The sequence below is a fragment of the Cyprinus carpio genome, chromosome B11 (assembly GCF_018340385.1).
Source record: "Cyprinus carpio isolate SPL01 chromosome B11, ASM1834038v1, whole genome shotgun sequence".
Classification (NCBI taxonomy): Eukaryota; Metazoa; Chordata; class Actinopteri; order Cypriniformes; family Cyprinidae; genus Cyprinus; species Cyprinus carpio.
In genome coordinates, this window is record NC_056607.1 from 22480426 (window position 1) to 22541373 (window position 60948).

Genomic DNA, 60948 nt, shown 5'->3' on the forward strand with positions numbered 1-60948 from the left:
CTGTTCAATGTGATGAGCTTGTAACTGCAATATCAAAAGTGGGAAGTACTGTAATAATTGTCCAGTAGCACGTGAAAGCAGCATTAACAGCTGACTGCAAGATTCTGTGTTTGTCACATTCAACGAGGAAAATGGAACAAGGTAAGGTTCAGTTTGGTAAGATGATAAATATCTTTTACTTTTGATAAATACAAATACATTCTTTATCGTAAACACAATAGAATAGGCCTGCTGGACAATTATTCTTCAGAACCACTGCAACTTTGAGTATGTCACACGCATGTCCAAAATGACAGAAAAACAAAAATCTGAGTTTAATCATATTTCAAACCACATAGAATGGTTTGCCAGTTTTTTGCTTGTACTATTTATTTGTTACATAAACATAGTTATTTTAGATAGTATTTTAGTTAGTAAATTTAGATTTTTAGATTTAAGGAAGTTGTAGTTTGATTTTCCAATGTCCTCATGTTTCATTTCTGACAGAAATAAGAGCTGTTGTTCTGGGGTGGCAGAAATCTGACAAAGCCTCAGTGATAAACAGCATTTTAGGTGATAAAGTTGAGCCGGATAAATACTTCGTCAAATCTGTGAGGAAAGATGGTGAAGTGAATGGAAGGAAGATATCTCTGATTAATACTCCATGTTGGTGGGAGAATTATGATTTGCGAGACTTACCAGAGGTTGTTAAACAAGAGCTGGTTTGCAGTGTTTTCATGTGTCCACCAGGACCTCACGTCTTTCTGCTGGTCATTAATCTCAGTTTGCCTTTTACTGAAGAAAACAGACTCACCATCGAGAAGCACCTTAGTCTCTTCGGTGAGAAAATCTGGAGACACACCATAGTGTTGCTTACACAAACAGATTCAGTGAGGAGCGCAGATCTTCAACGGATCATACAGAGATGTGGTGAAAGATATCATGTCTTTGATTTTGAAAATAAAAGTGTTGGAGTCAAAGATCTACTTGAGAAGATCGATAATGTTGTGGCAGCAAACAATGCAAATCATTTTGAAACACATGATGATGTGCTGCTTGATATTCAGAGAAAGAGGGATGAAAATGAAAGAAGAGCAAAAGCCAGACAAGAAACAGTTCAGGAAAAAAGAGACCTACTGAAAGAAATAAGTAAGTCATACAGAAATGTTTATACCAGTCAAAAGTTTGGACTGGATTTATGTTAATTCGTGAATATTCAGAGATGTTGTTTTGAAAGTGAAACTCAAATCTAAGAGTGTGTCACGTTTTGATAACCTGCTGTCGGTGAGTCTAGTCGGTTCATGCCACGTCAAGTCTGTTCTAGTCAAGTCTGTGTATCTTGTTTGGATTATTGTTTTGATTTTGGATTACACCTTTGTAAATAAACTGCACTTGGGTTCATCTACACTCGCCTTCAGTGGACTGATTGTTACAGAATACACGAAACAGACTTGACGTGGCATGAACAGACTAGACTCACCGACAGCAGGCTACAACATTACGTTAATACACGACAAAGCAAAATGGCAAAAACATGACTACTTATACAAACAATGAGGGTCCCATGACAAGAACAAACCAATGAGAACATGACACATACACAAAGCAGAGATACACGAGGACAAGGGAAGCATGACATAAACAGCAAAATCAAACAATAACAAAATAAAAGACATGAACATGAAACAAAACAGACATTACAGCTGGTGGAAGTATTTCTCATGTAAAGTCAACCCAGAATATGCACGGGCTTCAATCCTGGAGAGTGTAGGTCAGTCACGACATATGCATCTCCCTCACGCCATGATCTTGGTGGTTCCTATTGATACTTCATTCAAGAATGAACTGAAAAGAATCATTACAGAGTACATGGTCACTTTTGGAGAAGATGTCTGGAAACACACCATAGTTCTGTTCATGTGGGGCGACAGATTTCCAGACATCTCCATCGAGCAGCACATTGACAGTGAAGGTGACGCTCTTCAGTGGCTGATTCAGAAATGCAGGAACAGATATCACGTCTTTGACAACACAAACAAGAATAACCGAGATCAAGTCACAGAGCTGCTCCAGAAGATTAATGAGATGGTGGCAGAAAACAGTCTGTTCTCCCTCAACCCTCAATGTGCTGCAGAAGAAAACATTCATGATGCTGACCTTTATGAAGTCACCTTTATTTATATAGCGCTTTAAACAAAAAACATTGCGGCAAAGCAACTGAACAACATTAATTAGGAAAACAGTGTGTCAATAATGCAAAATGACAGTTAAAGGCAGTTCATCACTGAATTCAGTGATGTCATCATCTCAGTTCAGTTTAAATAGTATCTGTGCAATCATTTGCAAATTAAGTCAACGATATCGCTTTAAATGAAGTGACCTCAACTAAGCAAGCCAGAGGCAACAGTGGCAAGGAACCAAAACTCCATCGGTGACAGAATGGAGAAAAAACCTTGGGAGAAACCAGGCTCAGTTGGGGGGCCAGTTCTCCTCTGACCAGATGAAAACAGCACTTCAATTCTAGGTTGCAGCAAAGTCAGACTGGCAGAAGAATCATCTGTTTCCTGTGGTCTTGATGATGAAATAAGTCTGGATGCTGACCGTGTGCTGCAGTTACTACAGCAGGAGCTTAACAACAGGTTTAAGGAGATCAAAAGTCGACTAAAACACTTAGGGATGGATTTCACTGGATGTACAGAGAACAGAAGTCACTGTAGCATTTCAGACCCTCCAAATTGTAAGTTTGCACCCTCCAAGCACCCTCATTACAGCTTATTACACAGTGTCAGTTTGATTTTTGCACTTTTTTAGGGCTAGATTTAAATTTAGCTATTAAATTACTTTTCATAGGACATCTTTAAATGTTAATGTCTTAGGATGTATTTGAGCACCCTGTGCCCTCTTCTCTTTTTCAGTCTCAGCTGATAAGAAACTCAAGGAAAAGATGAGGTGAGAAGGAAGCAGATGAGAAGTAACTTTAATGGATGTGTTCTTGAACAATCAGAATCCTGATGCATCATTGAGTGAGTTATTTAGCTTTTTAATAATGCATGTTTCCTTGATCCGGATTTTCATTGCTTAAAGGACATTTTTTCTTATATGGCATAAAATAAAACTAATTTATTTTCTTGCCAGAGATCACATTTATTTTCTACCCCTCACATTTTCATATTCACAGATTTACATGAGAAGGTGTTAGGGTGGCTTCAGAGATGTGATGAATACAGCTCAATTGGATATGGAACAAGCTCCAACATCAGCAATCTAGAAGATCCAGAGCCCAGAGACAAGACATAAAAAGCAGTTTACAGAATAAAGCTGTCTTTAAACATGTTTTATGTGCGTACACTTTATAACAAATACAAACTCAGCACCCATTTCGCTGATCTACAGTATAAACACTGTTCCACTGCTTTAAGACATGATTCAGATTTGGTGTACTGTTACTGCAAAACTCTACATACAAATCCCTAAATTTCTAAGTGCTTACACCATGTGTCAACAGTGTTTTCTGGCGCGCCCAATAACAAAGAAAACGTCAGCAGCGTCATACGTCAACAGTCACAGCAGTCGGACTCACAACAATCCCGGAAGAGAAGACAATGCTGAATAAAGTCGCAATTTTTGTTATTTTTGGACCAAAATGTACTTGAGTGTTTCTCTCCTGACGGTCTCCCGTGGCTGCTCTTCACCCCACGGCTGGGTCCTGCAAGCCGGGGGAGAGGGAAGTGTTTTAACTTATTCCTGTGTGGATGAGAGAATGAATGGCGTGGGTGTGTGAAGGGCGATCGGTATAAGAGGGGGGGAGTTGGGGAGTATAGGAACGGAGTAACACGCCTTAATGATGTGTGCAGTGTAGCCTGATGTGATGTTTTCAACAGGGGTCACCATTGTATTAATCTATTGCATTTGAAGATTCACGGTGTGTGTAGATGAATTGACGTGGGGATTGCGTGTTGTCCCGTGCCTTTTTCTTCTGTCCTCATACTCGCACCTGTGCCTTTTTTTAGAAGCATTATTAATTCCAATTGTAATAAAGGAAGTGTTTTCTTTGGTACAACGACTGTGGAGTTTTATTTTGACGGACATAGATTTAAATAAGGTTCGTTACCGTAGCCTACACTCTCAGAAAAAATGGCACAAAAGCTGTCACTGGGGCGTTACCTTTTCAAAAGGTACACTTTTGTAGCTTTTAGATACTAATATGTACACTTTAGGTACTATTATGTGCCTTTAATGAACCAATCTGAACTCTTTTGGTACAAAGGTGTGCCTTTTGAAAAGGTACCGCCCCAGTGACAGCTTTTAGCGATCTGTTGGCTACATTGTTCCACAGTTAGATTGCGACAAGGGACTGTAACCAGTGTTTGAAAATTAGTGAGTGCTTTAGGATTATACTATAATAACCCCTACAAATACAACTCATTATATACACTAAACACTTTAATAGAGACAGACATGTGGATGTTTGTGAAAGATGTTTTTTTTTTCTGTTTTAGAGGGATGAACATTGTTAAATTATACCATATTTATTGCATCAAAATTACTTCAGGTTGGATAATTTTATCAGTTGATTATTATTCATGCTACAATGCATATTACTGTTATGGTTTCATTAATAACCATTGGTTTATAAATTTTAACTTTGTCTAGTGCCCTTATTTATGTTTTTAACATGATTTAGTGAAAATGTAACTATTATACAGAATGAAATAGCATGGAATTTTCTTGGCTCATGTTTGCATTTCATTCTGTAACTTATTGTTCTACAGATCTGTGTACTAGTCTTAATGGATGGTAAACATTCTTGCAAACTGTCTAAACTGAATTAAACATGCAGACACTTATATGAGGAGTTTTAAACAGCAAATGAGTAATTCAGAGAAATTTTATTTTTGAACATGAAAAAATTACAAATGACCTTGTATAATGTATAATAATTCTGTGTATTTATAACTCGATAACAATACTAATTCTGCAATAAAACTGGTTAAAGATTATTATTAATAATAATAATAGGTCTCTGTGATTACATGACTGAACATGATGCTTCTGAACCCAGAACAGATACACTGACTTTTGGACCAATTGTGAATCCAGTTCCTAGGAATTTGGCCTCCACCCCATCCACACCAATAGATGCACCCGTGTCAAGTCCAAGCCCCACTTTCACACCAACTGGACCAGCTTTAGCTGATGCACTGGCGATTTCAGCTCGAGCAACTGCTCCGAGTTTAACCAAACTGGCTTCAGCAGTATCTGAGGCGTTTGGGCCTTTGGCTTCTGCCTCAAATACACTGGCTTCAGCACGAGCTCGTCCAACTCCTGCTTCTGCATGGTATCCAGCCTTGGGAATCCTCTTTCCTGGTTTGTTTTCAAATCATGTTGAATGAATTCATTGTTTGGTATTACAGCTGATTGTTTTGGTTATTGCCTGCCGGTCGTATGTGTCAATTATGCTTAAGATTTCGCTTGAAGCATTAGCTGATGTATCTTGCGCTTTTGACATTTTTATGGGAGCCTCATCGATTTCATTTATGTCAGCGTTCTCTTCATCTGCAAATGAAACAGATGAGCTTCAATGCATTGCAAATAGACATGGATTTTTAGAGAAAAATCAAGCTTTATATACATGTATGCAATATTGCGCTGAACATGAAAACATTGTAAATGTGACGAGTTTTAGTGAACCTTGCAAGCTAACATTTCTGTATTTGGTGTGATTCAGTCTGAGATTTGGTTTGCCTTCATCTTCGTAGTGTGATAGTGATAATATATTTTACATTATTAAATTAAAAATATATTATTTATTAAGACACATATTTCAGATTTTTTGAAAATAAGACAGCTACCACCTATTTCTTTAACCTTCAGCATTTGGGAATATTCAGAAACACATATAGGCTACTGTATAACAAACTACATTGAGAAAATTATGAAGAACATAAATACTGTATGTATTTTAATTAAATTAAAAAAAAAATATAATATATAAATTAAGTTAAAAGTCTGTGTTAGTAATGTAGACCAACTTTTACAATACACTTACCAGTTTCGTCATCTCCATGGTGGAAATTTTTGGTAGAGGGGATAGCATAGTCTCCATCTGAAAATAAAACAAATGAGCTTTAATGCAGTGCAAATAGACAAATTTTTTTTTTTGTGTAGAAAAACAACAAGCTTTATATTAAAATGCACTTACCATTTCCACCATGTCCATGGTGGCTCAACTGTAGCTCTTTGGACATCTTGAATCAAGTTTTGGTGAAGTGTCGCTGTGTCTCGGTCAGTACCGCTGCTCCATATATATACTGTATAGGGCTGCAACTGAAAGTAAAAGCCAAAAAACAAGAAGTCCTGCGGTAGGTTTAATTAGAGCCCAAGTCCTTGATCACTTTCTATGCCATATGGAGCCTATTGTCACTTAAAAGAAATGTACAATTAGAAGTGGTGTATGATGAACACTTGAACTATGACTTGTATTATTTGTTCCTGTGATTTATTAAAGCTGAAGCCCTAGAGGAATCACATCATATCTTGTCTGAAAAATATAATCTAGTTTGATCATCCCATAAGACCCTGACAATAAATACAACACAAACACACTCTTTAAAATTAAGATTCTTTATTTGCATCAGTGGTTCCATGAAGAAAATTTTATTCCAACATCCATAAAGCCGCATGCAATCTTAAAAAAGTGTTTGCAGAAGTCTTTCTTCTGCAAAGAGGATTTCCTGCAAAATCTTGAAAAGGCCAGTTCATCTCGAAACTTCAGCGTTTGCTCTGATTCCCAGACTCAAGGTGTGAGTGTTTAGTCTCTCCGTGTCATTAGAGGATTTCTGGAATATTACCAGTAAATTACAGTTTTAATCAGTCCTGACAATTTTCTGGGATGAGAAGTTGTAAAATTACCAGTAAATGAAAATTCTGAAGCTACGTTTTTGTTGTTAAGAACTTGCTCATGCTGGTGAGCAGCTTAATTTAGAGAACTTTTAAAAACCCTTTTAAAAAGACACTTTTTCCGCTATAAAGACCCTTTTGTGGAATCGAAAATTTCCATGTCCATGTTCTTTAGATATTTAAAAGGTTCTTTAACTTTTTCCCTAATATGGACAAAGCATCCAGTCAGCGCTGTAGCTAAGCTGAATAAAAAATGTGAAGACAATACATGCATATTTACGACAATATACAGTTTATGTCTGTTTTTCAAGTCATCTCCAGGTAATAAATAAAGGATCTGATTAATGCAGTGCTAACTGACACAGCATTTATTACAGTGGTCTATGGAATCAATAAAATATATTTTCTGCCCTATTCTGTCATAAAAATAAAAAAAACAAGTGGTATTGACAAATCTTAAAATTGCCATTAAGAAAAAATATTACAGAATACAAATTATTGGTAATTGTCTATCAGTCTGACTTCTTAGCCAATTTCTGTCCCCTCACTTCTGAAATTATGAATATGCCCCTGTTAGCATGTATGTTTGCAGAAGTGTGCATATAAAATATGAAACTGAAAGGGGCACAATTCATCATCATATATTGAAACTTCAGCATTTGCTCTGATTCCCAGACTCAGTGTGTGGGTGTTAAGTCTGTCTGTGTCATTAGGGCATTTCTGGAATATTGCCAGTAAATTACAGTTTTAATCAGTCCTTGCAGTGTTCTGGGATGAGAAGTTGTAACTTTAGCATTTTGGTGCTACGGCATATAAACATCCATTTATCTGTGCAGGCCATCAATGCGAAAAAGCCTAGGACATCTCCCAGAAAAGATTCCAATTGTTAACTAAGAGCAGTTTCTGTTCTTTACACCATGACAATAACCATTCGGTTAAAGCAAAAAGTCTACCGAACCTTTCGTGTCCTCGTCGATATGTGGGAAGCGGTCCTGACACGATGATCGTTGTCGCGGGTGATGTGATGCGCACCATCTCAATCAGGCTCCTGAAGTCCCTCTTCAGTGTCTCCGTCTGCCACAGCTTGGTGTCATTAACCCTGGAGTTTAGCATGACAGCGCTGATGTGCTCGTTGCCCTACAGGATCGCGGGTATCTGCACAGAAACATCGAGAACACAAGCACCAGGGAAACAGTGAGTGTACACTTTACCTTCGGCTAACGTAGCACGGACGTACCGGACGATGGAGTCTCCGACAATCAAAGCATCACATTCTGTCTTGCAGAGGGGAGCGAAGTGGTTCTGGGTGGAGATCTCAAAGACCGGAGGCGGTGTAGGGGGAGAGGTCAGCGCACGGGGCCTGGATTGCATCTTCTGCTGCGGGTGCACCCAGGGTCCGTGGTGTCTCGGCGCCGGAGTGAAGGACATCTGGGAAGATCGCATTCTGGGTGCATGGGGCCTGTGCAGAGAAACACATAGAGTAGAGGTGGTGGGAGTGTTAGTATAACACTGTATACTAACCTCAGACTTGTGAGCATCAGCCCGGGATGTTTCCAGTGCGGCTCTCCACTCTCTCAGCAGGGCCTGCTTCTCCACTAGGTCACCGATCTGCTTCTCCATGGCCTACAGCTCAAGCACCGAATGCAACTCGAACATGTCCTCACCTACACTAGACACACATCCTCCATTAAAGCAATTAACAGTGAGTAAAACAATGTTAATGTGTGTGAACAGAGTATTAGCAATGTAAGCGAGATCAGCTGCAACCACGCTGGCGATGCTAATGGGCTATAAACTAATAGCGGACTTGGGAAATCAAAATAAAACCAGTGATAACAATGCGCTTTGTTTATGTTGAAGAATATGATAAGGGATATATATTTACACGTTATTGAAACGGAAATGATGGTGTATAAAATTGATTTTAAGGTAAAAAATAGACGATATAGAATTCACTTGACGGAGCTCAAACTCAAAACACATGGGAGCAGCAAACAGGAATTGTAGAAACTCAAAACTCACAACTCAATAACTCACAATGGCCGTTCCACCCCTCCCACATAAACGTTGAAATGTTGAAGTGCCCAAACCAGAGCCAACACCTCTTTTTCAATAACCGAATAGTTAAACTGACAGACAGAAATTTCCCTGAAAAGAAACATACTGAAAAGAAAAGACCCAATTAGGTCACCGTGGCCCTAGCGAACTCACACTTTGCTAGGTTCACGGTAAGCCCAGCCTCCTTCAAGTGCTGAAAAAACTGAATTCGGGACAGATGTTCCTCCCGTGAATTACTATACACTACCAGATCATCCAAGTAAACTGCCCACCCTTCAAGGCCAGCTACCACACAATTCATTGCCAGCTGCTGGAATGTGGCCGGTGCATTTCGTAATCCTGAACTCATGACACTGAAAACTTAAAATGAAGGCATGATTATTTCATATGTACCATTGTCCTCTTTTGCACTAAGAAATAAGTCACCTGACAATTCTCTCCCAAGTGAGAAGTCTCCCATTGTTGTCAGAATTAAGTCTGAGAATGATTCATTGGTTGTATAACACTTCTTTAAAAGCGTTTGTTCAATATACTTAACTGTTGATCAAAAATTGCCTTAAACATATGCTAGAATTTTTTGCTAGTTTTATTTAGTAAGTTTCAGGAGGGTGTACTCAGGAGCGCTGCTATGGTTTCTGGGCCCCCTGATTGGCATATTGACTCGCGGCCCCCCAGCATTCGTGTTCCAGAGTTGGGGTTTCCCTCTCAGTAAAAATTGTATTCCGGGCCCCCTCTTCCACGTCGGGCCCTTGGAATCGTTCTTATCTTTGCCCTTGTTAAGGCACCCCTGGGTGTACTCATTTTTGCAACAAAACATTTTATCACTTTGATAAGAAAATCTTATTTTCCTGAATAATTTTGACATGCTTCTTTGGTAATTGATCAAGCAGACTTGCTAGAACATTATCGTCCAATTCTTCATATTCAAGAATTGTATCATTCTTCATAAAATAGGACAAGAAAAAAATGTTGTTAGAGCCATTTTTTCCAACTTAGGGGTTTACAGAAGCTTAAATCTTTTTATCTTTTAATGACCTAGAAACAGTCATTCATGCCTTCATTTCAACGAGGCTTGATTATTATAATGCCCTATATGCCGGACAAAGCCTTTTCTATCTTAGCCCCAAAGCAATGGAACTTGCTACTTCAGTCTGTTAGATGGTCTGCTTCATTACCTGCACTCAAATAATCCTTGAAAACATTTATTTTTTCACAGGCCTATTTATAACTCGGCTGTGTTAGTCTTGATGAGTTTAAGTCTTAATTATAATCATTATCTTGTCTATGGATTAATATGTCTGTTCTAACAGCCAGTAAACAAAAATCAGCACACTGCCACTACTCCTCTCAAAAATGTACAATGTTTTGACCCTAAGGTTTTTGTCAGGCAAAAAACTGTGATTGTGAAGCGTTTCAAGCACCTGCCCAAAGTTTTTGGATGTGCGCACATTACTGTTACGAACTTTAAAAGGTCTAGGTCATGTACCGCAACATTTATATATTAACGTACTGCTGAAGGTGGACTATGGTGGAAGAACACATGACAGACAAACTTTCTTTGTTTTCCATTTGAAACCATTGTACTTCATATGATTGTGATCTTTTTTATTGTTTACTGTGAAGTATCTTGTTCAGCATTCATGTTGTTTAATTAAAGGTACTATATAAATAAGAATGACCTTGAACTGACAAAGTAAAAAAAAAAAAAAATATATATATATATATATATATATATATATATATATATATATATATATATATATATATATATATATATATATATATATATATATATTTAATTTTGGCCATCTAACATTACAGACATCGCAGTTTTTTTCTCTGGCCACATCTGGACTATGGCATGTTCACACAGGTGATCAGAGACCCTGTGCATCTTTCTTCTGCTGTTTTTCAGAGTCACTAGAAAGGTCTCTTTAATATCCTAAGTTACTATAACTCAGGATATTAAACCTTTTGACCTTATCTGCCTCCCGTCTGTAAACTGTTAGTGTCTTAAGGACTGGTGTTTATAGTTCAATAATTGTTAATGGTTTATTGAACAAGTATGAATTTTTTAAAAACCTTTTTTAATAAAGGCATTGTTGTCAGCAAGCCAAATAAGTTTAAACATAATTTCCTAAAGATTATATGGGCAAACAAACTCGTTAAACATATTTAATTGCTCATATCTTAATTAAAGATGTGTCATAATAGCAACGCTAGGAATGCAAATTTAATGATTTTACTCAGTTAACCTATAGATTTCAATGAAAGCATAAATGTCTGAAATGTACATCAAATTGAGTATAAGCAATAGAATAATTATTTAATAATAACATTAAATACAATAAGGATTCAATTAAAACATAATGACACTATTAACATGCCACTCTGAACCTTCTGTGCCAATTCTGGGCAGCCCATCTCACCCCAATAGCATTTTTTTTTTGCTTTAAAATAAAACATTTTACTCCATAAATGTAAAAACACTGATGTGCTCACAAATCCTTCATTAACAAACAGACACACTTAAACCAATGTCATATTTATATATTTTCGAGAGACACAAATTCTTATCAGTTAACCTCAAAACTGTTTCGATGCCTAAATCTCCATTCTAAATCGATGACAAATGTTGATTTATTCAATTTTTGTTTTCATGGTTCAATTGTAAAATGCCATAAATATTCACAGATAATTAATACCTGTCTGATTACATGACACTTCTGAACCCAGAAAACAAACACTGTTTTTTTGACCAATAAAGACTTAGGTTCCAAGGAATTTGACCTCCAGATACAACTGTGTCGACTCCAAGCCCCTATACACCAACTGGACTGGCTTTTGCTGACACACTGGAGATTTCAGTTCGAGTCATTGCTCCAACTCCAACCACACTGGCTTCAGCACCAGCTGAGTTTTTTGGGTCTTTGGCTTGTATTGTTTGTTATGTCCTGTTATTTAAAGAAACCCTTGAGCATGACATTTTATTCTGTTTGTTACAGGGTCCAAAAATACTCTTCTTTGAAAGCCTCTGTTGATGCTAAGCTGACTCTTATTTTATTGGGAAAAATAAAACTTACTAGACATACACTGTTAAAAGTACATCTGTGGTTCCTTGAAGAAAACAGTTTTTTTTAAATGTTCTTCACAATAAAAAGTTATTTTAAGAAATTTTTTTCTCACTAAAAAACAGTTCTTTTAAGAAGGTTCTTTGGAGAACCAAAATAATTTTCTTTTATGGCATCACTGTGAAAGGTCCATTTGGAAATTTTATTTTTAAGAGTGCAGTGCTGTGTGTGTGCAGAAGTCCGCTTATGAATTTCACATGCTCTTCCTTATTTGGTAGAAATTTATTTTACATTACATTTTACATGACTTTACATTTACTTGCATTTCTTTTATCAGGGTGTAGACTTTATCAACTTCAACTTGAATATTTTTTGTACAGAATGTGAAAGTGAAACAGGTCATCCTCTTATTGAAACTTAAAGGGCTCATGACATGGATTTTTTTTTATTATTTTAATATGTTTCTTGAGGTTTACTTACAATGTTAATAAAGTTTTTTTGCACAAAAAAACAACAAATAAATATGTGGAAACATGAATATTTTCAACCCTCATTCTGACCCTCTCTCTAAAATGACCTGTTTTAAGGAGCTGGTCCTTTAAGGCTTGCCAGTAACCGGCCACTGTTATGATTGTTATGATTAAATTGAACTTCATTGCATAGGAAACAGTATCAGTGCCCACTACTATTGCATGTTAGTGTTTTTATAACATAATAAAAAATAAAACAGTAATTTCCAGACAAAGCATTATGAAATCATTTACTTACATTTTGTGATGCAAACTGGAGTCAACTGTAGTACCTCTTTATCTTTCACATTTACATTTAGTCATTTTGCAGACTCTTTTATCCAAAGATTGGTGGATACATAAAGCGATTTTTCTTAAAGAGGCAAACAGACACAGGAAGTGCTTGTAATACCAAGTTTTAGACATTGTTCAAATAAGTACAAGCTAGAAAGAGAAGGAATAAATAAAGAGAGAGACAGTTATTTATTTAATTTTTTTATGATGAAGTAAAGTAGCTTCGAAAGAGAAGAGTTTTAAGCTGTCGCTTTAAAATTGTCAGGGATTCTGCATTCCGAATACGGGTGGGAAGATCATTCCACCAGCCAGGAATGGTGAATGAGAATGTTCTGGAAAGTGATTTTGAGACTCTCTGTGACGGTACCATGAGGCGTCGCTCACTAGCGGATCTCAGACTTCTGGAGGGGATGTAGATTCGTTGTAGTGAGAGGAAGTAGCCGGGTGCTGAGCCTGTGGCTGTTCTATATGCAAGAATCAATGCCTTGAAATTGATACAAGCCGCAACCGGTAGCCAGTGCAAGGAAATAAAGAGAGGTGTAATGTGGGCATGCTCTGTTAGAAAGGGCCTGATCTTTCTGATGTTGTGCAGTGCAAACCTGCAAGATCGAGCAGTCTTTGCAATGTGGTCTTTGAAGGTCAGCTGGTCATCAAAGCTTACACCAAGATTTCTGACCAAAGTAGATGGGAAAATTGTAGAAGAACCTAGCTGGATGGAGAAATCAACAAATATTTCTTTGTGAACTCTCCATGACACTGTGCCTCGTTTACAAATCAAAAAACTCCAATCAAACCTCTGATATGATCCGGAATGCCATTAAAAAGAAACTATCCACTTGTTCCTTATGCTGGGATCCTTCTGATATCAATACAAAGACAGTAACCAGCTGTTTAAACCAAACGAGTCTAAGCGAACGTTCTTTCACTTCATTTGTCCTATTGACGACAGACTTAAGCATGTCGACTGTGTCAGAAAGTGAATGAGCATCTGTATACCGTATCCTATGGAGTCCTGCACATGACATGCAAGAAAAAATAAATAAATCACACAATTTACTAATTCGTTCCCTTGACGTACTAAAACGTGCACATGAATACTATTTCGTACCCTCAATTTGCTAATTAGTTTCCTCGATTTATAAACCGTGTGCACGATTTAGCAAATTGAGGGAATGAATTAGTAAACTGTGTGCACAATTTATAAATCGAGGGTATATCGTGCACACGATTTCGCCAACTATTTTTTTTCCTGCATGCCATGTGCGGGGCTCTGTAGTATACAGTGTAGACAAGATAGTGGCAGTGATTGTAATTTCTATTTGTTTTTGATGCAACACAACAGTCGCTTTCAGCGTAATCAAGTTTCAGCCGTTAAGCAAGCAGGTGAATGCCAGTGGGCGGGGCCTATGGTGAGAAGATGACTATTCGTCGATGTCTTGCTCTGGAGGCAGCGTTTATGCAAATGTTTGTGCCCAGGTGACATCATCTTGCGTCTCGGATCCAAATGAGCCATTTTTGGAGCTTGAGGAGGACATTTTAAGTTCTGAAACCTGCAGGATGTTTTAACGATACAAAGACCTCTTATACGCTGAAAGATCAAGGCAAATTTGATTTCCCATGTTATGACCTCTTTAATAATTATTTGAGGAATATATGTTAATATTTCTAATTAATAATTGGTATTTTTGTATGATATCTAAAAACTGTATCACTTTATATTATAATTTCATGAAAATGTAAAGTAACTTGAATGATTGAACAGTTAGGTTTAGTTTCAGGTTCATTTTTATGGACCTATAGTTTGTTTGTTCCTGTTTCCTTTGTTCCCGTTCCCAGTTGGTTTCCTTGGTTGCTCATTATCACCACTTTAGTCTTGTTTAATTGTTAACATTTTCCCTCTGCATTAGCATTAGCATTCCATTTCTTTTATTTATTTTTATTAAGTTGATCTCCTGCATCACAACCCACCTCTCCTCTTCTTACCTCGACCCCACCGGAAAGGTTTAGTCCAGGTCAGCAAACAGTAAAATGAAATATATCCGCAAGTACGAGTCCTCCCACATACAGTAATTGTCTAATATGCTTATTTATGTATTTTTTACTACTAATGTCCACCTCATTTAAGCCGAGTTCAGACTGCATGATTTTCAAAGTAGTCGGGTCACTGTTCTTTTCACACTGCATGACTATCTTGATCAGCATTCAGTCGCTGCTGTGTTCACACTGCATGATGGATCGGCGACAGAAGGTTTCACACTTGCATGACTTTACAATAGGAAGAATCGCAGACAACTCTGTCTGGCATGCAAACTACGTTTCACAACCAAACACACATGAGATCTGACAAGGAAACAACGCGATATCACCCATGCAAGACCAGAGTTCTCACGTGAGACTGGGATTATTATTAAAAATTGTAGCCCGCAAGAAGCTTGCAATACGAATTGCCTGTGCGCTGATTTGCAGCAAAAACAAGAAAAAGAAAAGAAGCCATGCTTGCTGATATTGTGGTCTATAACTCCTCCCCGGACTCCCCGCTGCTGATTGATTTTGATTTTGAATCACTGACAGGTCCAGATATTTAGCATGCCAAATATCTCACGGGCGTCGGCGACTAGTTGGTGATTCTCTCAGATCGCGTCTTTGCTCATTCATACTGCGTGATTGTCACTCGCGTGAACGAGCACCAATTTGCCTGTGATTTCGGGCATTTGTCTGCGATTTCTCAAAACCTGTCGGCGAGCCAAAAACTGGGCTAAAATCGTGCAGTCTGAACTCGGCTTTAGATGAACTGGTTCAGTTCTGTAGATAGTAAGAGACTGCATATGGCTTCTCATTAGCATTAGTAAACATATGAGAAACAGTTATATATATGATATATGCATGTGTGAACCAAGCACTTGAACGAAGGGGTGAAATGAAAGATTTTATGGATTCTCATGGTATGTTAAAAGGTGATGAAAACTAGTTAATCACTTTATATGTTTTAGACATGTAAAACTTCCACATTTCACATCATTATTGATTGCTTTATCAAGAACTGTTCACGGAAAGGTTCTTTGGGAAACCCAAAATTGTTTTTATATGGCATCTCTGTGAGAAACCCTGTTTGAATGCTTTATTTTCAAGAATGTACACTGTGTGTGTGGGCAGAAGGAAGCTCACTGCTCTTAATGGCTAAGAAGAGCTTAAGGGTTTTCTGCACAAAATATGAAAGTAAAAGGGCCATAGTTCATCCTCATATGCTGAAACTTCAGTGTTTGCATTAAATGCCAGTCTCAGTGTGTGGGTGTTTATTCTTTCTGTGTCATTAGGAGATTTCTGGAATCTAACCAGTAAATTACAGATGGTTCTTTGTGGAACCATCAATGCCAATAAATAACCTTAATTTTTAAGAGTGAATGTGTATGTTGGATTTTTATTTTATTTTATTTATTTTTTTGCCCGTATTGTCTCAAACTATGCTTTTTCGGACACTGCAACAAATAGAATGATGTCATGCTCTATAGGGCTTATTGCAACAAATAATACAAGTCATACCAAATACAGAACTTAGAGTTTGCAAGGTTAAGTAAAACTAACTTGTCAAATTTACAAGCTTCTTAGGTTTAGTGTAAAATTGTATATATTTATCTAAAGCTATCTAAACCTCATAATTGTTCATTTGTTTTATTTGCAGATGAAGAATGTGATGTACCTTACACAAAAAAAGCAAAGAAAGGGAAAACAACATGGTGCTACATTAATTGTTACTGTATACTGTAAAATGCAAGTGTAATGTGCTACTGTAAGTGTAAAAATGCTACTGTAATATGAAGCATTACAGTAAGCATACAGTTAGTTTCATCGTTGTTCTTTCATTATAAGAAATTGTTACAGTGTATTGTGCTGTGTTGTCTGCATGCTTTACAATTAAAGATTGGTTTATCTAATGCTTTACATTCCCCTACATTTGTGAAATTCAAGATTCAGATGCACAATTCTTCAATTCAGGACAGGACACATTTACAAAAAAAAGTCTAATGGAAAGAAATTTTTTGTAGAAAATCTACTTGTATTATGATAACTAGTTGAACCATTTTAGAACACATGTAAAAAAATATACTTTGGGCTTTATGCAGTAAACAAATGCCTGGTTGTTGTTTTTTTTTTTTTTTTTTGGGGGGGGTGGGGGGGGGGGGGGGGGGGGGGGGGGGGGGGGGGGTTAGACTATTCAACAAAGAACCAGAATTTACAACTAGTTCAAAAGAATGAGAAATTGCTTTTGTGATGTGCACAAGTAACTAGATGACGTGGAGGTGAGAATTTCAGCTGTGATCTGAGTAATGCACCAAAGCGACAGAGGAAATCTTATGTTATAGCATTGAAATTTCCAAAGCATTATGTCATTTCCAAAGTAACTGGTTCAGCGAATTTCTTTATTCACTAGTTATGAATGGCCTTCTTGCCAGAACCCATCTGCATATCTTTTAAAAATTCATGGAAAGACAAACACACACATGCATAACCAAATACAAATATTTATTCTTAAAAGAAAACAAAAGTCTGAACAATTGTCGAATTATAAATCGTAAAATAAATTATTGTTTTAGCATTATAAAAGCATAATTCTGTGTATTTGTAGATCAACAACAATAAAGTTTTAAAAAATTGATTATTTTTTAGATTTTTGTTTCATGGTTCGGTGATAAAATGTTATATATGAATATTTAAAGGTAGTGAATACCTGTCTGATTACACGACTGAACATGACACTTCTGAACCCAGAACAGATACACTGTTTTTTGGACCAACTGAGAATCCAGTTCCCAGGAATTTTGCTTCCACCCCACCCACACCAACAGATGCACCCGTGTCAAGTCCAAGTCCCACTTTTTTAGACCAACTGGACCGGCTTTAGCTGATGCACTGGCGATTTCAGCCCGAGCAATTGCTCTGACTCCAATCACACTGACTTCTACACTAGCTGAGGCGTTTGGGCCTTTGGCTTCAGCCTCAAATACACTGTATCCAGCACAAGCTCGTCCAACTCCTGCTTCTGCATAGACTTAGGAATCCTCTTTCCTGGTTTGTCTTCAGGACTTACTGTAAATGTTGCCATATTTGTCAGGTCCAGGATAGGTTATATTTTGTTTTTTAGACATTTTGGTGGAAAACAGTTCTCAGCAGGTCTTTGGTGGAGTGCCGCGATGAAGTTCTGTCTCGGTCTGTACCACCACTCCTTATATACACAGAATAAGACACCAACTCAAAAATAAAGTGCAGTGGGTTTTGCCCTTGATCACTTTGAATTCACTGTGAAGTCCCTTAAAAAATGCACAGAACGAGATGTTACATTAAACATAAACCATAAACCAAATTGATATCATATCCTGTTTGTTACAGTGTCCAAAATTACAAATCTACTTTGAGTGTACCTTAAGACCCTGCTGATGCAAATCTGACACTGATTTTACACAAAGAAACACACACACACACACACACACACACACACACACTGTTAAAAGTATGGATTTTTATTTATTTATTTTTTTTTTTTAGATATTTAAAACGTTCTTCTCAGAAAAGTGTTCTTTTAAGAACTTTTCACAGTCAGGTTCTGTGTGCAACCAGCAAGGTTTCTTCAATGGAATCATATGAAAGGTCCATTTGAAACTTTAATTTTTAAGAGTGCAGTGCTGTGTGTGTGCAGAAGTGTGCTTATGAATCACACATGCTCTTCCTCATTTGGTATCTTATCTTATCTTATCTTTTTACTTTGCTTTTTATTTTACATGCATTTCGCTGATACTTTTAGCAGAGAATAGACTTGATCAAATGCACACAATGTGAAAGTGAAAGTGCCACAGTCCATCCTCATATTGAAACTCCAGCATTGTGTTTTTCTCAGTGTGGTTTTAGTGGCTTTTATACTTGCCACTAAACTACAGTTTTAATTTTCTGTTATGAGAAACTGTAAAATTAACAGTAAAGTGCTATTCTGATGCTGAGCCTCCTTAATTTCCCGATCAGTGGAGCACAAGCAGTGTTTAAACAATCTATACTGGCTCGGACACCAAGACAGATTATCAGGACTTGTTTTTACCACTAAAAAGAATTATTTACAACCCTGTTCATCCTACTGTGGACTTTCCTAAAACAGTGTGTCTGTGTCTAAGCATGTCAAACACTGTTATAAAGGGTGAAGCACTCTCTGATCACTCCTGCATTTCTTTCATATATGTCCTATCACTGAAACCAGATATGCCACAGTCAAAAAGCTGTACATAAATGAGAAAATTCTGTTTATGAATGCTATCGCAATGACACCAAGCCCACATGCAGCCTCTGTTGATGTTCTCTTTGACAACTTTAATTTTAAAATCAATACTATACACATTAATAATACAGAGCAGTTAGTTTTACTCAGTCTTGCAGACTGTTAGTTCTGTATTTGGTGTGATATAGACTGAGATCTTTTCCCTCTAATTGTGCAAAATACCTCTTTAAAGAAAGAAAAGTGATATCTTCCACATTTCATGGTATGTTAGTAATATTTTTACCTAGTGTTGTCAGTCAAAAAAAAAATTGACTAATTAATCACACGTTTTTGTAATTAATTATAATTAAATGCACCTAACATTAAACTTATATATATATATATATATATATATATATATATATATATATATATATACACACACATTAATATATTGTATTGTAATATTTTCACAATGAATCTGTAAATTAATATAGAAGCAAAAAAATGAAGGTTTGATGTTTTGATAGACCTGGTTTTGCATGACTCCTATTCCAAGTCGTCTTATAGCCTATTTCCTGAAGCAGATTAAAAATAACATGGCTTGGCAAATGATATGTTCGTATGTTACTGTATTGTCAATGGAAGGTTAAATGTGGGTTTTGTCAGACATTTTTGGGTGTCAGTAGCCTAGTTTATAAGTCTCAGTAGGTGTTTGATGGAGGATGTCTCGGGTGGAGCTGCTCGGTCAGTAGCCTACCGATGCTCCTTATATAGCAGGACACAAAGTGAAAGTGAAAGAGAAAAGTGAGAAGACATGCAATGTCACTGTCACTTAAAGAAATTAACAAACGGAAGTGGTACTAACAATACAAAGAACACATAACATAAACGGTGCCTTGTATTACATAAACTATTCGTTTTATCATTTGTTATTCATTGATGCAGAAGCCCCGAACAGAAGTGTCTGAAAAAATACAAATCTATTTTTACCCTCCCTTAAGAACGCAAAGCAAAGATGACACCGATTTTACAGAAAAAAAAAAAAAAATATATATATATATATATATATAATTATAATTCACACACACTTGTTGATAAATTAATATTGTCTAATGAAACTCAATCCGAGCAGCCGAGTCCTTAGACATCTTCAAGAAACGACTAAAAACACCTGTCCCATCTTTATTTGACCCTCTAACTCTAGTACTTTCTATTCTATTTTAATTCTAATTTATCTATTTATCTTATTTTATTTAAAAAAGAAAAGAAAAACACTAGCTTTTTTATAATACCGTGTTATACTGCGTTAGGCTAACAGAGACTTGTCATTTGCACTTACATATTGTCACTCTTTTGTTAGTTTAGATTGCTTCTATTGTCCTTATTTGTAAGTTGCTTTGGACAAAAGTGTCTGCTAAATAATTAAATGTAAATATAATTACTTTTAATGATGAAGCTCAATATAGCCTATAGCCTAGTCAATTTTATTCTTTTTAGAGCATTAGTGATTGAAACCGGAGGATACTGTTTCAGATTCATGACCGATAAAGATGTTTCTTTATAGCCCATATTACTGATTATTATCTCACTCAAGGGGTTTTCAAAGAAGGAGCTGCAGTCAGTCCTGCCACTCCCTATCTACGTAAACTAGGGCATCAACTGAAAGTGAAACAGAAAAGAGAAAATATCTGCAGTGTGTTAATGGCAAGCTGATTTAACATTTAATCCTTAAAATGAACTAGTATATATTTTCATGCTACTAGTATTTCAAGGCCTATAATCCATTACTTATTCAGGATCAGAATCAGAAAGAGCTTTATTGCCAAGTATGCTTGCACATACAAGGAATTTGTTTTAGTGATATAAGCTTCCAAGACAACAACAGCAAAAATTCAGGCTACTAGTTCTTATTCCTTTCAGGTACAAGTACTTATTAGATATCATTTCTTATTCATTATATAGTGCTTAATTCAATATTGATAACCTAATTAGAATAACAGCTGAAGACATGAAATGAAAAAGATTAGACGAACAGGCCAAATGTGTCAAATTGACAAAGGGCCCAGTAAAAGAAAAGGAAATAAGTTTAGATGACTGTACTTTAGAATATTGTTGATTGCTTTTAATGGAAATACATGGAAGTAATTTCCAAAGCATTATGGCATTACCAAGCAATTGGTTTATTTGATTTTAAGATTTGAAATTTCTCCATCAATAGTAATGAATGACCTCCTTCAGATTGAATCGCTTGAACCCACATATGCATGTCTTTTGTAAATTCATAGAAAGACAAACACAGCTTCTTTCTTATATAATTTTTTTTCAGTGTCAATTGTATAAATGTAAAAGGACTGATGCAGATATTAAAAGTCTACAGAAAGTCCTCTGAACACATTATAACCTGCTTCATTATACACCTGCTTCAAGACCACGAACATTGTCCCCCTTCCCAAAAAGAGCCCCCCGACCTGCCTGAACGACTACAGGCCAGTAGCACTCACTCCGATCATTATGAAGTGTTTTGAGAGAGTGGTGCTGACCCACATTCAGAGCAGTATGCCAGACTGGACCCACTGCAGTACGCATATCGGACCAACAGGTCCACCTCAGACACCATTGCTGCTGCCCTCCATATTTCCCTTTCTCACCTGGAAGATAAGGACACTTACACATGACTGTGTAGCCTCCCACAAGGACAACATCATTCTAAAGTTCGCTGATGACACTGCGGTGAGAGGACGGATCACTGGTGGGGATGAAGCGGCCTACAGGAGGGAGGTGGCCAGTCTTGTGACAAGGTGTGAGGACAACAATCTTACCCTCAACACGGACAAGACAAAGGAGATGATAGTGGACTTGAGGAAAAATAGAAGAACTCACCAGCCACTGTTTATATGAGCGCTTGAAGTGAAGAGGGTGAGCATCTTTAAATACCTGGTGGTCCTTATCAGCGAGGACCTCACCTGGACACTCAACACCACCCCGCTGGTTAAGAAAGCACAACAGTGGCTGTACTTCCTGAGGAGGCTGAGGAAGTTTGGTATGTCACCTAAGATCCTCCACAATTTCTACAGCTGTGTAGTTGAGAGTGTCTTGACCAGCTGCATCACTGCGTGGTATGGCAGCACTACTGTAAGGGACCGCAAACGTCTGCAGAGAGTTGTGAAGACTGCTGAGTAGATCATCAGGACTCCACTGCCCTCTCAGCAGGCCATTTACCATCGCAGAGTCCACAGAATTGCTGCATCCATCATTAATGACCCCACCCCACTCCAACACAGACTGTTCACACTCCTACCCTCAGGACGGAGGTATAGCAGTGTAAATTGCAGGACTTCCAGATTAAAGAATTCCTTCTTCCTCTCAGCTATTAGACTCTTAAACAGGTAGCTAGCTAGTGGACTTATTATCTTTCTCAGAGAACAATCGGTTCAAATTGTTTAATCTCATTGAACATTTGTAATGTTATTGCTGTTATTACTACCATTGTATATCTGTTAATATTACTCATCTAGCCTCATCTCAACTTGCATCTGTACATGTTACTGCTGCTATTGTTATCATGTAGTTGTACTCAATTTGCACGTTACTGCACTATTGTTTTTTGGACATAAGTTATTACTGTACATTCGCATATATAGATATCATATACATAGTCTTTTTTTCTATTTTTCACATTCTATATTCCTGCTCTATCCTTGCATATATGGATATACATAGTTTATATGATACATAGTCTACATTATACATATTCTATACTTCTATTTTCATAGTCTGTATTTCTATTACTGCAGCATAGTTTTTATTATTATGTTTCTTACATTGTATGTGTGTATAGTTTGTATAGTGTATAGTTTGTGTATGTGTGTGTATAGTTTTGCACTGTCTTGGCATTCATTGTGGACAGCAAAGTAAGAATTTCATTGCCCAGGGAAATTTGTTTTCCTCACTGGGTATATGACAATAAATGCCTTGAATCCTTGAATTATAACAGTTACACTGAGAATCACAGTACTGAAGAGAAAAGCAATAAATATTTGATTCAAGTTTATTGTATAGCACTTTTCACAATACATATTGAAAGCAGCAGTGTTACAGGTACTGAAGGAAGGAAGTTATCAGCCTCAAGTTTAGTTGACATCATGCATTCAGTTAAGCAGACAGATAAAATATGCTCATAATGATTGTAATATAAGGATAATATTTGACCATTTAGTATGTTGATCCAAAGTTAACGTCATCTCTTAAGTCTTCGTAATTGTTGCCGTTGCCTGAAATCTTTGCAAAGGTTGGATCCAAACCGGAGTTTCACATAGTTAAACATACCTGCATAAGCAAATACAAATATTACTTCTTAAATGAAATAAACATCTCAGCATTTGTAGAATTATACAGTCTTAAATAAAACATTATGTTTTCATATAGTTAAAGTATCATTTTGTGTACTTATAGCTCAACAGCAATACTAATTCTGCATTAAAAGCATTTTCTGTTTTTGACTTAATGGTTTGATAGTAAAATGTTACATATACATTTATTTAAAGGTGATTAATACCTGTGTGATCACATGACTGAACATGATGCTTCATTGCCTAGAACAGATACACTGGTTTTTTTACCAATTGTGAATCCAGTTCCCAAGAATTTGGCTTCTACCCCATCCAGACCAACAGATGCACCCGTGTCAAATCCTAGTCCCACTTTTAGACCAACTGGACCAGCTTTAGCTGATGCACTGGCAATTTCAGCCCGAGCCATTGCTCCAGCTCCAGTCCCACTGACTTCTGCACCAGCTGAGGCGTTTGGACCTTTGGCTTCTGCCTCAAATACACTGTATTCAGCACGAGCTCGTCCGACTCCTGCTTTTGCATAAACTCCAGTTTTGGGAATAATCTTTCCATTTTCATCATATGATCCAGCTGTAGCATATTTGGCTGCTGTGTAGGCACTTGCTGGTCTGTCAATCATGTCAGATATGTCCGGTGGATTGACTATATCTTCATGACCTGAAAAACAACACACTTTATATAAATGAAAACCATTTTACTCTAAACATTAGAACACTGTTTATGTGACAATTAGTTTTACTCAACCTTGCAAACTATAATTTCTGTATTTGTAGTGATTTATTCTGAGTTTTACTTTGCCTAACACAATCTTCTACACAACATAGCTCTAATTATACAAAAGGCCTAAAAGAAAAAACATTTGCATCTTCATAATATGTTAGTAATAATATGCATTATAGTGCTGTCAGTCGATTTAAAATAACTAATTATTCCTTTTTTTTTTAATTAACTGTGATTAAACACATAATAAAGTTTTTTATATTGTAGGCTAATACATATTTTAACAATGAATCTCTAAATTAATTCTTTTAATTTAGCCTAATTGTTTAAAGTCTGTGTGAACTAGAAGTGAAACGAAATCTTGATTAGAGGGCGGTGTTTTATTTTAGTGCGTCTCTCACTCGCAGCAAACTAATGGTTGGAGGGGTGTGGTTAAGGATTTTCTGTCCAAGCCATCAAATGGACATCATCAGAGAAGGAATGCCATTCAAGAGCGGGAGCACATTTTCAGGTTCTGATTAAAGATTACCACAACCAATTTTTCTTTCTTTCTGTGGATTAACTTGAGCGCTAACAAATTAATTAGTGTCAATTTTGATTTCATATATGAATGAAGTTTCACTGATACCAATGCTGCTACAGATGTCTCTATTAAATTGATTTTTTTTTTTCAATTTCTGTGAATGAATAATGAGAAATTATAGACATTTTTAACTCATAATTAAAATAGCTCTCTCTCTAGCCAAAGTATGCCAGGAAAAAACAGATGCTGCATTAATTACATTTTTAGGCTAAATATTTTTAATGAATTTAACTTAATCAGAGACATAAAAGAGTTATTTTTAACAGCCCTAACAATGTTTTTGTGATAATTTATTTAAAAATACAAAACATGCCCCCAACAAGGGTCCCCCCAGTCAGTCAATCAGAAAATGAAACGTTTAGAAACAATACACAAATAGAATACATAAATAACAAAATGTTTTTTAAAATGTTATTAAATATAGACTATTAAAATGCACTTACCATTATCACATTGTCCATGGTAGGCTATTTGTTGGTTTTTGTCAGACATTTTTGGGTGTTGGTTAAAAATTTTAGGAGGTGTTTGATGGAGAGTCTCGGGTGGAGCTGTGTCTCGGTCAGTACCGATGCTCCTTATATAGCAGGACAAACTGAAAGTGAAAGCGTTTGTTGATGCAAAGATGATACTGATTTTACTGAAAAAATAAAAGCAATTCGCACACACTTGTTAATGAATGAAAATGCTCTAATTACTTCTAATCATGAAACTCATAGCTATATAGCCTTCAATATTATGCTTTTTAGAATGTTGGTGATTTTGGTGAAATATATACAATATAATCAAATTATATTTGCTTTTCTGTGTTGCTTGCCAATTTATTTTATTAGAATACACTACTTATGAATTTCAGTCAATGAATAAAGATTGCCAGGTGCAGAAGTGCTGAATTTAAACTTGTTAATTGTAACTAATGTTAGACTGGAAGATGAAGATGAAGAGTTTTTTAATATTTTTTCTGAGTATTATTAATGTAGTAGGTTTTTGGCTCAGCAAAATAACCGGCATTACTGCACCATTATAGACAGCACTCTTAAAAACGCTGGGTTGAGCCTGTTGGGTCATTATGTTGGGTTAATTTTTCCCTTTGTATCCTCTAGTTTCACATCACTTAAGTGATGTAAAACCGGAGGATAGAAACATAGTATTTCAGATTCATGTCTGATAAAGATGTTGGGAAATGGATTGGTACACCTGATATATTATTGAATCTAACTCGGGTCCTTCAAAGAAGGAGCTGCGTCTGGTCAGTCCTGCCACTCCCTATCTACGCAGACTAGGTCATCAACTGAAGGCAAGGCAAGTTTATTTATATAGCACAATCCATACACGATGGTAATTCAAAGTGCTTTACTTAAAAAGGAAGTAAAATAAAAATCACAACAATAAAACAGAGAACTTAAAAACATTTTAAATGATTTAGAAATTGATTTAAAATGAATTTAAAACAGTTACAAATAGAAAATGATTATACATAAAATACAGTGCAATCAGTTCGGACGTAGCACAGTGCTCATTCACTAAATGCACAGCTAAACAAATTAGTTTTGAGTCTGCACTTAAATGTGGCTAATGTTTTAGCACATCTGTTCTCTTCTGGAAGCTGGTTCCAACTGCAGGTGGCATAATAACTAAAAGCAGATTCCCCTTGTTTTGTGTGTATTTCTAATTAACTCGATCCTAATTATTTGAGTGGTCTGTTAGGTTTATATTCAGTGAGCATATCTGTATGTATGAATGTATTTCAGTCCTAGGCCACTGATTGATTTATAAACAAGTAAAAGTACTTTAAAATCAATCCTGAATATAACTGGAAGCCAGTGTAAGGACCCGAGGACTGGTGTGATATGCTCAGATTTTCTGGTTCTAGTCAGAATCCTGGCAGCAGCGTTCTGGATGAGCTGCACCTGTCTAATGGTCTTTTTGGGAAGGCCGGTGAGGAGACCATTACAATAGTCCACCCTGCTGGTGATAAAGGCATGGAGAAGTTTCCCCAAGTCTTGAGATGATATTATGCTGATTTAGTTACTGCTTTGACACTGAAAGTGAAACAGAAAAGTGAAAATAGCTGCAGTGCGTTTATGGCAAGCTGTTTTAACATTTAATCCTTAAAATGTACAAGTATATTTTCATGATACTAGTATACTACTTAATTACTACTAGAATACTAGTATTCCATTAGGTAGGCTACTACTACTTATTCTTTGATTACTAGTGCTTATTTTTCAGGTGCTAGTGCATTTAAGATACTAGAACTTATTACATAGTAGTTCTTGTTCTTTAGACACTAGTACTTCAACAGTGACTGGTAGACTTTTTTCATAATTTTGGCAATAGGTGAACTGTTAAATGAGTGATTTTGAGATGAGTCACAGAGAATTTGACTCATGTTTGAAATGTATTACTGAACTTAAATTTAAGTTTAATTTGGAACAGCTTAAGCCATTGATCAAGCCATTGATAGAAGTCTAGTTTGACTGTCTTGCCAAAAAATCCAACACACACACTTTCAAAAATTAAGCTTCTTTATTTGCATCTATGGTTCCGTGAAGAACCTTTTACATTCAATTCTTTATAGTGGAAAAATGTCCTTTAGATATTTAAAGTGTTCTTAACACAGGGTCTACAATGGGCACGAGCTGGGTAACGTGACAAAAGACAATAAAACTTGTAAGTGATTTAATAAGTGATTTTCTACACTGGAAACTGTGAAAATTTCTCCAAATTTGTTCAAATGAAGAAACAAACTATATTACATCTTGGAGGGCCCGAATCCACCTATATGCATATCTTTTGCAAATTCATGGAAAGACAAACACAGCTGCTTGCTTATAGAATGTTTGCAAAAAAAAAGAACACTGCATACGTTTTTTTTTTCTTTTTTCAGTGTATTGTATAAATAGAAAGGTTCTGTGAACACATTATATCAGTTATAAACTGAGAATGACAGTACTGACAAAAAAAGCAATAAATATTTGATTTAAGTTTATTTGTAAAGATGTTTTCACAATACATATTATTTAAAAGCAGCGTTGCAGATAATTATTGTTTCAGTGTTACAGTTGGTAAGTATTCTGTTATCAGCCACAGATGAGAGTAATATGTGCATAATATACATATAATGTTATGTGGTAGGTAACATCATATATTCAGTTAAGCAGATACAATAAGCATGTTAGACAACAATTACAACTTGTGCTCATAATGATTACAGTAGAAGGATAATATCTGACAGTTCTGTACGTCGATCTAAAGTTGTCGTCATCTGAAGTCTTCACAAAGATTGGATCCAAACTGGAGTTGGCGTAATCTCATTAAAAACACCTGCATAACCAAATACAAATATTTATTCTTAAATGAAAACAAGAGTCTCAACAATTATTAAATCTAAAATATAACTATATGTTATTGTAATATTGTTAAAATGCAACTCTGTGTATTTATAACTCAACAACAGTTCTGCTTTAAATTCGAGAACGTTTAAAAAATTTTTTTTTTTTACTTTTTCTGTTTCTGTGTTTGTCTTTGTTGTTCGTTAGTAATACATACCTGCATGATTACATGACTGAACATGACACTTCTGAACCCAGAAAAGATACACTGGTTTTTGGACCAACTGAGATTCCAGTTCCCAGTATTTTGGCTTCCAACCCATCCACACCAACAGACACACCCGTGTCGACTCCAAGTCCCAATTTTGCACTAACTGGACCGGCTCTAGCTGATGCACTGGCAAGTTCAGCCCGAGCCATTGCTCTGACTCCAACCACACTGGCTTCAGCACCAGCTAAGGCGTTTGGGCCTTTGGCTTCAGCCTCAAATACACTGTATTCAGCACAAGCTCGTCCAACTCCTGCTTCTGCATAGACACCAGCCTTGGGAATCCTCTTTCCTGCATATGTTCCACTTCGAGCATAGGTGCCTTCTGCTATGGCATCTGCTGGTCTGTCAAATGTGTCAATCATATCAATGGTGTCGCGTACTGACACATTAGCTGATGCAAGGCGGACAGTTGGCTTTGTTGTAGTATCCCTTTTGACTTTCCATGGCTTGTGTATTGCCTTTTTAATGTCACTTAAATCATCTACACTGTCATTATCTTCTTCATGCAGCCATGTGGTATGAATCATATCAGATTCTTCATCTGAAAATAAATTAGTTTCAGTGCAGTGCATGGACAGACATTTAGAAAAATAACAATATGAATTTACATCGTCATAGCTGCCATTTTACATCGAACTTTAGAACAACGTGAAGGTGGAAATATTTTTACTCAAGCTTGAAAGCTGTTATTTCTGAATTTGGATTTGTTTGCTTACACAATCCTCTACACAAGGAGGCTCTGATTATTCAAAGGCAAAAGTCATCTTGCATCTTCACAATTGATTATGCTTGTGTCTCTTGGAGTTGTCCAGAAGACATTTTTCGTTGAGTTTGAGCTATTCTCTGTCTGACTGGTGGGATTGTGTAGTGAGTGTGGCTAAACTATCGCACCAAGCAAAGGTAAAAATAAAGTATACTTGAATGCTCTAAAAAATAAATACAAGCAACTACATTTGTAGTACATTTGAATTTGTAGTACACATTTGAAATGTATTTAATGTATAAATGTGGGTGACACATTATAAATACATTTTGTATATATTTATTGTATATTATTCTTATATTTTAAATAATTCATAAGTCTGTTTTCTATGTATGGTGACTATATTTAAAAGTGTATGAAAGGTGGGTTCAAGTGTACTACAAGTGGTAACTAAATATTTTTTTTAATAGAGAGATAGTATGTTAAAAGCACATTGCTCTAACAGAATTCTAACTTTCAGTTTCAATTAACTAGAAATGTGTCTTTCACTTCCACTCAGTTTGTGTATATAGTGCATATTTAGGATAGCAATGCAATACATAATATCATATTTATTAATATTAGTAATATAACTATATCTGTAGTCAATATTAGTTAATTAGGAAGGGGAAAATCCTGTCCATATCCAGATAGGAAATAAAATAATAAAAGCACTGATGTGCATTTACTGAAGTGTATTCAGGAACTGTGAATAAGTCAATAACTGTGAATAAAGTGTGATTAATATGTACATACAGTACTAGTCAAAAGTTTGGACACATTACTGTTTTGAATATATATATATATATATATATATATATATATATATATATATATATATATATATATATATATATATATATATATATATATATATATATATATATATATATATATATATATATATATATATATATATATATATTAAATAAGTATCTTCTGCTTATCAAGGCTGCATTTATTTGATAAAAATGGAAATAGAAAACAGAAATAGAAAAGTAAAAAAAGGATCCATTTAAAATAGAAATCTTTTAAACAATACCATTCAAAAGTTGTAATTCAGTGGGTCTGTATTTTTTTATTCTCTTTATTTTTAAGAAATTAATACTTCTATTTATAAAGATGTGTTAAATTGATAAAAAAAACTGATAGTAAAGACTACTTCTATTTTGAATAAATGAATGAATAAATTTTAGTTAGTCATCAAAAAAATCCTGTATCACAGGTTATAAAATAAATATTAAGCAGCACAACTATTTCTAACATCGATAAAAAAGCATGAATGATTTCTGAAGGATCATGTGACACTGAAGACACAGTGAAATGATGCTGAAAATTCAGCTTTGATCACAGAAATAGATATGTTAAAGTACGTTAAAAATAGAAACCCTTATTTTAAATCGTCACAATATTATAGTTCTTTCTGTATTTCTGATCAAATAATGCAGACTTGATGATCATAAGTGACTTTAAAATTAAATGATGTACTGTTTAAATGAAAAGGTTAGGAATCATATTTGATTCGTATGCTTTTTATTGGGAGCGGGGGACTAACATGAACTTTGCCTAGAGCCTCCAAATGTCTCTGATTGTATGAATAGAACAGGACTGATGCAAAGTCTCCAGAAAGTCCTATAAACACATTATAACAGTTATAAGAGAAAAGCAATAAACATTTGATTCCGTTCAGGTTTATTTCACGATACATATTGTGTCTAAGCAGCTTTACAGAAATTGTTTGTTTCAATGTTACATTAGTATTGTTATAAGCCAAAAAGTAATGGCCATATGGCAGTAATACACATGCTTTTGACTGAATTTCAACTTTCATGATGGCTGTTGTTGTTTATTAAATATTATTAGTCAACAAATAATATTTTTATATAAATAATAGTACTAGCCTAATTATAATAGTAGCCTGTTTAGTATTCAGAAGCGATCTGTTGGCTACATTGTTCCACAGTCAGATGGCGACAAGAGACTGTAACCAGGGTTTGAAAATGAGTGAGGTCTTTAGAATTATACTATAATAATCCCTACAAATACAACTCATTATATACCCTACACACCTTAATAGAGAAAGACATGTAGGTCTTTGTGAAGGATGTTTTTTTCTGTTTTAGAGGGATGAACATTGTTAAATTATACCATATTTATTGCATCAAAATTTGTTACTACTATACAGAATAAGTAAAAACAGCATAGACTTTTTCATTGTTCATTTTGTTCTGTAATACATTGTTCTACAGATCTGTGTACTAGTGTTAAATGCTGTTTTTGATAGCATTAATAATAAAAACATGATTATATATATATATATATATATTTATTTATATATATATATATATATATATATACATATATATTTTATTTTATTTTTTTATTTTTTTTTGCATTTTTTGCATTTTTTTTTTGCATTTTTTGCATTTTTCTAACCGAATGTGGTATCCTGTCCATGGGCTTTTTTGATTACTGTCAGTTTAAGTGCCAGATATTGCTATGTAAACAAATTGAAAAATAAATAAAAAAAATAAACCGAAATTAGTTTAAATCTCTTTTAAAAAAAACTAAATAAAAAAAAATTATATAAGATGAAGACGTCACTAACCCTAAACTATCTATAATATATACACTACCGTTCAAAAGTTTGGGATCAGTAAGACTTGTTTTTTAAAGAAGTCACTTCTGCTCATCAAGGCTGCATTTATTTGATCAGAAATACAGAAAAAAACCCTGTGATCTTGCAAAATGTTATTACAAAATAAAATAATGGTTTCTATTTTAATATCCTTTAAAATATAATTTATTTCTGTGATGCAAAGCCGAATTTCCATCAGTCATTACTCCAGTATAAAGTGTCACTTGATCCTTGATTTATTATTAGAATTATCAATGTTGAAAACATTTGTGCTGCCAAGTATTTTTTGGGATACTGCGATTACTTTTTTCAGGATTCTTTGATGAATAAGAAGTTAAAAAGAACAGCATTTATTCAAAATATAAATCTTTTCTAACAATATAAATCTTTGCTATCACTTCTTATCAATTTAACACATCCTTGCTACATCCATCTTAAAAAAAAAGAAAGAATAAAAATGTACTGACCCCCAAACTTTTGAATGGTAGTGTATATTGTTAGAAAAGATTTCTATTTTAAATAAATGCTCTTCTTTTTAACTTTTTATTCATCAAAGAATCCTGAAAAAAAGTATCACAGGTTCCAAAAAAAATACAAATATAAAGCAGCACAACAGTTTCCAGCACTGATAATAAATCAGCATATCAGAATGATTTCTGAAGATCATGTGACACTGAAAGTGACAAAAAAAGTGAAAGTGAAAGTGACGTGACATACAGCCAAGTATGGTGACCCATACTCGGAATTCATGGTCTGCATTTAACCCATCCAAAGTGCACACACACAGCAGTGAACACACACCCGGAGCAGTGGGCAGCCGTTTATGCTGCGGCGCCCGGGGAGCAGTTGGGGGTTCCGTGCCTTGCTCAAGGGCACCTCAGTCGTAGTATTGAGGGTGGAGAGAGCACTTTACATGCACTCCCCCCACCTACAATTCCTGCTGGCCCGAGACTCAAACTCACAACCTTTGGATTGGGAGTCCGACTCTCTAACCATTAGGCCACGACTTCCCCTGAAGACTGGAGTAATGATGCTGAAAATTCAGCTTTGCATCACAGAAATAAATTATATTTTAATGTATATTAAAATAGAAAAAAGTTATTTTACAACATAACAATATTTGACAATATTACATATTTTCCCTATATTTTTGATCAAATAAATGCAGCCTTGATGAGCAGAAGAAACTCCTGTAAAAAACATAAAAAATCATTCTGATCCCAAACTTTTGACCGGTTGTGTGTGTGTATATATATATATATATATATATATATATATATATATATATATATATATATATATATATATATATATATATAAAAAGGGGCTGAGGGTATATATATATATATATAGCGGAGAGAAGAAGGCTGGAGAAAAAGAATATACAAAAATATATATATATGTATTGTGACAATTTTTGGATAGCACTTTGTTAGATCAGATCTCTAAATCAGATCCAGCCCTGGATGCCAGATCCTGTCAAAAAATATAAATTCTGTCTGGTATTCAAACAGCTTGTTAACATAAAGTTTTGTCTGTTGTCAATATTTGTGTGGAAGCTGTATAATATTTCAGAATTCTTTGATGAACAGAAAGTTCAAAAGAATGGCATTTATTTTAAACAGATGTACTGAATAAGAAATCTTTGGGCCTTTTGCGAGAACTTGTGACCCTGAGAGGGTCACTACAAATAAGGGGAAGACGAGTGCATTTGCATTGAAAAACATTTAAACTTTATTTAACCATCAAGCCTAAAATGAATCATTCTTTATTTCCATCTTGAGCCAGGAAGACCGGAGAGTTGACACGGGACCCAACCAAGAGCAGAGACCTTTCAAGAGCAAAGAGAAGTTTTATAGAGAAAAAACCCCCTGCGCGCCGGTGTTCCCAATCACGCAGCAATCATCCGGACACCTGCAGAGACACAGAAACAACACACACCCCCAAACGAGTAGCAACCAAAAAGTGTCGTCACACCCTCCCCCTTAAAATAAAACCCAGGGAGTTACTAAGTTTACTCTACATGTAGAATGTATGCAATCATATTCTCAACATTATTCTAACACTGTACTAGAACACATCACCTCAGCCACAGCACCATCACTTCTCAGCAACCCGGTCCCTGGGAGCAGAAGCAATCACAGACACAACAATAAGGCAGAAAAAATAATTCACATCAAACTTTAAGACAAGTGCGCGAGACAGGGCCCCTTTATGTGCCGGATCTCCAAATTATAAAGTTGTAAAAATAATGACCAGCGCATTAACTGTTGGTTAGGATTCTAAAAGTTGTCAAAAAAGTCAGGTGGTTATGATCAGAATAACTCACAACGGATGTTCCACCCCCTTCCACATAAACGTAGAAATGTTGAAGCGCCCAAACCAGAGCCAATGCCTCTTTTTCAATAACTGAATAGTTCGACTGATAAGACAGAAATTTAGTTGATTTTATGCAAGTATGCACATTTACACTGATGGATCTAAAGACCCCAGGACTTACAGTAGTAGGAATATATATTCCAGATTTTTTAAATATCTAAATTGTTAATATATGCTGTTGAAATGGCTGCTATTAGAATGTGACAAACATGGTTAGAGGAAGAAAAACCAAACAGAGTAGTGCTATGCTCTGGCTCTGACTCTATTTTAACATATTTGACTACTCAGTAATCTTCTAGAGAAGATCTGATGTGTGAAATATTAATATTATTATGGCGTATGCAAAGAAACGGAGTGGTAGTTGGATTCTGCTGGGTGCAAAAAAAAAATGCTTTAAAAAGAGAAGTAACAGATTTTAATGTTCCTTTAAGTAAAGGTGAAATTAAAACTATTTAAAAAAAAAAAAAAAAAAAAAAAAAAAAATATATATATATATATATATATATATATATATATATATATATATATATATATATATATATATATATATTAAAGACTAACAGGAAACATGGAATACAGATAATAAGGGAAGGCATTTATATAATATAAAAAAATGGTAAACACTAAAAGAAGTGTAAGTGGTAGAAAAAGAAAGGAGAGGTTATAATAACTAAAATAATAAAGAATATAATAACTGGAATACTTGAGACTGGTCTATGTGGGAGTTGTGGGGAGAAAGAAACAGTGGAGCATGTAATATATAATTGTACAAGGTATGATGAAGAAAGAAATTAATATCTTTTTTTTAAAAGGTAAGGTAAATGAGTTTGTATGAGTTTAATAGAGATAGAGTTGGATACAGGATATTAATAAAATACATATATACTACTAGGTTAAGTGAAAGGATTTAAATATAGACTGCGATTATATGGGTGTATACGTGTGTGAGAATAGAAAAAGCAAAAACAAGGAAGAAACTGATTATAAATAAACAATGACTGCATGACAGCAACAGTAGGTGGCGATATGCACACAGGATGTAACGCGCCAAAAAACGGAAGAAGAAGAAGAAGAAGAAGAAGAAGAAGAAGAAAGACGTGACGTCACCTGTCTTTATCCAGCTGCAGCGCGAGCTAACGCTGTGGTGATGAATTGGGATTAGCACACGATGGGATTCCAGCGATATTTCAGCCAGTGATCCCGTACAGACTCCCCGGTGTGTGTGAAGATGTGTGATCTGAGCTCAGCGCTCATTAGAGAGGGCTGGTGAGTCGCTGCGGAGCGCTAACTGGGTTTAGCGTGCGGCTGATGCTAACTCGTGTTTACATTCGTCTACTCGCTCAGATTTAATAGCGATTTTACTTCTATCCTGTATTTATGCGTGTTTATAAGATCCTGTAACAACGTACAGTTTATATCACTTCATTAGATCATTTCTATGTCTGTTTGGCATGTTTATGTGCTGTTAGCACGATAATCAGCATATTTAGCATTAGCTGCTAGTCTTTTATCAGTAATTCTAATATATATATGAGTCATGTATGATAGTTAATGAATCGCCTGCTGAAGTTTCTCAGTGCTTCCCTTTAACTCAGTCAGTCTGGACTGTCATGACAAGTTTCACAAGCTCCATTAAACTTCCACAGAACAGTAAACATACAGCCTTTCAAGAGTTTAAGAGTTGAGGTTTATTTATGTGTTCAGAGCTTGACTTCATTTCCTTGAGGTCTCAGACTTTACTGTGCATGTTGGGAGTTATATTGAAGTACTGTGGTGTATACATGCAACTCCAAAGTGCTTGAAAGCATATATGTGCTATTAATAAACTGGGGAAATATGGATTATATATGACTTATAGTGTTAACCTGTTAACTGTCACCCTGTCCCGTATACGGGTCACCTACGTTTACCTAATCATGACAAACTATATATCGTTGGAAAGGTCTAAGACTCCTAAATAGATATTTTACCAATGTTTTTTTGTTAAAAATTATGTAGAAAAAGTAATAGATTAATTTATGACAAGAGTGCACCCTCAAAAATCAACATCATAACAGGAGTTCTGACCTTGACAAAAAAAAAAAAAAAGTCGTCTTCATTGTCTTTTTCTCTTTCATACTTTAGAAATCATCTGAAATTATATATCAACTGAAAACTTACAATCTCAAAATTCATCCTTTGAAACCCATTTTTAAATCAGACATTGCATTACCACGAAAATGGTACATCAATATCATGTTATAAAATGTTTTTGTTCATGAATTATAATAATTTTAGTTTGGAAACTGCACTTTTAAGTCTAAGTTCAAAAATGTGAGTGACGGTTAAAGGTGTTTAGAGAGGGGATTTTTATCTTTTTATCAGTCCATAAAAAAATAAATACTGTCAAAAGACAGAAAAAAAAAATAGGAACATTTTTTTAACAGAAATAAGGTGAATGATAAATCAACAAACCCTTCTGTCAGAAACTTCAGACTGTAGATAGTAATAAAACTAATTTGGTGAATGTAAGAATCTCACAGCCTTTAAAGATATGCATTGTAATTTAAATCTGCAGATTCAAAAAGAAACATTTTAATAAAACATTTTAAAACACACACACAGTGCTTTTACCTTCACTGAAAGTGCTAAAATAAAAAATAAATTCGGAGCCATGGCAAAGTATAAATTAAAACAATGTAAAAAAATAAATAAATAAAAATAATATATATATATATATATATATATATATATATATATATATATATATATATATATATATATATATATATATATATATATATATATATATATATATATGAAAGTAGTAAATAATATACTACTATATATATATAGTAGTAACTGAGTAAATTGGATTGAAAAAAAGTGAACAAATAATACATCTAATAATATAGAACTAAAAATAATACTAATAGAACTAATAATGTAATTTAATAGCAACTAAGTATTTTCGAAATAATACTTGGCCATATGTATAATAATAATTTTCCACTGTATATTACTTTGTTTCTCAGATGAATATATATATATATATATATATATATATATATATATATATATATATATAGATATATATATATATATATATATATATATATATATATATAGATGCTTTTTAAATTTTTGGATGGTGATCCCTCCCAGATTTGGGGTAATTATAAAACCCTGACTGAAATCAGACGCTTCTCTACACAGGTACCTTACAGATGAAGGAATAGAGGAGTGTAAGAGTTCAACAGAGAAGGAGAAAACATCACCGACTGACATCATCCAAGTAGCACTAAACGCAAGTGCTTTAAGAAGTTACCTTGTTCCCTTTTATATTTACTCATGTAGTATTTTTTTGTCAATTTGTGATCATGTATATTTTGGTTTCGGCTCTTCATAGAAGCCGCCACACCTTGAGAAAGCGTACAGAAATAATACTATGATATAATTCGCATTACAGAGTGATCTGAGACCAATCGGAAAGAGCTTCCTGCCAACGGACATCAACAGTGGACGGATAGAAAAGGTATGTTGGTGTATTAAAATAACTGGCTTGATTTATGTCCATCATTAGAAACTGGATGGGATTCGGTTTAAGCTTAAATCTAACATAATGCATAATTACAATATAAATAGACTACATGCACCTGCTAATGCTGCCCACAGGATGGCGCTGTTATTAAAGAGAACATTAGGAGAACATAAATGAAGATAGATAGAATATCAGCAGAGGTTAAAGAGCATTTTGTTTGGACAAAAAGACATGACATTACTGCAGAATAATGACTGCTTTCTGGTTTCTCTGCAACACTAGTTTAAAATGTAAATGTTTATGAGCTTGATGCATTACTTTGGTTTTTAGCTGAGTGTTTTATCTGTTTGATGGTTCTCCTGCAGTTGGAGGGCCCGTGTGTCCTTCAGTTGCTGAAGATTCGTAATGTCGCCGCTCCTAAAGATCACGAGGAGTCGCAGGCGGCGCCCAGGATGCTGCGTCTGCAGATGACAGATGGTCAGACGGCGTGCACCGGCCTCGAGTACAAACATCTGTCCAAAATCAGGTACAGCTCATGCAGATATCTTTCCACCTTTTCATTATACATGCACTACCTGCAAGTAGAGATTTGTTAATCAGCATCCACTCGTAGTGAGTGAGAACTTATGTCCTTAGGAAGCCTTGTATAATTAGACTAACTGAAGGTCAGGTCCACTTCACACATTTCTTGTTCTTGGTGTGGGATGCTAAATGCAGCAAGATGCTGCTGCTTTAATAAAAGAAGAGAATCATGCTGAAGTCTGATGTGCTGAAAGAATTTCTGAGAAGTTCTCTTCCATTTAAAACTCATTTATTCTCTTGCATTAAAAGTATTAAAGCAACACGTAAAATTGAAAAAAAAAAAGTCTAATTAGTTCACTAATTAGTAGGTGAGTAATCAGGGTTGTAGTTGATTTAACAAGGGCGGGAATGACATTTTATTGGCCATGTTTTGCATGTAATACTTCATACTACATGTACACTTCTATTCAGAAGTTTTTAATTGTTGTTGAAATCATCTCTTTTGCTCACCAAGGCTATATTTATTTAATCAAAAATACAGAAAAAAATGTGAAGTATTATTACATTTTAAAATAGCTTTTTTATGTTAATATGTTTAAATGTAACTTATTTCTGTGATCAAAGCTGAATTTTCAGCATCATTACTCCAGTCTTCAGCGTCACATGATCTTTCAGAAATCACTCCAATATAATGATTTGATGCTGAATAAATCAGTGGTGAAATCAGTTTTGGTGCTTCATTTTTTTTCTGCTTCATTCATTCATTTCATTTTTCACAATTCTTTGATGGAGTTGAAAAGAACAGCATTTATTTGAAATAGAAACCTTTTGTAACATTATAAATGATGATTTATTTCATGCACCTTTACTGAAAAAAGTATTAATTTCTTTAATAGTATTGACTCCAAACTTAGCGCCTGTTATTATTTAATAGTATGTGAAATAGTATGCAACATGCAGCGTTAAATAATCAAACAGTAGTATGCTGCAGTGTTGTTACATGATTTTATTATGTTGCATGTTTAATTTAGCAAGTGGTGTCCATTCATCTCGTGAATAAATACAGTAATTTAGCATTTTTAATCTAATGATGTGTAAAAGTCTCTTTTGGCAGAAAAGAAAGAGAAGATAAAAATGATGTTTCTTAAGTTCCATTCGAGTTTCAAGCTCAAGAGCATTGCATTGTGGGATACAGTATTTCATAGTGAACATTTTGGCAAATGCATGTGGGTTTTCCATGTATTCAGTAAGTATGCTTACTATGCACACTACATACTTCAGAACTAGAATGAGTGATGTGGAATCTGTGCCCGCAGAGTTCTGTAGAAAGTTCCTGTTTGTTTATTAGATATTTGGGCTAGTTTGTTCAGGTTTATTGCTGTCAAACATTACATTAAAGCGTAAACGTAAAGATTTGGCAAGTGACGGCAATTTTATACTTCCCTCACTCACTTTTGTAAACGAGTGGCTGTAAAATCAAGTACCTCAGACATTTAATTGAAGCATGTCTAATTGCACCGTATGATTTAATGAAGTAATGTCTCGGCCCGTCAGACACAGTGAAGTGGCCCATAATGAGGCCAAAACCCCGGTATTTGATTAAACGCAGCTCTTTATGTGATAAAGAGGTCCTGTAATTGCCTTGAGCCGTTATAAAGACGTTTTGATGTAGTGGGGAGCTGCATAAAAAGGTTTTTCACTATGAATTGATGTTCACGGCACTACAGAGTCATTCAGGGTCGTGGTATTGCGCTGCTTCTGAGGTTACTTCAGGCTCATTTTCTCATCCCAAAACATCAGTGTCATTTCGAAATGCGGAAAATAGTGTCTTTGCGCAAGTTCAGATTCAGGTTGCATGCCAAGAATGTGTCTCTCTTGTTACATTGAATTATGCATCACTATAATTACATTTTTTTTTTCTTGTCAAGCGCTTAAAACATCTGAAGGTACAAATGCATTACAAGTCACATCCCTAGCTTTAACACTTAATGTGAGGAGTTTGTTCAAATTATTAACCCTAATATGAGCAAAAATTACCATGATGCTTAAAGGAATAGTTCATACAAAAATGTAAAAATGCTAAATATTTATTCACCCTAAGATGATCCAAGATGTAGATGAGTTTTTCTTTGGAGAAATGTAGCACTGCATCAGTGTCTCAGCAATGGATGCTCTGCAGTGAATGGGTGCCGTCAGAATGAGAGTCCAAACAGCTGATAAAAACACCACAATAATCCACACCACTCCAGTCCATCAGTTAACATCTTGTGAGGCCAAATCTGCGTGTTTGTAAGAAACAAATCCATTGTTAAGATGTTTTTTAACCTAAAAGCATTGCTTCTGGCCAAAATATGAGTCCATAATAACGCTTCCTCCAATGCGAATTCCATCTTCTGTTGTCTCTCACATCAAAATCCAGCCACATATTTGTTTAGATCTGTGCAGACCTTTTAACTGAAGAAAGTAATGTTATAAATAGAGGACTTGCATTTTAGCTGGTTTGAAGTTAAAAAATTATCTTGATGGATTTGTTTCTTACAAACATGCAGCTTTTTTTAAGGCATTAACTGATGGACTGGAGTGGTGTGGATTATTGTGATGTTTTTATCAGCTGTTTGGACTCTCATTCGGATGGCACCCATTCACTGCAGAGCATCCATTGATGAGCAAGTGGTGGAATGCTATATTTCTCGAAATATGATGAAGAAACAAACACAACTACAACTTGGATGTCCTGAGGGTGAATAAATTTTCAGCTAATTTTCACTGTTAGGTGAGCTGTTCCTGTGGTGTAAGATTTAATTTGAAACCGTTACAAAAAAACTGCAACTAACACATCGAGTTAAACCTGACATTTTCAAGTAGCAAAAAACTGAAATAGTATTTTCTTGTAAAACATACTCCAGTTATACTTTACAGTCTTGTTTATACCCAAAAACACTCTCAGTCCAGGAAACGTGACACTGTGTAATCTTGTAAAGCCTCTTCAGACTCAAACAACCTTTTCTGCCCTTTTCTTGTACTCCCCTTCCTTTAACCCCAGTTTCAGACCTTCTGATTGCCTCAAACCTCACCAATCCCGTGTCTCCATTACCGCTCTGGCTGGGCATCAGGCGTTGTGATGGCCGTCGGCCAGCAGCTACAGGTGGAGACTGTGTTGTGAGCCGTTTGAAGAACAGAGCTCTCTTTATTCGTCTGTCCCTCGGCTCACTCTCTCTCTACATCCATCCCTGTTGCTAACGTGCAGAATGAAACTCTCCACTGTTCGTTTGAACCCAAAGCTTCCTTTATTCAACCACTGAACGGACATGCATTATTTTAAAGTCTCTGTGAAGGCTTTGCACACTTATGAATTGTAGTTTGATTTGGTTGTTTTTACAGTTCAATTCGGTGTCTGTTTTAAATGATTTCACCTGTCATTATTTCACAAAACAAGATTCCAGTTTCAAATAAAAGCTGTTCTTTTTAACTTTGTTCATCAAAGAATTCTGAAAAACAATATGCATCAGTTTCCACAAAAATACTAACAAGAACAACTGTTTTCAACACTGATAATAATCAGAAATGTTTCTTGAGCAGCAAATCAGCATATTAGAATGATTTCTGAAGACCATGTGACACTGAAGACTGGAGTAATGATGCTGAAAATACAGCTTTGCATCACAGGAATTATTATATTTAAAAAAAATATTCAAAAAAAAAAAGTTACTTTACATTTTAATATTTTTACTGTAGTTTTGATCAAATAAATCCAGCCTTGGTAAGCTTAAGAGACTCAAACATTTTAAAACCTTATCGACCCTAAACTTTTCAGTGTTTCATTCAGTTCATTTAAAAAGTAGTGCATGCAAATGAAACCAAAGCTTTCTTATTCATTCACAGAATTACAAGCACAAAAAAGGGCATACATTATTTCAACGTGTGTATATAAACAGTAGTTTACAATTCCGTTTAGATTCACTCATTTCAAATAATTATTTCACCTTCAAATGGTAGTGAGATTGTTTGAAAGAACAGAAGCATTGCACTGGAACAAACAGTGTATTTTCTGACGTCTCCAGAGAGTTCGTATCGGATCCTGCCTCCCTTTGAGCTTTGAGCCGATGAAGCGGTCAGGAAAGTCTGTAATTGCGCTGGTCACGTCACACATTGAGTGCTGTCAGACTCCCCGGGCTCTTCTAATGAGAGGAGCAGGGAAAGTTCGACTTGTGTTCTTGAGGGCGAGTTTATCTGGCGTGTAGGAGAGCGGGGAGGTGTGCGTGTGATGTATTTTTAGCAGGAGCTTCTTCTGCAGTGCAGAGCGGTGCATTAACATTTGATCAGGGTGCAGGCGAGGGGACACATTTGAGGAAATAAGCCTGCATTTTGGAAAATTCACTGCTCCACTTCTGTCCTTGGGGTATTAGAGTGTTTGTGAGGGAAAATAGTTTCTTCCTCTCTCTCAAGCTATCCCTTCTCCCCCTTTAATCTTTAATTAAAGTCAAACAGCCAGTTCTTAATCCCAATTTACAGCAAATGCCCTACACTAACTAAAGCTGGAACACATCGGAGAGAAAAAACCTGATTGACATCCAGGAAATAGAAGTAAGTAAAGCAGAGAAGAGCAATTATGAATTTTAAATTCTCTCACTCCTTTATTTTTTTTGGAAAGTCATCGCAGATGCCAAATAAGGAAAACTGACCTATTTTGGGGGCGAATCTGAGGAAAACTCTCTCAAGAAATCCCTGGGTCACACAAAAATTCAGAAATTATATTTTCATAATATTTTAAGAATATTAAGACTTTGACATTGTTACAATTAAACTCCAATTTTTTTGTTAAAAAAATAAATCAGCATATTGGAATGATTTCTGATGGATTATGTGACACTGAAGACTGGAGTGATGATGCTAAAAAATTCAGCTTTACATCAGAGAAATAAATTAAATTTTAAAATATATTCAAGTAGAAAACAGTTATTTTAAATCATAATAATATTTCATAATATTCCTGATTTTGCTCTATTTTTGAAATGCAGCCTTGGTGAGAAGAAGAGGAAAAGATAAAAAGCCCTTCTGAATCCAAAGTTTCAGTGTTTCAGTCAGTATATTTAAAAGAAAGCAAGTGATTTAACACTTTAATTTGATTTCTGCTCCACTTTCAGTCTGAACACTCCTCCTGGAACCAAAGTGAAGCTCCTGGGGGCCGTTCAGGTTAAAAATGGCCTCCTGCTATTGGACGATTCCAAGATCACGGTTCTCGGAGGCGAAGTGGATCACATGATCGAGAAGTGGGAGTTTCAGAGGGTGAGGTGCTCGTTTTCTCTCAAGCTTCATTATGAATATTTTCAGATAATATTTATGATGTAGTTGTACATGACTGATAGTAGATGACTGTACATGCAAACTGGATTTGTTTTTATTGCTCTTATTAAATAGAGATTCAATCTACACATCACCACCCACATTTATAAATAAAACACTTTAGAATTAACCAACTTGACCCGCGCCAAATGCACTTAGCCAATCACAACAGAGGTCATTTGCATACAGAATTATTAAAAATGCCGTGGTACAAGCTGTTTAATTCTGAGTGTAAGGAAGTTGGTGTAAAACATGAAACTACACTAATTTACAACCGTTTTTACTCCATGAAGTGGGCTCTAGGGAATAAATGAAGAGATGCAAAAGTGTACAATGTGACCCCTTTAAATGTTCTGTTCATTAAAACTTAAGAAACAGAAGCCACAGTGTCTGTAACCATCTGTTAATATTCATCATGTTTTGGCTCAGTGAGGAATGACACATTGGCAACAGATGATTTCTTTTAATTATCAATCAAAGCCAGATAGCTTGAAGATGCATTGCTTTATTCACCTTGATGAGTAAATAACTTCAGTCCAAAGATTATTCTCTCTGATGGATCAGGGTTATGTAATGAACTAAAACTGAAAACCATAAAAAAAGTTTTTTTTTTTTTTTTTTCAGATAATTTCCAAGGCATCATTTCTCATTTTACTTTAATGAAATAACTAAAACTGAACTTAATACATATTAAAAAAAGAAACACCCAGCACAATTATTAACACTTTAACTCAAATGAAAATGGAAAAACAGTATTAAAAGATATATTAAAACATATTTAAAATATTGGTAAAAACTATAATAGTATCTCAGTGATATTAAAGTAACCCTAGACTGGATTCACTTGAATGTTACATTACATCTAATGTTCAACTTTATCCCACAAAAAGCCTGGCCAAACACAGCAGAAGAAACATTGGTGCAGAAGGCGGACCTCCTCCATTCGTTCCCTTTGGACAGGTCAGAACTTCTTTCATTGTGACCTTTGACCTTCTGGTTATTTATCGACTCTGATTGGATGGATGGTGTATAATCTGTCGTCGTCTCTCTGTAGAAATGTGCTAATAAGGAGCAGGTGGACAGCAGAGCTCTGGATCAGAGGAAGACCCTGCAGAGCACTAACGCTGTCAAATCTGCTGACGACAACGATGAGTTTGAGAAACAAAGAACCGCTGCTATCGCAGAGGTGGCCAAGAGTAAAGAGGTGTGCTGTCGTCCTTGATGATTATTATGAGACATTTAAAGGGATACTCCACCCCAACATGATAATTTTGTCATTAATCACTCAACCCCATGTCGTTCCAAACACATAAAAGCTTCGTTCGTCTTCGGAACACAATTTAAGATATTTTGGATGAAAACCTGGAGGCTTGTGACTGTCCCATAGACTGTCAAATAAATAACAGTGTGAAGGTCCATAAAAGATATGAAAGTCATCGTCAGAATACTCCATCTGCCATCAGATGTGCATTTTGGGTTATATGAAGCGACGGGAACACTTTTTGTAAGCAAAGAAAACAAAAATAACGACTTTATTCAACAATTCCAACAGTCCATATCCCCGTATTCTGTGTATGCTCTTCTGTATCATCCGCGCCACAAGGATGCGCTGTTTCTACATGTATTTAGCTTTGATCTGAAAGAAAACAGCACATCTTTGTGGCACAGATGATAAAGAAGCGCATACGCAGCTTACAGTGATATGGAGAGACACAGAGGAGACTGTTGACAAAGGAATTGTTGAATAAAGTCGTTTTTTTTGTTTTCTTCGCTTACAAAAAGTGTTCCCGTCGCTTCATATACCCAAGATTCAAGATTCAAGATTCAAGATTAATATTCGTCACATACACGATTATATAGAGCATATATAACCAGCAGTGAAATGTGAGTCAGGTACGCTCCATGGACATTGCAATTATTAAAGAATACAACACAGATGAAAATATACATAAATATAGCTATGAAAGAATGAAATAAAAGTAAACAATAAAAATATAAGAATAAAATATAAAAATATATAAAGAGATGTATACTGTAGAATTAAAATATATAGTGGAAAAAATAATGTGCATGAAGTAAACTGTAGTCTTAAATAATGAGATACACAGGAATGTACAAGAGGCAAATGTGCAAACAGGTTGACACTTTCAGTATGTCAATGTGAGGTAGTGAATGATGAATATCTTACTGATAAAGTGAATATTAAGTGGAGACATGAAGATGTTAAGAGGCTGGTTTTGAGTTTAGGAGCCTGATGGCCTGGGGGAAGAAACTCCCCATAAGTCTCTCAGTTTTTGACATCAGGCTACGGAAACGCTTACCAGATGGCAGCAAAGTGAAAAGATGGTTACTGGGGTGAATGGAAGTCCTTGATTATTTTAACAGCTCTGCTTTTGCAGCGTTTGAGGTAGATGTCCTGCAGAGAGGGGAGAGCGACCCTGAGATGCGCTCAGCTAAGCGCACAAACTCTCTGCAGGGCTTTGCAGTCATGACTGGAGCTGTTCCCATACCACACTGATATACACTGAGTCAATACACTTTCAATGGCCCCTGAATAGAAAGTTTTCAGGATTGCAGGTGAAACCCTGAATTTTCTCAGCTGTCTCAGATGGTACAGTCTTTGCCTGGCTTTATTAACCTGTGTTTGAATGTGTGTAGTCCAAGTCAGGCTCCTCGGAGATGTTTACACCGAGGTACTTGAAGCTGCTCACCCTCTCCACAGGGGTCCCGCTGAATCATTAGAGGAGTATAGGGCTGCTGCTGTCTCTTCCTGAAGTCAACAATCATATAACCCAGATTGCACGTCTGATGGCAGATGGAGTATTCTGACGATGACTTTCATACCTTTTATGGACCTTGACACTGTTATTTACTTGGCAGTCTATGGGACAGTCTTGTGTTCCGAAGACGAACAAAGCTTTTACGGGTTTGGAACAACATGGGGTTGAGTGATTAATTAAAAAAGTTTCATTTTGGGGTGGAGTATCCCTTTAATAATATTAACAATTAGCCCACCCTATGATCATATGTTTAAACATGAAATTAATGTACACTACTGTTTGATTTTTAAAGAAGTCACTTCTTTGCTGCATTTATTTTATCAAAAAATACTGTAAAAATGTGAAAAAATTATTACAATTTAAAATAATTGTTTTCTATGTGAAGTTATGTTAAAATGTAATTTATTTCTGTGATGCGCAGCTGTATTTTCAGCATCATTACTCCAGTCTTCAGTGTCACATGATCTTCAGAAATCATTCTGATATACTGATTTGCTGCATTTCTGATTGTCGTCAATATTGAAAACAGTTGTGTTCACGTTATATTTTTGTAGAAGCCGTTATGCATTATTATTTAAAAGTTTGGTTTCAGTAATTAAAAAAAAAGCATTAAAAATTAATACGTTTACTCCACAAGGGCCCATTAAACTGACCAAAAGAGGCAGTAAAGACAAAAATCCTGATTCAGGTTAATGTCCATTAATCTTTCTATTAATAAAATAATTTTTGAAAAATAAATGTTACATTTTAAAATATATTCAAATGTGCAATTTTAAAATTGCAATAATAATTTACATTATTGCTGTTTTACTGTATTTCTGATTTTTACTTGGTGAGCAGAAGAGACTACTTTCAAAAACATGTTAAAATCCTAATTATTCCAAACTTTTGACTGTTAATGTACATATAACCCCCAGATTTCAGTGTTTTGCATTGTGCAAAGATATTGGCATTTCAATTCAGAATAAATATGATTTTCATCCCCTGCAACAAAGTAGCACCTTTGATAATGAAATATTGATATATTAAAGCAATATGTAATTGAATTTGCTCGTTCTCATAACTGCGTCCTTAGGCCATGGGTGAACTTAATATTCTCTGATATTTAATTAAGAAATGTTTGGTTTTGCGTGTGTAATTACAAGTGAACACCACATAAATGATTAAACACTTTGTCTCTGCTGCACCTGGGCTGTGTTTCCAAACTCAGTTTGATTTGAACTTTTAAAACACACTTATGATGTCCAAAAAAAATCGTTCATTGTGCTGAAGTTGTGCTCTTGTAAAATCAGTTCTGAAATTGCTGGAGATGCACCAGTGTCTGGTGTTTTTCATCATGCATCTGTTGTCTTCTGTTTGGTTTGTGATAGACACGTACCTTCGGCGGTGGAGGCAATGCAGGCGGAAACCTCGCCAATCCAGGATCCACCTACAAGAACCGAGACACCTATCAAAGAAGACAAGAAGAGAGAGAGAAGCCGTGGACGGAGAACAAGTCAGAAGGAGTTTACAGAGATTTGGTGAGATCCAAAGATCATCATAAAAAGATGTAAAATTAGTGCTTTGTCAGCAGTTTTAAGTTCTTTCTCATTAAAAAATGAACTGTTAAATCTGTAAAACACGGGAGAAGATCCAAACAGACTGAACGTAATTATAATATCTTCAGATCTAACATCTAGCTCAGTTAAATATGCCATTTTTTATGCGGTCCTCACTGAGAACAAAACAGCTGTGGTTTAATCCGAAACCAATGGGTCTGTTTAAAATGCATCATTACTAGATTTAGTGTTGTTACGTTACTAAGTGATAAAACAGGCCAAAATACTTGAATACATCATAATGGTGAGTTTTACACAGACATGCATCACTCATTATGCATTTTCTTCATTAAATGTCAAAATGGGGTTGTATCGCACAGACAAGAACAAACAATCTGGGTATTTTAGAAAATACTTTTATACTCACCAAGCATGCATTTATTTGATTAGAAAGAGTAATATTGTGTAACATTATTACAATTTAAAACTAGTGTTTTCTATGTGAATATATTGTAAAATGTAATTTATTTCTGAATTTTCAGCATCATAACTCCAAGTCTTCAGTGTCACATGATCTTCAGAAATCATTCTAATATGCTGATTTGCTGCTCAAGAAACATTTCTGATTATTATCAATGTTGAAAACAGTTTTCGTGGAAACTGAGAAACATTTAGTTTTTCAGGATACTTTGAATAGAAAGTTCACAGTCAACAGTATTTCTAATAACATTTGTTTTTGTAACATTGCTGTCATTTTAATACAGTTTAATGCATCTTTGCTGTATAAATGTATTAATTTCCTATTTTTCTATTTCCTAATTTTTAAAAAGTACAAAATCATGCTGACCTCACACTTCTGAACCCTATACAAGGAGAAAGTCATCATGGAAAGTGCTTCATTTAGGCTTTGAAAATAGGGGTTAAACATTTCTGTATAAGTGTTTCTTAATGGATTTAAATTCTGCTGTTTTCACTTTCGTGTTTCTAACAATCTTTGAAAACACCTTAAGTGCCCCAAAATTGTATGATGGACTTTGTTATAAGTAAATGCCATTATTTCTCTTTAAGAGAGTACATGCCTTCTCTGGTAAAAGATGAATCGATGGCTGACGTGCGCATTGATGTGCGACCCCTCTGTGTCTGTTTTGTTTTTGACTGCAAGTCAGAATGTTTTTGTGCTTTCTGTTTGCTACATCTGTTCTTTTGTCCCTGATTTTAATGCATTTTTTGATGACCCTCAAGTTCATCAAATTCCTTCCTGCTGTTTCATGTTGCTGCTGCTGTCTCTTCAAGGTTGATGAGCGTGCTTTGAGGGACATCATGGAGATGGGCTTTAACCGAGAGGCAGCCAGACAGGCCCTGCTGGATAACAACAATAACATGGAGGTGGCCCTCAACTTCCTGCTCACCAGAACAAACCATCCCAAAGCTGCCCAAACGGAGCAGAGCCGCCCACCACCTCGAGGTAAGACCTTCAGGCGCTGAGAAAAGAACCAGAAACCTTCAGATCGTTGTCAGATATGCAACTGCTCAAGGAAAACAGGCTGTAGATGTTATAAGAGCAGGGCGGTGTTGGTTGCTTATTTAGTGCAATAAAACCCACTGATGATAATCTAGCATCTCAGATTGATTATTCAGGATTTTAATTGCCACTTTGCTTGTTTGTCCTTTTAATTCATCGGTTTATTTGTTCTCTGACAGGAAAGGGTCGTGGAAGGGGACGCTCCAGACAAGATGAGGATGAGGAAGCAGGAGGAAGGATCTGGACCCAGCACACTGTTTGACTTCCTGGAGTCAAAAATGGGGACGCTGTCCACTGATGGTACACAGAATTTGTTTTACCTTTAAAAATGAAAAATGCTAACAATATGAGTGCTGCTTTAAATTTTGGATTCTGATATTATAAGGGCCTGTTTTGTCCTTTCAAATAGAAAGTGTGTTATTATATATGTGCTATTTTATTATTTACTAATATTTTAAATTTGTTTATATTTAGATTTTTTTTTTATTTTAGGATTTATTAGTATTATTATACATTTGTTTAGCTTTAACTTATTCTTTAGTTATAGGTTAAGAAATTTCAGTACTTTATCTTTAAGCTTTAAGTTAATTTTACTTTCCAAGAATGTTATGTCCATTTTCCACAAGTTGATATGATTCTTGAGGGTCTTCATGAAAAGTCTATAACATACTTTGGTTAAAATTTTTCTATGGTAGTGTAAAACAACACCCTTTCTATCGTCAAAAACAGCTCTTTTCAGAGCAAGCCGTTTTGTTGCATGCTGCTTTAAATGCAAATGAGCTCTGCTCAACCCGCTCCTCTCGTGGGGGCAGTTGTGGCCTTATGGTTAGAGAGTCAAGTCAGACTTGTAACCCGAAGGTTGCGGGTTCAAGTCTCAGGTCCAGCAGGGATTGTAGGTGTGGGGAGGGAATCCCCAGCACTCTCTTCCACCCTTAATACCACGACTGAGGTGAGACCCTTGAGCAAGGCACCGAACCCCCAACTGCTCTGGGTGTGTTTACTACTGTGTGTGTGTGTGTGTGTGTGTGTGTGTGTGTTTGTTCACTACTCACTGCTGTGTGTGTGCACTTGGATGGGTTAAATGCAGAGCACAAATTCCGAGTATGGGTCACCATACTTGGCCTCACTTCACTTCACTTCACTTCACTTCACTTCACTTCACTTCACGTCACTCTTCTGCGGGATGACAAGCAGTTCTCTGAGAGACTGTTTACTTTAGCCATGAAACTTGCTACCTTCTGAAGTGTGAGCAGAGAGAACAGCGGTCTCGGTGCAGGTTCCTGGTTTGCGTCTGTTCTCAAGCCGTTCCATGCATTTCCACTTCAGAAAAGGTTGCTCCGAACCGGAACTGACGACTTTTATATTTATCAACCAGTATGCAGAAAACTACGTCAGTATATCATCATAAACACAGCTGTTTTGTCTTAAGTGAACGTAAACAGATGAGAAAGAAAACACACGTTTACAGTATTTTATGATCTGCGTGTGTTCGGTGTTAAAGAAACAGCAGCCTAATAAACGCTCTGCCTGTCATTAATCATAATCAAAGAATGAAAGAAAATCATGCACTGATCTTGACTGGATATCTTTAATAACTTTAATTAATCTGTATTTTATTTATGAAAAGAAAACTTTATAGTGTTTTTAAACTTTTAATTAGTTTCTGAACCTGAAATTTAGTTCAGTTGTATTTATTTATGCTATTGCTAATTGATTTGTTTGGTTCTATTTTATAACTGATTGTTTAGTTGTCTTTAACACTTTAATGTTTGAAAATTGTTTTTGCTGTGGTATTTTTGTTAAAAGCATAGGCAAAAGTTCCTCTTGTAAATGTTCTGCAGGCTGCTGATTTTTGCTGATGTTATTCAGCTGCAACAGAATGCTTTGCAAAAAGACAATAAATGTTTGACATCATTGGATTTTTTTTTTTCTTATTGGAATCTAAACTAGGAATCTATATGAATCAGAATCGATAAAATTAAAATGATACCCAACCCCAGTTATGGATTAACTATTCTTATTCTTATTATATCCAGAATAAACCCTTCGGCATGATAAGACCCTTTTTCATTTTGAGGTTGTGATCAGAGTTTTTTGCAAAAATGACTATAAATGATTGCTTTAAAACGATTGTATAATTTCCTTCATTCCTACTGCATTTGCAATGGAACCAATCTTAATAATGGGAACATTGTATCAGGATTTTTTTTAATCTCCTCTTATGTTGAAGTCCCAGTGGGCTGCAGAACTGTGCGGCGTCAAACAGATGGCCAGTCCCAAATGAAGGCGCTCTATTAGTCAGCTTTAGATAAGTCTCTGCGGCTGGTAAGCTCTGCCTGACATATGGCTTTAGGAGAAAACAGACAGGGCTAATATGTGGAGAAACGGTTTGTCGTCTTCCGCTCTTTCAGTGCTGTTGTTTTAACATTCATGCTCTTTCTTTGAGTCAGAATGATCTGAAACACACTGTAATTGCACTTTTTGAAGTGCTCTGCATCATCACTGTGTCCTGCTTTTAAGTTGATATTTCTGTGAAGAGACTGTCAGCTTTCTTGAATGAACTTTGTTAATGCTTGTTCTTTTGCTGCATTTCTCCACATCATAAAAGGTAATTTAAATGCATGCCGTGACGCTCATGGTGCAAGACACTAAAAATATGCAAAACAACAGGTAACAGGTTTTTCAGTCGGTTTGAATTGTCTTTTCTGAGGTTTTCTTCGCAAATACAGAAATGTGCCATTTAATTGTTTGGCATAGCAGGTAATAACTTTATCAGTTGTATATTGCATTTTTTTTAATGTTTCTAAATTCAGCTTTCCCCCCCTATTTTCATTTGTCTAGGCTCTTTTAATGATTGCATTAAATTTTCATAAATTGATCAAAAGTGTGTAACTAATTAGAATCATAAAACTTTAAATTTAAGAACAATTTATTAAAAGTTGAGCTTTTCCATTAGATTTTTACTGGAATCCCTTTTTAATATTTACATTAAAAGTTTTGTAATCAAAAAGAAAATCTGATTAATTGATTTATTAATTAAATTATTATTAAATTATTCAATTTAACAACAAATTATTAAAAGTATATTTTTATTAGTTTTTATTATTAAAGTTATTATAAAAAATATAAGTTATTTTTATGAAAGATTTATTTTTCCCAAATTTTTTTTATTCCCTTTTTCATTTTTCTGGATTCAATTTTAATGGTGTAATTAAATTTTAATGATCAAAAAGCCTTTCTAATCAATTGAATTCTTAAAAGCCGAATCATTTATTAAAATTTTTACAGAATGCAAATATAAAATATTTATATTTTCAGAAAGTCTGTGTTGGATTTATTTAATGCAGATTTACTTCCAAAAATGGTGGTAATCTAATGAAGGCAAAAAATTAATTATTTTTGACGATGAAATGCTTCTCAAAAAATTTTACTGTTAAAATTTAAACAAAACATTGTGAGAGATTCTTTTAAAATAGTTGTAATTTTAGTTTTAATTATTACTATTGTTACTTTGGTGAATGAAACTGCATCTCTCATTCACGCATTTTTCATCATAGGCGCTTACTACATTTACAATTTGTAATCAAGTTGCTTTACTGTTTTTCTCATAATTAACCCTCTAGAGTCTAAGAACCAACCTTCACTTCAAGATCACCAATTTAAGATGACATTCCCCGGCACTGATCAAATGTCCAGAGATGCCACCCAGTCCAAACACCCTCCCCGAAACGAGGGGCGCTCGCAGAGAAACGACAGGCCTCCACGTTTCCAGAAGGACGGAGACTTTCCTAAACCCAGCGCGGCCTCCTCCAGCATCTCCCAGCCGCAGAAATGGAGGGACAGGGAAGAGCGAACAGGAAGAGGAGGATCAGAGCGATGGAAGAATGACTCTCAAGATGCTAGACAGACATACACCTCGATGGGGAAGTCTAGGGAGCAGCAGGGTAGCTCTGGAAAGGAATATAGCGGGTCAAAAAGCTTCCAGCAGGAACCACATAACGGCGGATTGAAGGAGCAGGATGGGACAGGGCCTGCTTCGTTTAGGAAAAACCAATCAAATGGGACCGCGGCACCCAAATCCTCAAATCCCGCTGGCTCGGATCAGAAGGACAACAGAAGGAAAGGCAAGCCAGAAAGACCCAATTCAGGCTACTTTGAGCGTTCCCAGGATGCAACAAAAAAAGACTTTTCGCAGGACGCTGGATTGGGTCAGTGCATCAAAGTGGGCAGGTTTTCAAACGCGCAGCTCCCTAATGGTGATTTAGAACAGAGGCGGAGCGGTCCAATCAAGTCGCAGTCTTCAGCCCCGCCTCAAAAACAAACCAACATGCATAACTCCGCCCCCAAGAAACGATCCGGACCAATCAAAGGTCAGAGGGAGACGACGGACACAAATAATCACGTAGACTGGAGAGCTGGTGACCAGTGTCTAGCGCTCTACTGGGAAGACAATAAGGTCAGTCATTTGCTTATTTTTAAGTGGCGTCGGTTCTGGAAGTGTTTTTTCCATTCATTTTTCTCAAAGGGAAAATCTTGGTTAAAGTGTTATAAGCTGTGAACCAATCTAACCAACTATAAGGTGAATCACAACATAAACTTTTATTTGAAGCAAAAATAAATAAATAAAATCAAACTAAATGGCAAAGATTGTGTACTTTTGGCTTTATTGAAGAAAAAACTACAATCCCATGATGCCTTGCGATTTAAAAGCAATGGTGAGATATAAAACTGTTCTTTTAAAATCGGTGATCGATCTATACAAGCAATATATTTGTAGTTTATTGCCAAATATATATATATACGCAAATAATTAAGTAGTTTGGAGACCAACTTTTCTGTAAAGGATCATGGGTAATGTAGTTTTTCACCAGGAATTATACTGTTAAACAAGATTTAAAGGGGTCATGAAATGCATTATTATTTTATAGTGTTTCCTGAGCTGAGCTTATAATCTTAGTTTAGTTTGTTAATCAAAAATGTCATAATTTAGATATAAATGTAAATTTTCTGCCCTGAATTTAGCCTTTGATTTTAATGCTCTTTTGGGAGGGGCGTGTCTGCTCTGCTCTGATTGGCTAACATCTTTGCATATGAAATGAGCATTACCTGTGGAACTCTTTTTACTATAACAGCCAACAAGATTAACTAATGAAAAAGTAAAATGAAAAGTATTGATTATAGCGTTATATTTAGATCGACTCCAATTGTATCAAAGGTTGCACTGTAGCTGTAGCCATCTTTAAGAGTTTAGCATTGAAAATCAATTTCCCTGTGGAGAAAATTAATGGAGCTTTTAATTCCTGAACCACGATTGTTGCTCCTTGTACAGTTTGTTGCACTTTCCCCTTTTGTGTTTGTAAAATGTCTTTGTATATCGGTGGCAGTTTTATCGGGCGAGAATCGACGCCATCCACCCGTCTGGATCCACAGCTGTGGTTGTGTTCAGCGACTACGGCAACTGCGAAGAAGTTCTGCTTCACAATATCAAACCTCTGCACATGGATGTGTGGGTAAGCAACAGATTGAGCTCCAAGCCTTGAGCTCTGTTACAAAACCCAGAGCATTTTGAAGGTGCCAACGTGAAGGCTGTTCAATAATTTGCTGCCTTCATAAATACCTTCTTTTAGCAATCATATCATTTGGGAACATTGTACCAAAGTGAGAGAAATGGTGCTTTTAAATATTCTTGCTTTCTTTCTTTCTTTCCATTCATGGTGGTGGTTGAGGAGAGACCCCCTCAAATGATTGTAAAGCAAAATTTGGGTGTACAGCAATGCACAATAAAAAGCGCTATATAAATGCCTCATTCATTCATTCATTCATTTGTTTAAAAGGTTAGATTTAAGTCTAATAAATATGTATTATTTTTGCCCAATATTTGTTGCATATTTTTATGCTGCTTATGCCAGGACTTTTTGAACATTTTTGTGCAAGGGACCCCTGTCCTAAAATCTAAAAGGGTTTATATATATATATATATATATATAATATTATTATTATTATTATTATTTTTTTTTTTTTGTATAAAGACCCAATACTGTGAATAATTATTTTTTACATATGTCTGAAATATTAGTTGGAAAATATGTAGTTACATTATTACTTTTTTTTTTTTTTAATTTTAAACTATACATTATACATTATAATACTGTACTGTTTTTTATTAAAAAAATTTTTTTTAAATCTTATTTATCCTTTTTATAAAAAATATTGTATTTTAATTTATTAAATTGTATATTATTTATACATTTATTTTTTTTGTTTTTTCTTTTCCAAATTCCCAGATTTTTGTGGTGTTTTACTGATTTCAAGACAAGCCTGTTTGTCTTTTTATTTTGGGGTTTTTGCCTTTGTATAAAGATAGGACCGTATTTAGGCAGGAAGTGAAGTGGGTGAGAGACATGGGGGCGGGGTCAGGAAAGGTCCGCGAGCCGGGACTCGAACTGGGGACTCCTGAAGCGCAACAGCGCTATATGCTGCCCATGAGGCTATTGATGCAGACAAGACCAGTCTGTCTTCTGTTTGTATTATAAATATGTCTAAAATATTATTTGAAAAATTCTAATTTATATTAAGTTACTTTATTTGTTTTTACTATTATAGTACTTTACTGTTATTATAATTATTATTATTATTATATATTATTATATATATAATTTATTTGTTCTAATTTTTATTTTTACATTATTTAAATATTGTTTATTTTTATTAATTTATTTAGTTTTTTTTTATCCAGTTCCAAATTTGGTTGTGTTGTATTTATTTAAGGACCAGTCTGTGTTCTGTTGTCGTGACTGATGCGGTAGATTTGCATTTATCAGTAAGATTAGTCACTCATTCCTGGTAACTTCTTTACAGGATGATGAAGACGTTTACTATGAGAATTCACTTGAATTTCGAAGAGGAGGAGATGGACAGCCTCGCCGCTCTCGACCGACACAACAATATTACCAGCCGCCACGTGCAAGAGACTGACTCGCGCTCACACACAGTCACAAACCCACACTCACAGCCTTTCACTGGCAAGGGAACTCATTTGATTTTTTTGGTAAACCAACACACTTAGGTCAGGACTAGATCAGGTTTACGGCTGTTACTCTTCTGCTAATAGGCCCGTCTAGCATTATGTAGTTTCTGTAGATCAATATAAATGCAACATGATGTTCTCTGCCCATGCAAGTAATTATCATCTCGTTATCCACTAGTAAATGACTCTAATTGGAGAAAATTACATGCAGTTTGTTGTACCTTTTCAAAAGCATCATTAACAGCTAAATATATAGGATATGCTAATAGAGTGAATATCGTAATATTTCACCCCAAAATAAAAGAATAGGAAATTATAATTTGCATTGTGACATTATTAGGGTTCAGTTAATAATTAAAGATTGGAATTAATAATTAATACATTATTAATAATTATTGTTACTGTTATAAAAGTAAAATATTTTTATGACTGTAATATTTTCTTTATTTTTATTTAAATAAAATTTCAGTATTTTTCTAATGCAATGCAGTAAAATAGTACAGTAGTTTAAATTACACAAAACACAAAAGTAATTGAGAAAATGTGCATAATCATGAAAATGTCACAATGCAAAATATCTGAATGATCCTTATATAGGCTTCCTTTATGCAAAGGTTTTTTTTGTTTTTTTTGTTTTTGGATTTTGGGGTGAAATGTGACCTGGACATGAGATTCACTAAATAAGCATTTATAAAAGTCACATGACAATGCTTCAGTTACATGTCTGAGTGAAAATGTGCGAGGTACTCGCTGCGCTCCATATGCACGGTTTCATGTGAGTTAAGAGGAGACAACAAAACAGTAACATTTGTGTTTGATCTCAAAGATGTTTTTATAAATTCAAAGACTGTTGATTTGATCTCTAGTGGAGGAGATGAAAGAACATATCTCAAAAATATCTGATCCCTGTCTCGGCATGGGAGACTGATCTGTAAGGGCTTGCAGCACACGTTGCATTGATGAATTCTGGACTCTGTGAAATTTGCCATGCAAACGGCTGCTGTACACGGTGACTATTTGTAAAGGACTTGATATTAATAATTATAAAAGCGCTATGCTCTTTTGTTCAAAACTCAATTTGTGCCATTTGTTTTTGTTTTCTTGTTTGTTTTTTTTTTGCAGTTGATACTTTTAATTTGTTGGCAGTATTTAAAACAAAATACTGCAAAATAATGATCCTTAAAGGGACAGTTCACCCAAAAATTGTAATTCTTTCACCAAACAGTTGACGGTAGCCATTATGTCCGCTATTTGGTTACGGGCATTCTTCAAAATATCTTTTGTGTGCAACAGAAAAAAAGAAACTCATGCAGGTTTGTAACAACTTGAAGGTGAGTAAATATTTTTGGTGAACTGTCCCTTTAAGTCCTGTTCACACAAAGAACGACAAATATAACATTGAAGATATTAGTGTCCGCACTAACACTCAAAACCATTGTTTCGTTTTTGTTGGCAAAAATGAAAATTCTGTCTTTAATATTCTTTAATGAAACAATGCTGTTCTGTGTCAGCTGTCACGTTTTCTATGTTGTTTACATTTTGAGCTGCCATGATCCATAATGACATAATCAACAACGTATCCGTGTGGTGCAGCTGACACAGAATAGCATACGTTGTTTACGTTTAGTGTATACTCCCCAAAATGGTGCCATGGTGACACAGAGGAGACGAATTGTTGAGTAAAGTGCACAAAAAGTATTCTCGTAGCTTCGTTTAATTACGGTTGAACCTCTGATGTCACATGGATTGTTTTACCAATGTCTTTGCTACGTTTTTGGACCTTGACCATGTAAGGATCTTTGTTGTCTATCGGAGGGTCAGAGAGCTCTCGGAATGCATCAAAAAATCTTAATTTGTGCTCTGAAGATGAACAAAGGTCTGAAGGTGAGTAATGACAGAATTTTTATTTTTGAGTGAACTATCCCTTTAAATGCTCGAGCTCTTTGGAATAGAGTAGATTATTATTGGATGTCAAAGTTTTAAGCGTTTATCAGTTTTAAAACTTTTTTTTTTTTGTTATAAATATTGTCCTTGGGGTTAATGAGCCTTTAGTCTTAAAACACAAACATAACAAATGTCTGTTGTGTGAATTGTTCCTAAATGAAGCTGCCACTTTCAATTTGCTGTATGAATGATTTATACACATTTGTTCACTCAGGTCCAGTGCTTGTTTCCACTATGAATTGCTTAGTTATCATTCGAGAAAGTATTTTACCATTGAAAAGTTCAATTCACGTTTGTTTGTATAGTTCTTGTCATGATACAAATTGTTGCAAAGCAGCTTCATAGAAAATTATAGTTTCTATGGTATATTTAGGAGTCGCTTATCAGTGGTGACTATGTCAAGGTGATGTCCATATAGCAGAAATGTACAGTAAAATTCATGTAGTTAGTTAATGCCATGTATTCAAACAGACGGTGAACACTATGAACAGCAATGATTATAGGTTGTGATCAAACTTGGTTAAAAATGTAGGTTCAGGTTTGGCATCATCTCTTCTCAGGTGTTCGGTCATCTCTGGTCTTTGTGAGGGCTGGATCCAGACTGAAGCTTGTGTTATTCATAGTAACCTCTCTATGCCCATCCTGTTGCAGAAACAGAGAAGCAAATAGAGAAAAATTAATGTATAGCTGCTGTTCCAACCAAGCAAAAAAATAATGTGTTTAATCCAAGCTAAAGAATGATAATGTGTATTTGATCAGATATAACGGCGGTACAAGGTTATGAGAGACATTGTGTGAATGCTTGGCTAAAGAGACCTGTCTTTAATCTAGATTTATACAGAGAGAGCGTGTCTGGACCCCAGACGTTTACAAAAAGTGTCTGTACTTGAAAGGAATAGTTCACCTAAAAGTGAAAATTTGCTGAAAATGTCCTCATGCTCAGGCCATCTGAAATGAAAATGAGTTTGTTTCTTCATCAGATTTGGAGAAGTGTAGCATTGCATCAGTGTCTCATCAATGGATGCTCTGCAGTGAATGGGTGCCGTCAGAATGAGAGTCCAAACAGCTGATAAAAACATCACAATAATCCACAAGTAATCCACAGCACTCCAGTCCATCAAACATCTTTTCAAGTGAAAAGTTGTGTTTGTAAGAAACAAATCCATCTTTAAGACGTTTTTAACATCAAACAGTTGTTTCCAATTAAAATAACACTTTCTAATAACATTCTCCAGAGAAAAAGTGGTTTAGTCTGAATCATGAGAGAAATATGCACAGATCAAGCACAGTTTACAAACGAAAACTGTCTAAAACGGCTCGAAACAAATATGTGGGTTTTGGAGATGGACTTTTTCACTGGAGGAAGCATTATTATGGACTCGTATTTTACCCAGAAGCAACCGTTTTAAGTTAAAAATGTCTTGATGGATTTGTTTCTTACAAACATGCAGCTTTTGTCTTCTAAAGGCATTAACTGATGAAATGGAGTGCTGTGGATTACTTGTGATGTTTTTATCAGCTGTTTGGACTCATTCTGACGGCACCCATTCACTGCAGAGCATCCATTTTTGGGTGAAATATTCCTTTAAGCATTGCAAATTGCAAACACCTGATATTTAATCAAACATTAGGTCTGTCATGCTTCTGTTTGCATACAAAGTCGGACTCCGAACAGCAGCTACTAGTTAATATTTAGCAGGGTTTAAATGTGCCGCCTGCCATCTGTCGCTCACCAATTTTGAAGTTTTTTTTTTTTTTTTTGTATTTCTTAGGAGACAGGACAGGACAGGAGTAGCTCGGAGTTGAGAACAGAAATCAGAGATATTGAATGAACCCCGAGCCAGAGTCTCGTGTCTTCCCTTATCAGCAAACATCGGCCTGCTGTGTGTCCCTCCAGCTTCATTTGTTGTAGCCAGTGAAGCGAACACACAGTAAGTCAATAGCATCCGCCTGAAACGGAGATCTCTGCAGTGGGGCGCTATCATTTTTCACATTACAAAACCCACTATGACCAACATTTCATCCGTAGCCAAAGACTCGCTCAGAACCACAACGTCAAAACATTTGGATCTTATCATGAAAAAGAGAGTCAGAAATGTCAGTGCATAAGAAAACTGATATTTGTTTGTTATTGTAAACGGCGGTGAGGTCGGGAGGGCTTTAGTGTATGCATGTTGAAGCTCTGCATTTGCATATATAAATAATTCATAGCGTGTGATATGGAGACCATCTCTGAATAGCTGAAAGTTGAGTGCTGGAAGTTTCGGCCTGACAGAGCGCTTGTTCTTCTAAACTTTTACTGATTAGCGCAGACAAATTAGGTTAGACGTGTGATGAGAACCGGCCTAGAAAACACAAACTAAAGAACTAGCGCAAGTTACGTTGCATATGTAATTATAAGTTAAGCCGTCAGAATGGACATTTTTAAACTCCTGAGTGATAGAAGAGAGTTTTGCACATTCTTAATGGATTGATCTGTTTTGTATTATGATGAAAAGATGACAGGTTAGCATTATGACATCAGATGCCAAGTCACTGACACTCCCTGCAGACGTGGAAGCATTGTTCCTTCAGCTAAAAGCTGCTGTCAAGACGCCTTATTTCTTTTCTTAAGCAAATTCAGTGTTATCTTCTAAAAATAATTTTGTATTTATTTGTTTGTGTAGCCTATGGGTCAAAGACGTTA

General features: G+C 35.5%; 2 protein-coding genes and 1 long non-coding RNA gene across 3 annotated transcripts; 2 read left to right on the plus strand and 1 right to left on the minus strand.

Annotated features, from left to right (window-relative positions):
- The first annotated feature begins 121 nt into the window (after positions 1–121).
- On the plus strand, positions 122–1184 carry LOC109051009 (GTPase IMAP family member 5-like). Its single transcript, XM_019068536.2, has 2 exons — positions 122–141; positions 487–1184. The coding sequence occupies exons 1-2, from the start codon at positions 132–134 to the stop codon at positions 1182–1184; spliced, it is 708 nt and encodes a 235-aa protein (XP_018924081.2). The 5' UTR covers positions 122–131.
- Positions 1185–5412: 4228 nt separating this feature from the next.
- Positions 5413–6508, minus strand: LOC109050956. Its single transcript, XR_006155824.1, has 3 exons — positions 6182–6508; positions 6029–6085; positions 5413–5535 (listed from the first exon to the last, which is right to left on the minus strand). It is a non-coding gene; the product is annotated as an uncharacterized LOC109050956 (long non-coding RNA).
- A 28623-nt stretch (positions 6509–35131) lies between these two features.
- LOC109050780 (tudor domain-containing protein 3) lies at positions 35132–57395 on the plus strand. Its single transcript, XM_042734633.1, is given in 14 exon segments — positions 35132–35332; positions 37262–37352; positions 37515–37580; positions 37952–38112; positions 43253–43394; positions 44340–44411; positions 44506–44655; positions 47602–47751; positions 49063–49234; positions 49471–49528; positions 49530–49591; positions 52915–53747; positions 54676–54801; positions 56150–57395. Coding segments are annotated over 14 exon segments (2238 nt in total). The 5' UTR covers positions 35132–35294; the 3' UTR covers positions 56267–57395.
- Positions 57396–60948: the final 3553 nt, after the last annotated feature.